Raw genomic sequence first — 72,089 nt, forward strand, 5'->3', positions numbered from 1 at the left:
TTGTAGAAAAAAGATGCTCAAACAAAATGTTGACTTTCAAGCTCGTTGGAATAGTACAAACTACTTTTTAGACCCTTACACTAGACTTTTGCACAGTACTTCAGCTACATTTTATTTTTTATTATTTATCTTTACGTGCGATGACATAGTCCCCTACTTTTATTTTGAAATCAAATTATCAGGAAGTGGCGCTTGACATTCGGCATGCGCATATTACCGAGGAAGAAAAGCTGCGGAGTTCAACAACCGACGGCTTAAAACTGTAAACATTAAGAGCCTGGCTGACTAATGTCTGTGGTTGGGATGGAACTCTAAGGTAAAACCCGTTTCGTACACTCTTGCTTTTTTCCTACGTAGTTGTCATTGCTTATGGTATCGGTATATACCGCTCACTACTGATTTAATTAATGTTAGCACTACAGTTTATAATATTCAATCCGTGGCTTGTGGGCTGATGCTAAAACAGCATCTCTGACGACCAGAAATAGTCTAAACGCTTTGGATTATTCTTGAATGTCGTTTATAGTTTAAATTTGTTGTCTCTGCTTGTATTAGGTTGTTTTAACGTTTGTATTGTGAAGGGAATTCCTATCTCAGTGCTAGCTGTAGCACTAGCTTTCCCACATATCCTCGGGAAGTTAAGTAGCGTTAAGAAGCTAGTCCCGATTTTCAGTTTTTTGGAACGCATTTAGCCTCGGAAGACGTTACTTCTCCTTTTATCTCCTCTTTGGCTAAGTCACATACTAACACAACTCTTACCACAGCACTGGAAATCATAAATCGCCAACCAGTCTGGTAACTGCTAATGCAGCTATCAGCCAACAATTAGCGTGTCTTAGCTAAGCTACATGTCGAAGAGCTAAAAATAAATAACTCATAGAGAGCTGCCTTGTGTTAATGTAGACCGATGGAGTAATATTGGGGATATTTTTGAAATAAAGCTTACGTTAAAATGAGCCTTCTAAGCCCGCTACTGTCTGGATGAACCCACACAGCGCTTTCCATTTTGGGGTCTTGTTTTCTGACTTCTCTCTGATTAGGTTAATTTAATCTAGTGCAGCAGCAGCTGGCTGAAACACTTGACACCTCAGTGTAACCATATGACAAAAACGAGAGGGAAGAAAGAATGTGTGTGTGAAGGAGGGACTCCAGGTTTTGAATGAGTGACATCAACTGGAAGTAAGGCCAGTTGTTGTTGTTTTGTTGTTGTGTGGGGGTTTTTATTTTAGAGGTTTACTTTTAGACAAAAGGTGCAACCGTTAAACAATGTAATGAATTAGCTTACTTTTTTAGTTAACTGTTATTTACATACATAAAAAAAATCTTGATATTTAACTTCAGCTGTTCAGCTCATTTCTGTCCACTGATCTTCACTAATTACAGTAGGCTTAAGCATTTACTGCTGTCTCTTTCCATCTCGCTGCAATGGTAGCAGTGTGTTTGAAGTTTGAAACAGTGAGAGCTACTTGTAGTATGTTTGGAGATAGATAGCAGTCTGTTAACTCAACAGTTGGTGGAAGCCAGCTTAGCATTCTGTGCCACTCGTGAGACAGAGAGCTGCTGGCAGTGCTGAGATATTTATTTTTATTTACACTATTGATATTTTATTTTTAGAATCAAGTGTGTGATTTTTATGAAATGGATAAGCAGAAGAAAATGAATGAATGAATGCTTGGATGGATTCATTCATATAGGGAAATTTAGAATGGTCATTGATGGTTGACCAGTTAGAACATAATTTTAATGTTAAAATCACTGAGGATAAGAATTTGATCATAATTTGGAGTAAAGTATGATAACTTCTTGGGTAAAACATTGTTTGGCCTAGGTGGACTGTAAAATATTGAAATCATTCCAGGGTCTTCAGAGTTTTCTGGTAAAGCCAAGATGTTCGAATGAAGTTATACTACGCAGTAAAATGGGAATGCATTAAATTAAAAAGAAAAATGACAGCAATCCCCACCAGCCAGGGTTGGTGTAGGTGTGCCTCAGGTAAGAGGAAAAGAGGACTATGATTGCCTATAGAGAGCCATGCTTTAGTGAGTATCAAAAAAGTTATTGGATGTGGAAAAAAACTTAAATTAAGACTGGCAGCAGAGGGGTGATACTGGTTGATATGATGATAAAAGTGTTTGATAGGAAATAATTGATGGAATGGAAGAAGGCTATAAGAATTTGTTATAGTGGAGTGAGATGTGAAGGAAGCGGAAAGACACTGTGAGTCACCAGTTCCTGAACATTTACAGAGAGAAGGCTGCACACACATAGTGTCAGCAAAACGCATACAAAGGTAGGTTTTATTGCAGGATCATAATTTGATAGCAGTAGATTGTTTGGTCTCAGTCTTGCTGACAGAAGTGGTCAATTTGGTAGGTAGGATTGTGGTGTGGAGTAAATCACAGGAAAAAATGATTATTCTGCTGTCACAAGAGGTTGTAATTTTTTCCCATCAGCAGGCAGGAATCACAAATCAGATATAAAAAAATACTAGTTTTTATCTTATATTTGTGGGGGTCAGACTAACTGCAGGAAATGCTGATTTGTGTTGTTTTTCTTCACAGGTTAACTTGAAAGTATAGGACCAAACATTGTTCTTCAGTGCATGGATGCAAAGCCAATGCGCAGGTAAGTGTGGTAGTTTTCTGGGAAGAATGGCAAAAGTATGTGGCTGTTAATTCCAGATTCTTTGGTTACTGTTTACCAATTTTCTTTTTAACGGCAGTATTATATCAGATGTGGTAGTCACGGAAATCCTCAATCAAATTCCTTCAGTGTGAGCGTTAAAGATCCTCTATGGCTCATTGACACCTTGTTATGTCACCACATAAGCTTAAAAGGCAGAAAAATCCCTTCTTTACGGGATCAAAGGGGCTGGTTCAATAGAAGTTCTACCCAGAACTCTCTATAGCACTTGGTGGTACTGACCTTAGCTCTGCTGCTTTGTTGGGCTTTTAAATTTAGGTTTGATGGCCCACTGGAGAAGATAGGTGGTGTCACGATGCAGAGCAGGAGTCTGTGAAACAAGACTGGCTAAAAATAAACTTTTCACAGTAAGGGGAAACACCAGAGCCACTATGCAAAATGAAAAACTGTGTTCATGGAGTCTGTTGTGCATGTTACAGGTGAAACGGGATGGACATTAGGTTATTTTTTTTCTCTTTTGGGTGGGGGAAGAATGATCAACATTAGCATTTTTGTATAATGTAACATAATAGTGTATAAGGGCTGAGGTCCCATCCAGATTATAAACATGAGCTGTTTCATGCATGTGTTGCAGCCATGAACTCATGCAGTCCAAGCAGAAACCACACAGAATACTGGAAATGTGACTGAGGTGAACTCTTTTCTCTGTTCTGTCTGAGGAAAGAAAATATCCTGACCCGATTTTCCGGAAGTTTAATTGTAAAGGCAGTTTTAGTGTCATTAATGTGAAATGAAACAGCGTAATTCTACATTTGTCATATAAAACTAAAATAGCTGTGTGTAATTGGGTAGGTAGGACCTAATTTAAGACGTTAACACTAAGACAGTATCTAATTATTGTTTTATGCTTTATAGTTAAAAGTTGCCTGTGTTGTGCAACCAGCAGCTTTAAAGGATACTCGTTAGGTCAATTTTCAGGTCCATAATTGTAATCTTTGGCTACTGGAGTAGTTTTGTATGAGTCATTGTTCAAAATGATGCTTATTTATCTTATACTACCTTGGTGTGGCCCCTCAGTTCATCTTCTGTCTGAAATGAGCTATTTTAGCCCTCTAAAGACCACCCACATTTTAAGAGACTTTGATCTGATTGGCTGCCACTTATAAACATAAGGTTTGAACATCAGATCGGTGGGGTGTCGCCAGAGCCAAAGCTAATCGTGTAGGAATGGCGCCTACTCTGACATCATCCAATTACAGGAGCATAAAAAATTTCCCGAATGTCTCTGATAAGAGTCTGGAGCAGTTTAAATTTAAATCAAAATCTCTATAGGTGCAGCATTTATGTCTCCTCATTTACCCCACTACTTTGACTCCAGTCTTTAAAACGTCACACCTACTTAAGCTTTTTAATTTTGTACTTTTCCTACTGTTACTGTTAGGGCAATTCAAATGACATAATGAAAGGTCAGAATGTTTTGAGTGAAAGCATTAGAGGCTCAGTGTATCATGACCTTTTCTCCTCAGGCCAACAGTTCCTGTGAATGCTGGCTAGATGAAGTTCCTTTTTTAAAAATATCACAGCAGTTTTGTCTTGTTGCTGAGTTGCCCTGGATTACATTGCATTTTATTTTCACATTATTTTGTGAAAATATGTCACTCAAAGGATATTTATTTGCTGATTTTTTTTTTTTTTTTTTTTTTTTTTTTTTTTTGACTAAGATTTGAAACTTTACATTATGTATTAAATACAATCCACAAAACGTCTTTAACAAAGGTCATGTATGTGCAATGATGTCATTTCTCCCATCTGTAATGGTAAGGACACAAAGTGAAGAGGATGCGTTCAGGTGTTAGGAATTCTTGACCAGTACTGGGAACATGAGCTGAAGTAAATCCCAAACCCAAAGTCATCCTGGGATTTAAAAAGATGCAGGGGTACACCAAGTCAACCGACCGGTGTGGATAAGTTTACACTGGCTGAGGCACATGCAGGGTACTGACCTTGCTATATTAGGTTCAGCTGATGGCCATAGACTGACACTGTATTCAGTTCAATTCAATTTTATTTATATACCATGAAATCACAACAACAGTCGCCTCAAGGCGTTTTATATTGTAAGGTAAAGAGCCTACAATAACACAGAGAAAACCCCAACAACCAGACAACCCCCTATGAGCGAGCATTTGACAACAGTGGGAAGAGAAAAACGCCCTTATAACAGGAAGAAACCTCTGTCAGAACTGCTGCGGCTACGATCTAGCCACTTTTTACCGGTATTTTATTGATAATCCTGTACAGAAGCTCAGAGACACACAGACACAAAGGGGGAGGAGTTTCGTTTGTGCAAATAACTTTGCAAAAAAAACCCCAAAACCACTCAACAAAGTCTTGGCTTCATGTTTTGACCTATTCTCCTCCTTTTCATTGTGAGCAAAGCCACCCATGGCGCCTTAAGCCTATTGCAGCATAACTAAAGAAGGATTTAAGGTCACCTAATTCAAGCCTAACTGTAATCTTTATCAAAAAGTAAAGTTTTAATCTTGATCCTAAAAGTAGGTGTCCGTATCCCGAATCCAAACTAGGAGCTAGGCCCACAGAAGAGGGGCCTGAAAGCTGAAGGCTCTGCATCACATTCTACTTTTAAATATCCTAGGAACCACAAGTAAGCCTGCAGTTTGAGAGTGAAGTGCTTTTCTTTTTTTTGGAGGGGGGGTGATATGGTGATATGAGGTCCTTGTACATGCAGTGCTGCCGTCTTCTGTTTCAGTCCGTTATTACACTCTTAAATCCTACTACTTATTCCTGCGTCTTTCGGGATCTTGCAAAGCTTTAAACGACAAGTCGACTATTAAATCAGTCGTCGACGATTTTAATAGTTGACGTATTCGTGACTAATCGTGACAGCCCTAGCATGTACTCGGAACACTTTTCTTGTAAAGTAATGCACTATATAACTTAATTACTCCCACGAGAAAGTACTTTGTTACTTATGTGTTTCTCTGCAAAATGTCCTGAAACACCTTGTCTCGCACTTGTCATTTACAAGTATAAACCTATAAGCTACAGTCTCACACACCAACACATCCTAATGAGAACACACATGATCTTTTCCGTAGTATTTAGATATTAATACAATGCAAAGATGAAAATGAGCACAAAGAGACTTTAGAGTGATCACCACAGTGATTGTACTTTAGAAACATGAGTGGTAGAAATGGAGGGCGCAGCCTGACTGCTCATCACTTTTGTTACCTGTTAAAGTTCGTGGTCCGACTGCCTGGCTGGGGTCAGCATTCTCTCAGCATTACCATCACTGTGGGTTCTTGGCTAGCTTATTCTAATTGAAATTAATTTAATGTAACTAAGAGTATATTGATATGTGCTAATGTCAGGGCCACCAGCGCACGTCAGGACGCCACTGGAATGGACATCACCAGCCGCTGTACTCTGGGGGACCCCAACAAGCTCCCTGAAGGGGTCCCCCAGCCTGCACGCATGCCCTACGTCTCAGACAAACACCCGAGGCAGACCCTGGAGGTGATCAACCTGCTGAGAAAACACCGGGAGCTCTGTGACGTGGTGCTGGTGGTGGGTGCCAAGAAGATCTACGCGCACCGTGTGATCCTCTCTGCCTGCAGCCCCTATTTCAGGTATGAGGAGACACTGTGTGATCCCACATCAGGCTAGTTTATTTACAGCTAAATTCCTGGGCTCCAGTGATTGCTGTGACACAAAAAATAATGTCATCTTTCTTTTTCCCGTTCTTCTTCAGGGCCATGTTTACTGGAGAGCTGGCAGAGAGCAGGCAGACGGAAGTGGTTATTCGTGACATTGATGAGAGAGCCATGGAGCTGCTGATTGACTTTGCTTATACATCACAGGTAGGGATGGTAGCATGCTGTTAGAATTAACCGCAGGTGCACATTAAGTTTAAAAAAAAAAAAAAAAAAAAAAAAAAAGACAAACTGATGAAACTGCATATTGAATGTAAAAAAACCTGTCCAAACAAGTCTATGGCAAAGTTTTCCAAAAGTACGAATCAGGAGAGCAAAACCTTTGCAGGCGGCTTTGTTTCCTGCAGAGTACAGTAAGGTCTATGATTAAAATGAAAAACATGTTTCTTGGCTATAACCTTGACTATAGCAGAACTTTCTCAAAAGATGTGAGGAGACTGACATGGAGCCACAGTTTGAATGCATAAAAACGGAGGAGCTGTGGAGACCACACATTGTGATCAATCAGTTGCTAAAGCTAAAAAAACTCAGTGTATCTGATGTCCTGATCTGCACCCTTTCAGGTGACTGTAGAGGAGGGGAATGTCCAGACGCTGCTCCCTGCAGCCTGCCTCCTCCAGCTTGCTGAGATCCAGGAGGCGTGCTGCGAGTTCCTTAAGAGGCAGCTGGATCCATCTAACTGCCTGGGCATCAGGGCCTTTGCTGACACACACTCCTGCCGCGAGCTGCTCCGCATTGCAGATAAGTTCACCCAGCACAATTTTCAGGAGGTAAGAACCCACATACAACTGTTCACGGTCGTTTATAATCGCTGTATAGTGCTACGTGTTACAATGATTCTACATGTTGCTTTAGATTGAATGTGCAAAATTTACATTTAGTATACATACGTTAGTATACATTTAGGATATAGAGATTTCTTTCTGTCGTGCCAAATGCGTCTGTTATAAAAATGGTTTACATTTGTAAATGATCTAAAAGTGCCATATCATGGTGTTGTTGGTATAGTAAGGCCATACATTTACGTTCTGTGGTGCGCACAACAAGAAGACAAATGCAGGTAAAGACGACAGTTGGAGCTACTTCAAAGCTTCAGACTTTAAACCAACAAATCACAGTACATAAAATAGAAATCTGTTCCTGCTAAAGGTGAAAGCATCACTTTCTCCACTTCAGGCAAAAACACACTGTCAAGTACAAACGGGCTGTGAAGGTGCAGATACTAACAGCTGGTGATGTGCAACCCAGATGTAACTGCATCAAAAACTATTTTTTCAGATATCAGTGACTTAGTTAACTGGTTTAATAATATATGCTCTTCAATTCAGCATCATGTCGCACTGTTAAAAGTCAGATTCACCAAAGAAGAGAATGAAGAAAGGCTGAACAGAGACGGAAAAAGACTGCTCTCCATATTCCAAGTCTCTCTCAAATAATCTCTTCAACAGATATTTTGAATATAGTGTCACACTTGTGCACTTGACCCTGCCTGTCAGTCGGTCCCTTTCATCTGGCTGGATTCCAGCCAGCGTCGTCCCTCTACTAAAAAACAAACCTCCTTAGAGCCCACTGATTTAAATACTTATAGGCCAATTTCCAATCTGTTTCTTTTCAAAATCCTTAGGAAAGTTGTTGGTCGTCAACTCATTCGGATTTTAGAGTAAATAATATTTTCTATAAATTCCAATCAGGTTACAGACACAGCACTGAAACAGCGTTATTGAAAATTATTAATGATGTCCTTATGCACTCGGATAAAGGTGAGCAATCCATTTATGTCCTGCTTGACTTATCTGCAGCCTTTGATACTGTTGATAATGCTACTTATTAGCATACTATGAAGCTGGGTTGGGATCACCGGTTCTTCTCCTTAATAGTTTTTTTTTTTTTTTTTTCTTTCATACTTATCAAACAGATATTTTAGAATTCATATTAATCAATGTATGCTCTAATCTGCACCGCTCGTTTGTGGAGTGCCTAGGCTTCAAGCCTTACACCAATTCTGTTTATTTATTTATTTTTATATGTTACCCCTGGGTCACCTAGTTAATGGTTTTAATGGGATCTCTTACCACTGCTTTGCAGGATGAAACACAGTTATATTTTTCTGTCAAGCCCAACAACCTCAACAGCCTCTCCTGCCTCAAGGAACATTTCTCTGCCGTTACTAATTGGATGTATTCTAATTTCCTCTCTGTTTTGGTAAAACTGAGGTTCTAGTTTTTCTTTTAAGCGAATGCTGAAAACTCATTTTTATAGTTTGGCATTTCCGTAATTCCTTCCCCTTCATTTGTTTGAAACCACACATGCATGTATGATGGAATGAATGTCAAGAAAAGAAGATTACAGGGAGTGCAGAATTATTAGGCAAATGAGTATTTTGTCCACATCATCCTCTTCATACATGTTGTCTTACTCCAAGCTGTATAGGCTGGAAAGCCTACTACCAATTAAGCATATTAGGTGATGTGCATCTCTGTAATGAGAAGGGGTGTGGTCTAATGACATCAACACCCTATATCAGGTGTGCATAATTATTAGGCAACGTCCTTTCCTTTGGCAAAATGGGTCAAAAGAAGGACTTGACAGGCTCAGAAAAGTCAAAAATAGTGAGATATCTTGCAGAGGGATGCAGCAGTCTCAAAATTGCAAAGCTTCTGAAGCGTGATCATCGAACAATCAAGCGTTTCATTCAAAATAGTCAACAGGGTCACAAGAAGCGTGTGGAAAAACCAAGGTGCAAAATAACTGCCCATGAACTGAGAAAAGTCAAGTGTGCAGCCCCCAAGATGCCACTTGCCACCAGTTTGGCCATATTTCAGAGCTGCAACATCACTGGAGTGCCCAAAAGCACAAGGTGTGCCATACTCAGAGACATGGCCATGGTAAGAAAGGCTGAAAGACGACCACCACTGAACAAGACACACAAGCTGAAACGTCAAGACTGGGCCAAGAAATATCTCAAGACTGGTTTTTCTAAGGTTTTATGGACTGATGAAATGAGAGTGAGTCTTGATGGGCCAGATGGATGGGCCCGTGGCTGGATTGGTAAAGGGCAGAGAGCTCCAGTCCGACTCAGACGCCAGCAAGGTGGAGGTGGAGTACTGGTTTGGGCTGGTATCATCAAAGATGAGCTTGTGGGGCCTTTTCGGGTTGAGGATGGAGTCAAGCTCAACTCCCAGTCCTACTGCCAGTTTCTGGAAGACACCTTCTTCAAGCAGTGGTACAGGAAGAAGTCTGCATCCTTCAAGAAAAACATGATTTTCATGCAGGACAATGCTCCATCACACGCGTCCAAGTACTCCACAGCGTGGCTGGCAAGAAAGGGTATAAAAGAAGAAAAACTAATGACATGGCCACCTTGTTCACCTGATCTGAACCCCATCGAGAACCTGTGGTCCATCATCAAATGTGAGATTTACAAGGAGGGAAAACAGTACACCTCTCTGAACAGTGTCTGGGAGGCTGTGGTTGCTGCTGCACGCAATGTTGATGTTGAACAGATCAAAACACTGACAGGATCCATGGATGGCAGGCTTTTGAGTGTCCTTGCAAAGAAAGGTGGCTATATTGGTCGCTGATTTGTTTTTGAATGTCAGAAATGTATATTTGTGAATGTGGAGATGTTATATTGGTTTCACTGGTAAAAATAAATAATTGAAATGGGTATATATTTGTTTTTTGTTAAGTTGCCTAATAATTATGCACAGTAATAGTCACCTGCACACACAGATATCCCCCTAAAATAGCTAAAACTAAAAACAAACTAAAAACTACTTCCAAAAACATTCAGCTTTGATATTAATGAGTTTTTTGGGTTCATTGAGAACATGGTTGTTGTTCAATAATAAAATAATTCCTCAAAAATACAACTTGCCTAATAATTCTGCACTTCCTGTAAAGAAGATTATCACAAGATAACCTTCATATGAGACATGGTTGCTATAAAATTTGATAGATAGATAGATAAATAAATAAATAAATAATTGCCAGATCAGTCATGTGGTTGGAACAGAGTTATAGCCATCTCAAGTTAGTTTAACAAATACAGTGTAGGGAAGTGGCTAGCGGAAGCACATGTGCTACTGTTTTGGATACTGAAGCTATACATACCAGTGCGTAAGGAGTGTGAGCAGATAAAAGATGAAACTAGAAAACAGAAACTGAAGCGCCAGTGGAATTAGCCCAAGGCTTCAAAGACAAGGAAAATACTGAAAAAGATGGTGAAGATATTTTGGCTGTTTAAAGGGCCAACATATCACAGGGCACAAGAGCCTTCAGGCAACCGGTGTTGTGATTTGGTGCTATATAAATAAAATTGAATTTGAAAGTCTGAAAAAGAAGCTGAATAGCATGCACTGCAAACTGTCAATACCATGTTTCCACAAAGGCAACGAACACCACAAATATACCCGCACGGTGCAAAGCATGCATGATGCAAGACCTTACCGTCCTTTGAAAATCGTGGCTTTAAACAGCTGTCATTTAACCTAATTACCAAATCCCTGATCATAAACCTTTCTCTCAGAAGGTACACAAAGTATTGTCCCTTCTAGAGACATATTTGAACAGCTGTGTCATCATCCTTTACTTGATCCAGCTGTCTTGGCTAATTATAGACCAATCTTTTCCCCGTCCTTTTATTTAAAAAAAAAAAAAAAAAAAAAAATCTTTATCAGTTATCTGTTTTACAGCTATTCTTTCATCTGCAGAGGAATTTCAGTCGGGTTTCAGATCTCATCACAGTACTAGTGAGGGTTACAGATGATCTTACTCTTATTCTCTGTGCTGCTAGACCGCAGTGCAGTATTCAGTACTGTTGACCACAATGTTTTACTACAGTGGTTTGAATCTTATCTTAATAAATAGGGAGTCTTGTTCACACACAAAAGGGTTCTGTGCTAGGGCCATTTCTACACGCAATATTATTGTAAGTTATAGCTTGCATTTTCATTGCTATGCAACGATACCCATCTTTATCTATCCATGAAACTAGAATACACAAACTTATTAAACTGTAGGATGTCTTAAAGATAAAGAACGACCTTTAATTTCCTGCTAAATTCAGACACTGAGGTTATTGTACTCTTTCCCATTTAAAAAAATAAATAAAAAAAAATCTTCCGAACGTGGTGTCTAACCATATACTTACTCTAGGTGGCATTACCTTAGTCCACAGTAACACTTTGAGAAAGTGTTACAGCAGTGCTGTAGGTCTCCTTTAAGACTTCTCTCTTAAAGTGAATTTTCTGTTTTCAGTACTGTAAGCCATTATGTTAAAAGTTGCACTTTGCTACCTCAAGGCCCAGATTCCTTCCAGTCCATGTTCACGCAATGATTTCAAAGTTGTGCCAACACATTTTACAGAGCAACGGCAATGCAGGCATCAACAGGGCAATGATCTTAAGTGGAGAAAGTCAGGATGCTAGCCCAACTAAAATATTGTGAAATGAACTGATGAGAGCTATTCAGTCACCTCACCTCAGTTATTTTTAATGTCATCAGCTAAAAGCCAATTTGTCTTTGGAAAACAAAGAACAGAGAGAAGAAAAGACAGAGCGAGATTATTCCCCGTGACAGGTTTTGCTTTTGTTAGTGTAGAAATGAGATTTCACATCATGCTTTTGTGAGAAAGGTGAATTGCTTTAAAAAGTGTGAATACAATTTATTTGACGTTGATGGTAATGAAAATTGATTTGCTGACTGATGTGCTGAGACCTTTAATAAACAGTGCTCTCTTTGACTGTCTGTTGCACTTCATTTTTGTAGGTAATGGAAAGTGAGGAGTTCATGCTCCTGCCTGCCAACCAGCTCATTGACATAATCTCCAGTGATGAGTTGAACGTGCGGAGTGAGGAGCAGGTTTTCAATGCCGTGATGGCCTGGGTGAAATACAGCATCCAGGAGCGAAGACCTCAGCTACCCCAGGTTTGTCGCTAGAAGCCTGCAGTACATTCAACATCTCCTTTGGTTTAATTCTCTTAGTCCATTTTTCCTTGTTAGTGTAGTTTGAGTGTTTTTCTGATAGTTTGTGAACTACATTTTTAGTTAGTTGTCCTAGTCTGACTAATGTTTCAAGCTTGACTTTTTTAATTGTATTTGCTCTGCAGGTCCTACAGCATGTCCGCCTGCCACTCCTCAGCCCCAAGTTCCTCGTGGGCACAGTGGGTTCAGATCCACTCATCAAGAGTGACGAGGAGTGCAGGTGAGTGCTGTTTGTAAGGGGAGTAGTGGTAAAAATCCTGCTTGTGCACATATAATCGAGGAAATTGATGCTATTGTGGTTAATATGAAACTGTTTACTTTGGGGTTAATGTTACAGAGACTTGGTGGATGAGGCCAAGAATTACCTGCTGCTACCACAGGAGAGACCGCTAATGCAGGGTCCCAGAACCCGACCCAGGAAACCCATCCGATGTGGAGAGGTCCTTTTTGCAGGTCAGTATCTTAGGCACAGAAATTAAAACCATGATTTCCTAATATTGCATTTTATTTGTTTTTAATTTAAGTCCTTACCAGTCGACTGTTGGTATTTTGTAGGAAAAGCCTGATTTTTATTTTTTACTTTTTCTTCTTTCTTTCTTTCTCTTGCAGTTGGAGGTTGGTGCAGCGGTGACGCTATTTCCAGTGTGGAGCGCTATGATCCGCAGACTAATGAGTGGCGGATGGTAGCTTCAATGAGTAAGCGGCGATGTGGAGTTGGTGTCAGTGTCCTGGATGATCTATTGTATGCAGTGGGAGGTCACGATGGCTCGTCATATCTCAACTCTGTGGAGAGGTCAGCGGAAGTCCCTGAGGCTTTCACTGTAGATATTCACAGCTTTCCAACAGTCTGTTTGTGTGTGTGTCTTATTCTACTATTTACATGATTACCTCCACTTTAGATACGATCCTAAAACCAACCAGTGGAGCAGCGATGTGGCCCCCACCAGTACTTGTCGCACCAGTGTTGGCGTCGCTGTACTTGGAGGATATCTGTATGCAGTGGGAGGGCAGGATGGAGTTTCCTGTCTCAACATAGTTGAAAGGTAGCAGATTTCCTGTACTATACTATTTGGGTTTCCAGTTCCATTGGTGGCTACTAGATAAAAGTTAGTTTAATGCAAAAATGATTCTTTGGAATTAAATGGCCAACCTGGCTGTGTTCAGGTATGATCCCAAGGAGAACAAATGGACTCGTGTCGCATCCATGAGCACCAGGCGACTGGGTGTAGCTGTGGCTGTACTGGGAGGATTTCTATATGCTGTAGGAGGATCTGATGGGACATCTCCATTAAACACAGGTGTGCACTGAATCATGTGTAAGCATGGACTGTATAAAAAAGATGGAGAAATACTAAGTCATCTGCTAACCTTAGCAAGATTTGGTTATCAGGTACCTGCTAATTGGTGCCAAGTAATAGACTAATCTCAAATAGTGGCATTTCACTCACCAAATGAGAGCATAGATTGTCTATACCAAACAGCAAGCAGATGCAGCCCCATATGGCAGCACAAAAATGATCGCTGTAATGTTTAAAAGGGGGGAAATCCATAGGAGTGTAAACAACTTCTTTGTTATTATGCACTTTATTTTAACATTTTAACAGTCCTTGATGGACAAATGTTTGGAAAAGGCTCAAATGGCCACTTCGGGAACTGCAGTTTTTGGCACTTCAGAATTGCCTTCAGTTTTCTCCCTGGAGGTTGTTCAAGTCTTTATGTCTGAAGTATTGCTGCCAGAACAGCTCACAGAGCAGGCGAGCCACATTTAGATAAAGACTGCCGCAGGGGCCTGGGTTCTAGTCTGGCTCTGGACATTTCCTGTGTGTCATTCACTGCTCTCTGTTCCCGTCCTCTATAGTGTCAAAAAGGCCTAAAAATAAATATTTTAAATGTCAAAAATACACAGAAACTAAAACAAATGACAAACATGCCTCAGTTTGGATGGGTGTCAAATGTCTTAAATCTTTCTTTCTTTTTCTTTTTTTTTCTTTTTCTTTAGTTGAATCGCTATAACAATTTCCAGTGCACAGTGTCACATTTTGACTACTATAATTACTAAACATAACTAGACAGATTTTAGTTGAAAAGCTGAGGATTTAAAAAAATGCAACATTTTTAAAATACTTAGATTAAAAGAATTTGTTGAATTATATTTGTGTGTAAAAACTGATACTTTATCTGACAAAATGCTGTAACTTATGTCTAAAAGCAGTGTAATAAAAACTGAAACTTTTTCAGTTAAGTTTGACCAACAGGGAGCAGTTTAGGGTTGCAATTTGGGGCTTGAATACAATTACAGAGGCTTGATGATGATGATGATGATCTTTAATGACCAATAGCTAAGGAGTTACACTTACTCTTATTGGTTAAAGTTAATGGTAAAGCAAACCAAACTGTATGTAAGTGGTGTTTCTTGTTTCCCATTGATAACCACATTTGAACGATGTTCTTAGTTGAACCAATGATTGAAATCTGTCTACATATTTATGCCATTTTCTCCTGTTATTTAATCACCTCATTCTTTCCTCTTCAGTGGAGCGCTACAACCCTCAAGAGAACCGCTGGCACACAGTGTCCCCCATGGGAACCAGAAGAAAGCACCTTGGCTGTGCGGTCTATCAGGACATGATTTACTCTGTGGGAGGTAGAGACGACACCACAGAGCTAAGCAGCGCAGAGCGATACAACCCCAGGACCAATCAATGGTCTCCTGTAGTGGCAATGACGTCCAGACGGAGTGGGGTGAGTGTGTGTTGGAGAGTGATGATGGATGTTTATGTATTTTAATGCACACCTTAAATGATACCATATGTTGTATGAGGCATTGGAGTAACTATGTGTGTCTGTAGGTGGGCTTAGCAGTGGTTAATGGTCAACTGATGGCAGTTGGAGGCTTTGATGGCACGACGTATCTGAAAACTATAGAAGTCTATGACCCTGACGCCAACACGTGGAGGTAAATGGTATTCTAGTAGGATCAGTTCTTTAGTTACTATACATCAAGTACAGCTGTCAAACACTTAGCTATGTGATGTGCGTCTACATGTGTTAAATAAATTCATAGCTGTGACACTGAACACAAATGCTAATCTTAACTCTGGTTGCAGCCACACAGACTCCTGCAGGGAACTTCAAGCTGCATGACGCAGTGAACAGCTGTGATTAGTACATGCAGACATGTGGACAGGGGCTGAGTTTTAGGGAGTGCTTGAGTGGCTTTTTCTTTGTGTTTTCAATGGCAGAGCAAGAATTTTAAATATTGCTCAAATGTGATTATATAATTGTGGGAAGCAAAAATGGTGATGGAGATTACACTTGGATTAATTGTGCAGCCCTGTGTTTGCATTGTTGGCATTCTTTGACTTGTCTCCTCTTTCTAGGTTGTACGGAGGAATGAACTACCGCCGGTTAGGTGGAGGAGTGGGCGTCATTAAAATGACTCACTGTGAATCCCATATTTGGTAATGCCACCACCGCCCCTCTCCTTCCACACACACTTCTCATCAGCTGGCGCTTCTTCTGGCTGACTCTTGTGCCTCCAAAAGAAACATTGTGAACCAGGTGGACATGTGAGAACCATGAGGAGGACGGGGAGATGAGACGACAATAGAAGGACAAACTTTTGAACTTTACTTCACCCCCAACCCTCAAATCAAAGTCATTAACTGACTGACCACGGTCGCCATGAAGTGCACTGAGAGCGGAAGTCTACCAAGTACCATTAAGCTTCTAGTTCAGAGAGGACGAACCTTTTCAAAGTTATTTTCCAAGCGTTGTGGTCTGGATTTAAACCGGTGCTTACCTTTAGTCAAGAAAGCTGCTGGGAGTGAGTGTCCTCTGAAGAAGTTTAACAGCAGCTGAAAGCCTTGCTCATCTTCCTTTTGCTTTATATGGCAGCCCCCCCTAAACTGCTGCTGCTGACCACCCACCGCCTTCAGTAAGTTTAAAGAACAGACACCCAGTGGGCAAACATACTTTCTCTTCATTGTGAGATTTCCTGGTGATACAACATTGCATACTGACTGTAAGAGCTCAAACTCCCTCATTCCGTTTGGCATAGGCTTTGAACCGTACAGCTTTCCTCTGGGCCTCATGTGTAGCATTAATCAGTAACAGTCAGGCAGCTTCCTTCTGAAGGCATCTGCATGTTTACTATGGACACACAGAGGAAAACCATATTTTTGGTACTGTAGCTGTTTTTGTTGATTGAGGTCTTTAAAGATTTTATTTGTTTTATTTAGAAGAATGTAATTCACCCCAAGTGGACCGAGACATCAAAAATCAACCTCGAATGTTACTTCAGCACTTCAAATGATTAGATTTGTGCCATGAAAGGAACTTCTTCTGTTTTCCCCAAAAAGGCTCTCCATCTTGGACTGTATTTTCTGGTTAGAGTCGAGACGAGCTTGTGACAGTTGTCCAGAGTAGAACAAGAACTCGTGCTGTCCAAGATGGTATATTTGGATGAGCTTGTTTTTTGGAAGTTGCCTGGCATCAAAGACTAGAACAGCTGCACAGCTATGGACCAAACTACTGGGTCACCTACCATAATACCCGTAGGAGCTGCTCAGCCATAGAGACCTATGCTATGATCTCCTGGCGCACAATTTTTGTGCCGAGTGTTGGTAACACACCATGTACCTCAGCACCTGGTGACCTCACTCTGTAGCTTGATGTGGTCTAACACTCTGAGGCTGCAGTTCCTAAATGCTTCCAGTTTGGAATAAGACGACTTGCAGTTGATTGTGGAATATCTGGGAGGGAAGAAACATTAAACTGGCTTATTGCAGTGTCATGCTTAAATTCAATAAGCTCTTTAGGAAATGTTTGTGAAGTCAGACTGCATGGCTAGATGCTTGATTTTTACAACTGCAGCACTAGAACTGGAAACGGCTGAATTCAACGTTTAAAAAGTGTGGCCCAATACTTTTGTCCATGCAGTCTATTTGACCAGGAAGTAGGAAAACCAGAAATAGGAATAGCCAAGGCTAGCTGATTAGCAATGGTTGAACATTCGAAATATGAGTAAAGATGTTGCGTACTAGAAATTCAATCACAGATGGCACAGGCAGCCGTTAATGTCTACATGGGGAAAAAAAATTACTTGGGAACACTCGATGATGCTTCATCACACTGCCGGCACCAAGAGTCTTTTGCCAAGAATTCCATCTTGTTTGAATTTATTTAAGGTTTAAGAACATGCATACAATTTCAGGAAGTTTCCTTGATTTTGTTCAATGTGCAGTGTAGAAAGAAAGAATTGAAGAGCATTTTAAATTGCACACACAGAATGATGTTGGAGCGCTCTCTGATGCACAGCAAACAGGGTTGCTTGACTGTACTGGACACTGAGCCCACTGATCAAATGTGGACACAGCTGATTGGCGTGTCTGCGTGTCATTACAGTAAAGCTCACAGAGAAATCTGTTCTTTTTAGCCATAGCCAGTGCAATTAAAAAAAATAAATAAATAAAATTAGTTCATTTTAAAAAGAAATCATCATCATATTGAAATATTACAAACATTGGATAGCTTACAGATGGACCTGTTTGTAAGCCATCCAACTGATTCTCTGTGTGACAGCTTTACCACAACTTATGCTGCACCTCGCAGACTCGCATAATGATGTTGTAATTAATTCAAAATCAGAAAGGACTCTGCTTCTGTAGCCATACTGTCCCTAATCACAGAAATCAGGCATCTCTCATGGAAGTGGAGGAGAAAAAAAAAATTGGAGTTCTGTTACCTTCTTTGCAGTCTCTGTTTCAAAACTTCAGAGTTGTGTGAATAGCCTTTTTAAAAATGCAGTAAGACAGGATGGACCACATGAATAGAACTGTTAACTATAAAGTAATTGCTACGTGCGTGCGTAGTGTGACAATATATATTTGTTTACAGAGCCATAGGTCCATTTTTGTTCTGCTTTCAGTTCCCACATCCTTGCTTTTGTTCTGTCATCATACAGTGTAACAGCACCGCCTGCTGGTGGACGCTCATAATGCAGCACTTATACAGAAAAGGGTGATACAGATGAGGAGTGGTACATGGTTGTACAACTGATCTCTCACAGAGTTTAAATAGATGGTGAAATTTAGTTTTGAATGAATCTTCTCCGAATTTATTGCACTGTGATTGGTAATGTATTTTAGATTTTATCTTTTCTTTTGTTTGTTTCTTAATTATATTTTATAAAGGTGTTTCCAGACATTGGGATGGAAAAAAAGAATCACAGGTCAGCTGGGGAATCATACATTTCAGGCATCGCTGCCTTGATGCTGTGCAGAAGCAGTTTTCTTTTCCCACATGCAACACTACATGTGTCACATGCAGCTCATTACAGCAGCTCTGCACTTTAAACTATGGAATCTGAAACATCCTTTTTTCCTTCTTTTCTTTCTTTTTTTATTTTTATTTTATTTTTTTTATTATAAACTAAAATGTCATAAGCGAGCGAGTCACAACCTGAATGTTGGTGTTTTTGTTTTGTTTTTTTTTTTAAAAATTTATTTACATTTTTTTGGGTAGTTTTTGGATTATGTTCTCTGCTAACACAGGGGAGGATTTCAAGAGGCAGAACTGCTGTCTGTTTGTGTAGTTACTCTTTGCAGAGCTCCACTTTAAAAAAAAAAATGAATGTTTATGCTTCAGAAATGCTCACTTGAAAAGATGAATCGTTGACCATTTCATTATTTTTTATTTTTTTATTTTTTATTTTTTTGGATGTTGAAGAATTGTGACACATACGCAGTTGCTGAACAACAACTGTTTGCCTGCTTCTTGAAGACTCTTCCAAAAACATTTTGCTATTTTCAACTGTCACAGAATTACAAGGAAATGCCACTCAGTTTAAGAGTCCATGCATCTTATTACTTTGGTTGTCATAATTTTGTTGTAAGAAGCATGTTTTATTATTTAAACCACCCAATTTTTCAGCTGTGTGACAGCATGCTTGTTCTAATGAGTGTTAAGTCCTTGATTTATAAACAACTATGATTTTTTTTTTTTTTTTTTCAACCTTTTAACGAAGCAGTTATTGATGGAATTATAAGTACACAAGGCAGACCAAACCTCATTTTTGGAAAAGATTTTAGACCAAAGCAAGAGAAATATGGTTCCCAGACTGAGTGGTATTTCTGTCATATGTTCTACTAATGATGCATTGTATTATAATTGTCAGCCAGCCTTCAGTCGGTAGCCTTTTGAGAAGCCTCACCCAAAACGTGGTTGTAATTGCAGATGTTTGTTTTTGTGTATCAGCGAGCTGTCTTAGCTCACCATGTTCACTATGACAACGATTAAACTTTTTCCCGGAAGGGTTTCTCTCTCTCTTTTTCTTTTCCTTTTTTTTTTTTCTCTGTTAAAAGTGATATAAGTCTAAGTTTAAGTAAGTTTAATTACCCCTCAGCCTCCTTTAGCAATAATGATACTTCAATGTAGCCTGTTTGCAGCTCTGGAGGCCAGGATCACTGAACTGGAGACTCTGCTTTGCACCCTCAAAATAGCCAGGTCCCTGTAGCCTGTGGAGCCGAAGGTAGCGTAGGCCCCCCTATATAGCTGTCCCCCTGCAGACTGTCCTGAGCAGCTGGGGAAACCGGATGGCTGGGTGACAGTGAGGAGGAAATGTAGTTTAAACAGAAGCCTGGTACACCAACCAGTTCATGTGTCTAATTCTGTCTCCCCACTCAGCGACACCCCCCGGCAATCAAACTAATTGGCGATTCTATTCTGAGACATGCAAAGGTACGCCACCAAACACGGGTAGTTGTCTTCCAGGGGCCAGAGCAGGCAACATTAGGGAGAATTTAAAACTGTTGGTTAAGCATTTCTAGAAACCTGTCCAAATGTATGATCAACTTATCTCTAATAATAGGCTATGTACCAGAGGCCTTCAAGCTAGCAGTAGTTAAACCGTTACTTAAAAAGCATCTCTAGACCCAGCAGTCTTAGCTAATTTTAGGCCATTTTAGGTCCTGACAGGGACTAGAAAGAGAGAGCAGATTTCTCCTGTTTTGGCTTCCCTTCATTGGCTTCCTGTTAAATCCAGAATTCAAAATCCTGCTCCTCACATACAAGGTCTTAAATAATCAGGCCCCATCTTATCTTAATGACCTTGTAGTACCATATCAACCTATTAGAGCACTTCGCTCTTGCTCTGCAGGCCTACTTGTTGTTCCTAGAGTATTTAAAAGTAGAATGGGAGGCAGAGCCTTCAGTTTTCAGGCCCCTCTTCTGTGGAACCAGCTTCCAGTTTGGATTCGGGAGACAGACACTATCTCTACTTTTAAGATTGGGCTTCAAACTTTCCTTTTTGCTAAAGCATATAGTTAGGGCTGGACCAGGTGACCCTGAATCCTCCCTTAGTTATGCTGCAATAGGTGTAGGCTGCCGGAGATTCCCATGATGCATTGAGTTTTTCCTTTCCAGTCACCTTTCTCACTCACTATGTGTTAATAGTCTCTGCATTGAATCATACTTGTTATTAACCTCTGTCTCTCTTCCACAGCATGTCTTTATCCTGTCTTCCTTCTCTCTCCCCAACTGGTCACAGCAGATGGCCCCGCCCCTCCCTGAGCCTGGTTCTGTTGGAGTTTTTTTCCTGTTAAAAGGGCGTTCATTGGTGTTCATATGATTGTTGGGGTTTTCTCTAATGCATTATTGTAGGGTCATACTCTACAAACTTATAAATAACAAGATGGTTTTTTTAAAACAATTCAGGCTTAAGGGACTTCCACATTGACTTCTCTTTTCAGACCTAGAAGCTGCGTCCATCTTTTATATCATCTATAATTTAGCCTTTTGCAGGGCACTTATTGAAATACATGGAAAATCAAAATCTCAATCTTAGTGTTATTGGAGCATATTAGAGGACTTTTGTGTGACACATTTTTCAAAACATTTTCAGATTTATAGTGCAAGTTGAGGTCAATGAAGAGATTTGAGTTAATTCACTGAACTGAGCACAAGCATACACCCTTATACAGGGTTGTGCATTTCTATGGCGTGATACTTAATGGACTGGTTTCCATAAAAGAGCCAAGCAGACAACTGCAAAAAAAGAGTACATTTTTAGTCACTATCTGGCAAAATTTGAAGGAAAACTTTAAGAGTGAAATGTAGATCTGAAAACAAGCTATATTAACACAGAAGAAGTAAAAAAAATAGCATAACTACTGGTGATACCCTTTTTTCTTATACCTAATTCATTCAAATCAAAATTGAATACATTACAGATATTGAATTACTAATTGTACTGGTTACACAAGACAACTGGTGCATGTCTAGTATTAGATTATTCTGTTATTATATGTTACCTTATATATGTAATCAAAGTAGTTGAATTAGAATACTGCTGTAGATCACATTATACCCTTTAATATAGAGTGTGTGAGCTGTATGTAGTTTAGTTCTCATTATACTTTTGAGTTAACAGAACATATTCACATATTAGTTCATTAGATAAATGTGCATCACTCTGTATCCTTGATCTGCTGGGAATGTGTTACACTGTTTTCTTGACATGCTTAATTGTTGAATCATGAAGAGAAGGTTGTAAGCAGGAGACTCTGTGTCTAAAGACAGGGGAGATAGATAGACCACATTCCACACCCCCACCTTACAGAAAGCAGAGAAACAACTGCCGAGGTCATAACTTAGGCGCTGTAACAGAGAAAAAATGTGATGTTTTGGCTTTTACGACTAGCTGGGGGCCACTAGAGACTATAAAAAGCTGAGCAACCCGTCACCATTTTGAGACATGTGCCTGACCCTCTGGTAGCATCTCTCCCGTCCGGACGTTGTAATGCTCTGACTGTTGAATTGTATGGAAATGAATGATTGTTGATTGAGCATTGATACACCGAGTATTGTCCTTCCTTCAGCCCAAAGATTCAAAGAATTGGGAGATTTCAACAACTTGGTGCCGTGTGACCCGGATCTTTGGTGTGCTGAGGAGGTGTAGATTTGGCCTTTGGTGAGATCGTGGGGCAAAGTGAACAGAAGGCCGGCCTAAAACAGAAAGGTAAGCACAGCCTGTTGTATTATAAATACCAAATGTGCATATTGGGCTTTCCAAATTAATCTGTTCACTGAGTCACATGTATTTTCACAGTAAATTTGTCGGTGTCTGGTTTTTGGCGCAAGATACTAACAACATAAGTTGAGGCTGAATTCCAGTGTGTTAAATAAACTGCTTCTACCGAGATACTAATAACATACTACGTTGGACTAGTTGCAGTAAACTGCTTCTACCGAGATACTAATAAGATACTACGTTGAGCTAGTTGCAGCCACTTTACCTTCCACATTTAATTTTGTCTAATACTGGCTTCTGTAGCAATAATACGTTAGAATTTCTTCTGAAGACGCGGCCATTAGTCCAGTACATTGAAGTCGAGGTTTGTTTATTTTGTTTATGGTGTCAGTGACGTCCTGGCTTTTGCCGGCTATGAAATAGAAGTTGATTTAAGGAAAAGCAGATGCTGGCTTCACGGTGCAGTTGAACGCTGGCAACGCGAGAGCGAAACACGTCCGTAGGTTTGGTTTATGATACGGCGTGTTCCGGTGGTGCGGCCGTGAAGTGCAGTAGTGGTTGGTGCTAGTTTTAGTACATTGGATAGAGGTTTGACGGTGGTTTGTGGCGTCAGTCGAGTTTTAAGGGCTGCGGTCATAATACAAAGTAAAATTTTAAGTACATAGAGCAACACCTGGTTTATGATGTCAGGTATAACTTCGGGGATGCAAGCATCACTTTTATGATGCGACTTTGCCCCGTTGTGGCGGTCATAAGCACAGAGAAAGGGGTATTTTGGTCTATGGTGCAGTGTGCTTTAAGAAGATCTAATAGTTGAGCTCAGAGGTTTCTGTGCAAATTTCTGCTGATGAGAGGCGCTCTCTGTGTGTCACACTGATGGTGTAACGCGCTGTGTGTGTAAGGCGCGCTCTGGCCGTGGGTGAGGCGCGCTCTGAGTGTGCTTTTTGTGTGTGTGAAGTCTGAACACAGTGACAGTGACGGTTGATGTGTTTGATTAGGAGGACATCAGAGCAAATACACATTTTAGGATCAAAGGTTGATGCCTAGTGTACCTGTGGAACATTTTGCCCTAGGAGTGGCGACCCTCCTGTCCGTGGACGCGTGGCCAGGACCGGCGTCGTCCGGGTGCCGAGGTGGTGACTTGGGGAGGTGAGGGCCCCCGCATAGCTACGGAAATAACACTGGAACGGCCGTGTAATCACGGGTTCACATTTATTCCGGACTAGAACAAGACACATTTTGCGAACAAAGGTTGAGTCTAGATTAGTAAAGAAATATAAAAAGGTTGAATTCCTCGTTTCAGTGGTTGAAATTGTTGTGTGCCTGTCCCCTGACGAGTGTGAAATTAAAATAAAGAGGGAATTTGGAGCCACATAGAGATAGACGGGCATAATTGGGTGTATTACTCTGTGGTGTAATAAAAATAAAAAGGAGAGATAGTAAGAGGTGTGCAGTGGAGAATTATGGAGGAGTACAGAGAGGAATGTGTTGGGAGACTGGCGTACAGTTTACGCTGTCAAGGTAGGCGGGTTGCCTGCTTATCTGTTTAACAGTGATGAAAATGAAATTAAATAAATCTCTTAGTGTGTTAATACAGGAAGCTGCGGACCTGGACCAACTGCCCCCACAAGCACAGCGGCCGAAGCAAAATTATAGGTAATGGGAACCACACCCAGCACGAATCAGCAGCTGTGAAAAAGACAGCAGCGAGGAGAGAATTAGAGGAGAAATTAAGAGAAGTTTTAACACATAAAATTGGGGCCAACGGACTTGTGGAGGTTGGGAAGGCGTCCGGAGCATCACAACAAAAAGGTGAAACAAAAACACACAAGCAGAGAAATCTGAGAGAAAGGCTCCTTTTAAGGTAACGCCTAGTTTGAGAAAAGATAAAATTAACCTGCTTTTATACAAATGCACATACACGCAATGAAGAAACAGCTTACACTCATGAACACGTGAAGATTTTCCAGCAAGGTTAAAGAAAAATTAACATACTTAAATGATGAAGTCTATACATTACTGACAAAGAAACCCTCTGGGTTGCAGGACAACAATTTAACTAAAAAAAAAAAAAAAAGGGAACACTGGTCTAACCAACCAGGCAAGACGCAACAAATTTAGTGGTAAAAAGAGTCAAATTGTGACATGTTTTCTGTTGATTGATTAATAAAAGTGATTACTGGATGAAAGAAAATTCCTTTTTTGGGTTTTTAAACATGATCTTAAGAATTTTAATATGTACTTGTGTTGTCCTGTCAACTTGGTGGGTTAGGAGTTGATTATATCGGGAGAGAAAAAACAAAAAAAAAAAAAAAAGGGGGAGAGAAGGCTGACACAGGGCCTGGTCCCGGTGTGTCTCCCCTCTGAATAACACAGCCAACACAACATCATTTTCCTGTTCGTTTGTTTTTGTTTTGTTTTGTTTTTGTTTTTTCTATACATATTTAATTACAGGCTGCTTTGCCGGCCCTGAAAGCCGAGGCTGACTGGACTCCTGCTCTCCCCCATACGTGACACTGACCAAATGCTGCAACAGCTGGACCCACAACAACGACCTGAGAATGTCAACAGACCTGCAGGAATGTGATCTCATGCAGCCGAGACGGAGAGCACTAAACCTAAGGCCCGTTTCACTACACGGGGGAAAATTCCCAGACTGCGTCAGCTGACAGAGCTGTGACGAGACGCCCGCCAAGCCCGAATGAAAAGTAAGGCCGAGCGAAAGAATGCTGACCTTGATAACTTTGCATTCACACTGTGCAGGACAGTGATGGACCAACACGGATGATCGGGTGGCGAAAAAGGGCGTGACCGAGACAAGAGGAGTAACTGAGGACAGAAGGCACCTCAGAATGGACAAAAACACAGAAGAAGATGCAGGTTTCACCTGCGGTGAACATCGACACTGGAGAAAGGACTGCCCCAATTGGGGTCAGAACCAGGACGGACTGAATTTTGAGCAGCAGCAGCAGCAGCAATGGTCGCAAACAAACTGAAAAGGAGGGGGGCAGGACCCCAGGCCATGCTTCAGGCCGTGGTTTACCCAGAACACCAGAACAGGAAAGTGATGAACACAAACACCCACACAAACACACACATCTACATGCACTGACTCAGAATGAAGAGAAACAAACACACACACACACACACGTCTCCAAACACACAGATTCAGAATGAAGTGAAATACACACATGAACACGTGCACTCGTTGAGTGAGTGAGAAATGACACACACACACACACACACACACACACACACACGCTGATGCAATGAAGAATGCTTTGCTTATGCTGATATGCAAAATGCTGCACACAAACATCCCAATGCATAATTTTTATGAGGAGCCATTGATTACTTAGAATGTGTTATATGTCACCTAGAAGGCATTTATGTAGATTTTAGGAATAAGCTCTAAAACGGTTTGGTTATGAAAACAATGTCTGTGCGTGATGTCTGTTTATGGCTCAAGGCCTTGACTGAATTCTTTGCTGTGCTTCACACAGCCCTGATGAGGAACAGTGGCACAGAGTGAAAATGATGAATTAATAGTGTAAGTTTTAGGTTGGAGTACGGCATTTTCTGTGATTGAGTTTTAATTCAAGGAGGAACAAAAGGTGTTACGGCACCTGAGGTTCTCATTCCCACACAATATTGTCCCGGCAGGAAGCAAAATGTTCCTGTGAATTTCTGGTTGATTGTTTGGTTTTGTTTAGCGCTAGCTTGATTTTATCAGTGAGCTTTGGCTTGTGTTCTTTCTCGTAAGCGAGAGAGGGATAGTTTTATGCTTGGACATGTCTGCAACGGGCCCTAGTTTGTGTTATTTTAGTAGTATTTTGTTGGTTATGTCTGTTTTCGTTTTGTTACAGTGCACTGAGATAAGAAAATCTGAGAGGTGTGATCCACCGGTGGTGATATGTTGATATTTTGTGAGTTTATGATTTAACAATCAGCTCTTTAAACCAGGCCTGAAAGATTGAAATTTAAAGCGCTATGAAATATTCTTACAAAAACAGTTGCAAAGTGTGCTTCTCCATGATTGTAATTGGCTTGGGAGAAATTCACTTATAGGGAACACTGAGAAGTTCTGAGTCTAAAAGGATTGCACCGAGTCAATCCGGCCCAAAAAACAACAAGGAATTGTTTTCCTTTAAAATGATGACGTCATCTTGCTGGTGATGGATGCTCGAATAGGTTGCGCGTGAGACTCCATTATCAGCAACATCTGGTATGAATGTGTATGGAGGTATGCATGTGAATGGACTGTGATGGACTGACGACTAAAAGCTTTGACTGACTTGATACTGAGACAATGACTGCACCCACTTTAGGATTAGTAAATGCCAATAAACAATTCACCCAGCCGACAAGAGAAGGGTGGATGCTTCGCTTTGTTTTGTTTTGTTTTTTCAGGAGCAGGAGGATAAGAGAGACTGGAGGAGGAGACTCTAGCTTCACATAAGTATGAACTGCAGACTTAACACTGTGGTTGCTGATTTTGAGTTACCGATGTTTGCATTAAGAAAACTGTGCTATATTAGCTGTGTTTTGAGTAAGGTATCATGTTATATTATTGGGAATGCCAAATGCTACAGTGGAGAAGACTTTTGATGCCACTCATGACTGGAACATGTTATTATTAACCATAGCAGGCCACTGTAAAAAGTCAATTAAATTTTATAGAGGAAAATCGCCAAAATTGAACAATACCTATGAATGACTGGCCACATTCAGAATAGAGATATGCAATAATAAACATTGGTCCACGTGATTTAGGTTCTCACTTGAAATAGTAAGTTATTAAATGTAGAATATAATCGACAGGGACATTTGATAGGATGTGGTACTGAAAAAGAACAAGAGCAAAGTAAATAAAGAAAATATTGTGTTTAGTTTGGATAAATTCAAATTAAAATGTACCATTACACTCAGAGGATCAATATGAAATAAAACATATGCAAAATTTGTAGGAAGTACATGACTGATAACTGTTCTGTCCTGAGTGTTTGTTTCTAGAGCACCCACTTGACCACACCAACAGTTTCTCGCCACCGAGGAGGGGTACTTGCAAAAAGAATAAAATAAAAATCTGAGTTTAACAAAACATTTTAAATGTAAATATCAAGCTTACCTTTCTTTTTCCATGAAATGTGCTTGTGGGCACGCCAGCCATTTTGAAAAGGTGGGCAAAACAATTGGCAAGGCCACACCCCCACACGTGTGATATAATTTTAAAGGTACTGTTGCCCTCTCTAAGAAACATCAGGACTTAGAGGAGTGGCAAGTAGAGTATGCGAGCTACAAGCAAAAACTAAAATGTGTACTACAGTGTGCAAAAATGAAATACTGGGTCATCAGGGGGACATGAGGGACATTTATAAAACTAAAAGTCCCACTAACCTTAAAGTGCACTTGAAAAGCCCACACAAGAAGGTTAACCTAGCTTACCTAGAAGACCTCATCAGGGGGAGCACACTCCCCCTCCTTGAAGAGCTCACCCACTCAACCCGCATCCCCAGAAAACAGCTAACCCCAGATAAGGCAGCGTGCTGTATCCCGAGACAACAGGACTGGGACATCTAAATAAAGGTGTGAAACAATCGCCTTCAAAAGGTTATCAATTCACTTCAACCAAAATTAGGACCACACGGTGCGGCAAGAGTTAATAGTTATTAGTCTCAACACCCAAGGATAACCAGAAGAGCATGACTGATATGATGGAACTGGGATTTTGTTACACTTAATTTTTGCAAAACACAAATAAAACTAAATTGAAACTAAGGATTTTCAGAAAATAAAAACTAAACTAAACTAGCAAACAATTGGTAAAAACTGATTAAAACTGATGAAAATTGCAAAACTATTACAACCCTGGTCCAGACTAAGATGGTGTTGGACATCTTCAGGGCAGAAAAGGGTTGGTGTGACCAAGGTGTGGTTTGGCTTGTTGTATGTACATTTCAAAATGTTACAGCTCTGGATGGACCAGTTACCAGGGCATGGAAGGATGACAGACTTTATTACATGAGGAGAAGGGACATTTTCGGGATCAAAGATCCTCAGGGATGACAAGGCTGGAGCAACGGTACTCGAGAGAAGAATTTCTGATACTTTCTGAGATATGATGTCACCAACCTTCTCTTTTAATTGTCTAGCTCCAATGAATTGACACATGGGAGTGTGTCAAAAAGGGGGAAGTTGAGTCCGAACATCAAACAATGGTTTTATGAACATCTTATGACGTTATTTCTGTGTTTAATAATTTAGCTATGGTAAAACTTAAGCTTATAATGTGTTAGACTTAGAAAGGGTTCACTAATTTTTGATTTCTTTTACACACACATAGATTATGATTAGAATAGGTTCTGAACATAATATTTTAAACCAAATTTGAATCATTAGAACAACAATGGATAACAATATTAGATTATCAAGGCTAGGGAGAGAGGTGTTTTGGTTTTCTGTCTCTTGCAGAGAAAGGAAGAGACACCAGACGGGGACACGGAGATGTGAGGACCCTTCACAGCAGAGACAGATGTAGGGACAGCCGAGACAGCAACTGGGGTCAAGTGTCATGACGTTTGGGCTCCTGGAGAAGATGGATCCCACAAACACAGCAATAACCATGAAGGGGTTGGCGAAAACCAGGAACACCAGACCAACGAGGTTCGAGAGGCTCTTGGCAAAAAGGGGGACACGCCGGTGAACCCAAAACACACAGATCCTTGTTTGAAATCGGGGCAGAATAATCCCCAGAACTGTGCAATGACTAAAGGGTGGTCTAACCCCAGAGGTCGAAGAAAGAAGCTGAGAATCACCCAACTGGAAGACACTGGTAGCTGCAGCAATAAAAATAAAGGTTAAAAGCTCCTTAGACAGAGGTTCTAGTCTAAGTACATTTGAAAGGTATAAGGTGGCATTAAAATGGGAGTGGAAAACTGGAGCACCAAAATAAAGCTGTGGGAGAATTGGGGAGTGATGGGAGAGTCATCTGTAACTGCTGTTATGGTTGTAAATCTAACTTTGCTTGCATCTGAACTGCGTGAACACAGAGGTCATCCCACATATGGTCCACCCGTTAAAGGGGGACAGAGGGCCTCAGGATCAAGAAAACTTGGACCTTGCGACCCTGGAGTGCATGTTGTAAGTGATCTCTTTCAGAGATCAAAAGGGGGAATTATTAGATTATTCTGTTATTATATGTTACCTTATATATGTAATCAAAGTAGTTGAATTAGAATACTGCTGTAGATCACATTATACCCTTTAATATAGAGTGTGTGAGCTGTATGTAGTTTAGTTCTCATTATACTTTTGAGTTAACAGAACATATTCACATATTAGTTCATTAGATAAATGTGCATCACTCTGTATCCTTGATCTGCTGGGAATGTGTTACACTGTTTTCTTGACATGCTTAATTGTTGAATCATGAAGAGAAGGTTGTAAGCAGGAGACTCTGTGTCTAAAGACAGGGGAGATAGATAGACCACATTCCACACCCCCACCTTACAGAAAGCAGAGAAACAACTGCCGAGGTCATAACTTAGGCGCTGTAACAGAGAAAAAATGTGATGTTTTGGCTTTTACGACTAGCTGGGGGCCACTAGAGACTATAAAAAGCTGAGCAACCCGTCACCATTTTGAGACATGTGCCTGACCCTCTGGTAGCATCTCTCCCGTCCGGACGTTGTAATGCTCTGACTGTTGAATTGTATGGAAATAAATGATTGTTGATTGAGCATTGATACACCGAGTATTGTCCCTCCTTCAGCCCAAAGATTCAAAGAATTGGGAAATTTCAACACTAGAATTGGACTTACCATCACTTTCATTAGTTTTTTTTTTTCAATCAACTTACCACTGTTAGGTTTTTTTTAAGTTATAACCAGAAGCTTAGGATTAGGTATAAAGAAATTTTGGAAGAACACAGAAGTTTGACATGCTCCAGGCCATTACTGATTGGTCAGGTGCTATCCATGTGGTTTCAAAAACAAGACTGGTTTCCCATTAAATTACAGCTCCATATGGTTGCTAATGTCCAAGGTTTCACAGTTGAACCCTGGTCTCTGCTCCGCATCCCTTGCAGTTTAGTTTTGGTGATTCTGATTCTATTTATTGTTGAGAAGATAAGAGGTAACCACTGAGGATCAAGAACTGGTTAAGGATCAGCAGCCTGCTCTTTGTCTCCCAACTACTGAAAGGATTTTTTTTAATGACAGAAGAGAAGTAAAATGATGTTTAGTCGCAGCAGCACAACAGACGATCGTGTTTCTTTTAACTTTCTTGTTGTTGTCAGAGAAAAGATCAGAGAAGAATTTGCTTTTGTTGTCACAGAAGTTGCTCATATAATGATCTTTTTTATTTCTCTGTTTTTATCCAGGGGTGTGGCTAAAGGTAGTCTGGTGTGGCACTGGCCCCACTGGAGTTCCCATCAAAGCTGTGGTGTCATGTCAATCGGTGTAAATTATGGGTGGAAGAGGGGGATTACACATCCTGTTTTTCTTGGGAAAACAAACAGAGTCTGAGTGGAGTCTGAATCTTCATAGCAAGTGATCTTAACTGTCATGTCACATCTTGTGCCACCTCAAAATTCACTCAGAATGCAGAGGTTTTTTGCCAACACTAACTCAGAACTCACTGCGTCTCCATCTACTTCACTAAAAGCTGAATATTCACTGTATGGTACTGTAGCATGGGTTGTATTCAGTGTTTGAGAGGAGGCAGCAGTCAAAAACCCACGGCCACACTGGTACTGGCTATTCCACAGTGATTGTTCTTTAATAAACACACTCTGCACAAACCTTACAAGGCCCGATTGAACGGCTGCCGTTTTATCATACGAGGCGAGCAGTGTTCATACAACATGTAACGCTACATTGAGTTAGGAAAGTAAAGATATGAGGACCATCTCAGTCCACGTGTCCATATGCAGGCACGTTTCTTCCATACACACCAGAGGGCAGTGGCGCATGCTTGTGACATCACTAAACATTAACTTAGGTTGTCTTAAAGAGACACCACTCAATTGCGACTGTTACAGTACGCTGAAGAACACTGTCCACGGCAGAGGCACAGGTACGAGGAGACGTCTGCTGAGAGATCTAAAACAAGCAGCTGTGATGGAATCTGTCAGTACTTGCTCAAGAAGATAGTCTTAATAGGGGGATATGCCAGAAATCAGCCCATCTGCACAAAAATTTAATAAAACTTCATATAATATGCACTGAATGCATTTTAAAAATTGTACTTCAAGTGCCTTACAGTGAGTTGGTTTACTCCCTTTCATTCTTTTGCCCATTAATTTGCAAAATTATACTTAAAAATCATGAAACATGTTTACTGAGGTACCCACACTGTGTTTTGTTAGGGCTATTTTTCTGAATTTTGTATTTTAAAAAATGAATTTTTAATCAATTTTCAAGCAGTTTGATTTGTTAAAAAGCCTCATTTATGGGCAAATTATTGGTTAAATGAAAATGCATTTCATAGAGGTTGCAGTAATATTTTAGTAATGTCATATGACAGAATTTGTGACATATATCTGCCAATCATTAGTGAATTTCTTGTGGTAGCCCTTCCAATAGCTAGTGACTGACTCAGTGGTTCCAACTTTGGACCCAGCAATTATATGGTGTCATGCTGGTGCCTCTATTCTTTACACCTGCACCAGTTCGGGGGGAGCAAATGTGTTAAACTGCCTCTGGATTAGACACCCAACACCCTGTGGAAAAGGGTCATATGAGAGGAAATATTGCAAGAATTTCACAGATTATTCACAGGAAAGGGAAGATTAAAGGAAATTGCTTTCCCCTCCAAGCAATCTACACACAGAAACTGCGAGGTAGCTTTATTCTATAGCAGAAGTACTGCTAGACATTTTCATTCGCAGGACAATTAACTTGCTAAAAGTTTATTTGGTGATTGGCTGAAAACACTACATCTGTGTTATTGCTAAATCAGTAATCACTCAAAAAATCATTTTTGTTCCAGGACTAACCACTCACGGAGACACAGCTCAGCTTTTTCACCTGCCAGACTCGAGCCCTCTCTTTGCTGAAACCTGCTAATTTATTTGCAGTGGCCTGGCCTCAGGATGGTCATTACCTCTTGTGCCAGACTCTTTAGTTCTTTAGAGTTTTAAAATGCAACAAAAACACTGGTTTTATTTTAAATGATATATTTCCCAAATGTGGAGTGTTCCCATATGGAAAAGAAATAGTAAAAACTTATATGTGATTACTCATGAAAGTGGCCACTTTCTCATTACTTTCATACATTGTTTTAGTAAGTATCCAAAACATACAAGTTTCATTATATAATTTTTCAAGGGATCTTATATCTGTTTTCACTCTTGTATGCTTTTCATACAAGTTTCACACAAGACAGATACAAACTTTATAAGATTCATATATATCTTTTCCTTTTTTTTTTTTTTTTTTTTCCTCGCCTGTCCCATTTGGTTCTTTAGCCATCAGAATTGTTGTCTGAAGACCAACAAGGATACCCAATGGATTTACTTTGCCAAATGGATCATCGTGGCATTGCCGTATTGGTCCATTTGGTCGATCTTTGTTTTTATTATTTATTATATTTTATTTTCAGATGTTACAGACGGGACAGATATGAGTGAGGGATAGGAAAGGGAGAAAGAAAGAGGAAGGAAAGGAAAAACAGAAGGGGAGACGGACAGTGAGAAAGGGGGGGAGAAAAAAAATAAAAATCTCCTGGATCACCTGTTGAGAGAAGAATAGAAAACAAGCAAAAAAAGACCAAAAAACAACAACAAAGCAACATACTAAACACAACACCATCGCATTAATCTAGCTAAGTGTAAACAGCAGTAAATACTAAATATTCAATGTTGTTGTGCAGCACGCAGGACAGATGTGCTTCGAAGTAGCAGCCAAGAAAGGTGTAATTTGGGTCTACGAGCAGTGAACACCCGTGTGCATACCTGTGTGGATCAGCGCGCTTGTATTCCAAAGGTTTCTCCATGTAACGATCTGCTAGGGAGTGTGAGGGGGCCACAGCCCCGTCCTCCAGGGTGTGAAGCAGGTATGGAGGAGATCAAAACTCCAGACATCCAGAGGCCCCCAGAACACAAGAGACCATGGAAGACCAACAGAGGGGCAGCCGCGCCACTGTTCCAGTAAGAGCTGAGGAGAGTCCCAGATGAGGGTTCACTCAGCAGCCGCGGAGCAGAAGCCAGGGGGAGTTGCAGTGACGCGCCCGTGAGCTCCGCCGGCCGCCAGCTGTGCCTGAGTGACCGAGCCCCAGGCCGAGAGGCCGGGGGCACCCCACCCCCGAAGGGGCCCGAGCGAGCCCCAGGCTCCAGGCCCCGATAAGCGGCCGCCAAGGAGTGAGCCGGTGTGTACCTGGACGCCCACCCCCAGACACAAAGAACCACCAACGCACCGACACCTGAGGGAGTCCGCCACCGGCAGGGGAAGTGGTGGTGGGCGGAGATAGGCCTCCAAACCTTGGAGGGCCTGAGGTGTCCCCAGAGAGGTGGCGTCTGATACCCAACCTGACATATAGACACAGACATACAGGCACACACAGACACAAACATCCATTCCCCCCCTCATGCTCTCATATGCACTCACTCCACACTCAACCAACGTGGAGACAGACATAAAGAGACGCTGTACACACGATCACACTCCCCAAGCGTACTCTACAAACCGGGTCTAGGTACCCTTGCCCCTGGAGGGGGGAACTTCACCCAGACCCAGGTGGTGTTACCCTTTTCCCTGCGGTGGGGAGAGGCAGACCACCCCGACTCCGTAGCAGCAGGGAGGCCCCACACTCCAGACCGCAGTCGGACGGCCAACTCCTCCTAGCCCCCCGCTCCAGCAGGCCGCAGAGAATGGGGGTGGGAGAAGACTCCAAACCTCCCTCCACCCGCTCATTGTAGTGTTGATGCATGTGTGTTCTAAGGTGCAATTAAAACCCAGGAGGGCATGGAGCTACCTGCCAAGGAGCAGCAGGTAAGCGCATAGTCCCTCCTGATAGCCCTCAATGTCTAAGTGTATTTAAAATTGAGAGGTGGGCAACGACGCCAGGGGTGAGGTGTACACCCTGATGGTAATTTGGACTCCGTGATTGTGCCCACCCCCAAGATCCTATATGTATGTGTAATGAGAGTGTGAATAATGTGAATGTCTAAGTTGTGGGATAAAATTGAGGCAGAGGCAGCCAGAAGGGGACAGAGGGGGGGTAGCCTCCTCTGCACCCTGGTGACATACCCGTACTCCAAGGCCCTGCATGTGTGGGTGGTTGTGGTGGAGCGGGAAGAGGGAGGCAGCTGGAGATGGGGAGGGAAGGAAGGGAGGGGCAGGTAACCCCTCCCTGGGGCCAGCTCCCCCGCTGACCCCAGTAGGCACTCCCACACTCCGCGACCCGCCAGGGAAAGGGGGCCCAGGCCCATCCAGACCGGGGCCCAGTGCAGCAGCGCCTCCCGGCCCCACAGAGCCCGGGACAGTCCACCCAACCCCACCACAGAGAAAACTGCACCCACCCCACCATCCACTCATCTTCCAGACTACATAAGACAGTAAACGCCCAGGCTGAGATCTTCCTCCACCTCTCCTGTATCTCCCCCTCCTGCAGAGAGAGTTCCTGAAGAGAGGAAAGCTCCTGCAAGATGTGACAATCTCCCCCACCAGTTGAAGAGCCCCCCAGGTGGTTCGACGCACCGGCGGCACCCTGCTCCAGGGCCGGGCCCCCATGCACCCACCCGCCCACAACCCCGGCAACACACCAACCAGGATCCAAGCCCCCGAGGCCCGGCCCGGGCCCCAGCCCAGAGACGGAGCGCCCCCAGAACCTCACGCCCATCCCGGACCCACCCAGGGCCAGCCAGGCTACCAGGTCAGTAACCCACGTCCGTCAGCACAGACCCTCCCCTAGCCCCGCTGCACGCAGCCGCGAGGAAACAGTCACCTGAGAGCCAACAGAGCCCCCAACCGGACATGACCGCTACCCCGGGTTGAGCCCCCCAAGGAAGATGCCTCCGGGGAACCCCCCGACGCCCTAAGCCTGTCCCTACCCCCACACCAATCACAACAGTGAAGGCGGGACCAAACTATGACCCCCCACCCCCACTAGGTGATGGAGCTGATAAAAGGAGTCCAGAGCAATTGATCTGATGTGGTGGCAGAGGCTGTGTCAAGACTAATGTAATCTAATAGATAATTTCTATATTGGTTAGAATTAAGATTATTTTTATTTTTCCAGTTCATGAGGACTGTTTTCTTGGCTATGCATAGGGCAGTGAAAATCATATGGGCTATATTCTTTTCTGAAGTGACATTATCTAAGCTGCCCAGTAAACACACTAAGGGGGAGGTTGGAATTTTACATTTCAGACACTTTGATAAGTCTTCACATATCTCGCGCCAAAACTTCTGCACTGGTGGACAGAACCAAAGAGCGTGGATGTAATTGTCTGGTGTATTGCCTTGACAGTGTGAGCAGTTGTTGGAAGATGTAAAGCCCATCTTGAACATCCGATGACCTGAATAGTGCACTCTATGTAGTATTTTGTATTGTATTAATTGCAGACTGGGATTTTTAATTAATTTAAAGGTTTTTAAGCAAATCTGAGACCAGAAGTTTTGGTCTAAGCTGACTGATAAATCTGCTTCCCACTTTGCAATAGGAAGGGATATTGATTCATCTAATTTAGAAAGTGTTCTGTATATTTTAGATAATAATTTGGGGGATTTAAGAGTAAGAAAATGTGCCGCACTTAGTGGTGTTTGTAATTCAACTTGACTGAGGTTAAATTTCTTTTTTACTATGGATTTAATTTGTTGATATTCTAAAAATCTTGTCTTGTTGATCCCATATTGTGCAACTAGTCTGTCAAATGGAATAAATTCTATTCCCTCTAATATATGTTCTAAGTATTTAATTCCTTTACAACTCCATTCTGGGAAATTAATCATATTATTGTTTTGTAATATGTCAGGGTTATTCCAGATAGGTGTACGTTTGCATGGGATTAATGAAGACTCCGTTATTTTTAGAAACTCCCACCATGCTGTCAGAGAAAAGCTGATGTTGATACTTTTAAAGCATTCATGTCTTTTGATGTTTGAGCTAATAAATGGTAGGTCTGAAATCTCTAGATCCTTGCATAGTGCCTGTTCAACATCTAGCCAGGGCTCAACTAAGAAGGTATGTTTTAACCATTCTGAGATGAACTGAAGCCTGTTGGCTAAGAAGTATTGTTGAAAATTAGGCAGATCTAATCCTCCTTTATCCTTGGTTCTTTGTAGCGTTTTTAAGCTGATACGCGGGGGTTTATCTTTCCAAAGGAATTTGGAAATATATGAATCCAGAGATCTGAACCAATCTTGTGATGGTTTGTTAGGGATCATCAAAAATAAGTAATTTATTTTTGGCAAGATCATCATTTTTATAGTGGCGACCCTTCCCATGAGTGATATGGGTAAAGATTTCCATCTAGTCAGATCGCCTTCTACTTTCTTTAGAAGTGGGATGTGGTTTAATTTAGTTAAGTCTGAAAGCTTAGGAGAGACATTAATACCTAAATATTTAATATTTCTGGATTGCAGTGGGGCAGAGGAAGAATTATGGAAGGAGCAGTTAATGGGGAGAACTGTAGATTTTGGCCAGTTAATTGAATAATCTGAAACTCTTGAAAACCAGTTTATTAGACTAATTACCTCAGAGAGGTTGGTTTGTGTGTTTTGCAGAAAAAGCAACACATCATCCGCATAGAGACTGATTTTATGTTCTATGTTCTTACATTTTATGCCCTTAATTGTTGTAGCCTGTCTAAATGCTGCTGCTAGAGGTTCGATAAAAATTGCAAAAAGTGTCTGGTGCCCCTCAGGAGACAGAAGCTGGAGGATGTCTGGTCATTTGTTCTGATACGAGCTGTTGGGGAATTGTATAATATTCTTATCCAGTTTATGAAAGAGTTTCCAAAACCAAATTTGTGTAAAGTTGCGAATAAAAATTTCCAGTTAACTCTGTCAAATGCTTTTTCTGCATCTAGAGATAATATTATGGTTTCGATGTTTTTATCGTATGAGTAGTCTATTAAATTAAGTAATCTACGAGTGTTTGTTGAGGAGTGCCGACCTTTTATGAAACCAGTTTGGTCAGGATGAATTAAGAGGGGGGTCATTTTCTCTAATCTCTTTGAGAGAGCTTTGCAGATTATTTTAAGGTCTACATTTAAAAGAGAAATTGGACGATAGCTTGAGGGAAATAAAGGGTCTTTGCCTGGTTTTAGCAGGAGACTAATGTTGGCAGAATTCATATTTGGTGGTAGTCTGCCATTTTCCTCGATTTCCTGCAACATGCCGTGGAATACTGGTGCCAAAATTATCCAGAATTCTTTGTAGAATTCTGCAGGGAAGCCATCTGGACCTGGAGCTGTCATGGTCCTGGGTCGTGCGACCCAGTGTTTTGTGTTTAGTCTATGTTGATGTTTATTGATTATTTAGGTTCATTGAGTTAGTCCAGCCATTTGTATATATCACCCTTGCGTCACGTCTCCCTTGCCCTTCGTGTGTTTATGTCTGTGTGTCTTGTACTGTCAAGTTCATGCTGTCAGTTATGTCACCTCCCCCCGTACTACTTCTCCCTGGTTCATGTCTCATGTTTCCTGTTTTACTTTGAAGGCCTGCATTCACTGTCAGTGTATTCAGTTTCACGCCTCCTGTCCTGTCGTTAAGTTCATGTGTGTCAGCTGCGTTCCCATGTGTGGCCACTTCCCCTGATCATCCCTCATGTGTATTTAGTCTCTGTGTTTCTTACAGTCTGTGTCGCGTCGTCTGTGTTACCACCTCTGTGTTCCGTATTTCAAGCCATAGCTTTTCCTTAGTTTATTTCCAGTTTAGGGTTTTGTTTTAACTGTTACTCTTATGCTGCCTTCACTCTGTTTTGTTCCTTTTCATCAGCCATAATAAACGGCTCGCTTTTGTTTAAATCCACTCCTGCATCCTCGCCTGTGTTCGCACCTGGGTCCACCACACACATTTCCGCACGGTCTGCCTCCGCAGACCGTGACAGGAGCCTTATTATTGGGCATACTTATCAGGGCTTCCTGGAGTTCACTTGGCGTCAGTGGCGAATCCAGTTCCATTGCTTGACTGTCTAGTAATTTTAGAAGAGTTACGTTGTCAAGAAACAGATCAATTTCATTTTTAGATGGGTTTATTTGTGGTGAGTATAAAGTTTCATAGAAATCCCTAAAAATGTTGTTTATTCTTCCAGGATCATATATTGTGTTCCCCGATAAATCTTTAGCAGCACATATAGTTGTTTTTTCTTTATTTATTTTTAGCTGGTTTGCTAGAAATCGACCTGATTTGTTACTGTGTTCAAAATTCTGCAAGCGAAGTCTTTGTATAAGGAATTGTGTTTTTTTTTTTATTAATAATTTCATTTAATTCTAGTTTTGTTTTGCATATTTTGTTCAATGTTTCCTGATCTTGGTCGCACGCGTAGGCTTCTTCTAGTGATTTGATGTTTTTTTTCTAATTCCTGAATATTTTTGTTTTCTTCTTTCTTTTTGTGTGATGAGAAAGAAATTATTTTACCTCTCATCACAGCTTTCCCTGCTTCCCATAGAACAGAAGCAGATATTCCGGGAGTGTCATTAAAGTCTAAATATGAAGTCCATTCCTTTTTAAAATATTTAATAAAGTCTTCATCTTTAAGTAGTGATATATTAAATCTCCAGTTTTTTCTTGGCGTAGTGTTATTCTTGTGCATTAGTGTTAAAGATACAGGAGCATGATCGCTGACAGCTATAGGATGAATCTCAGTGTCTGAAATGTCACACAGCAGTGAGCTGCTGACCAAAAAATAATCCAGACGAGAGTAAGAGTGATGAACATGCGAGAAAAAAGTATATTCCTTACTGGTGGGGTGAAGAGAGCGCCATGCATCGCAAAGACCAAAGTCGCTCATATACTGTTTGATTATATTTGTGGACTGCCAATTACGCTGAGTTCCTGTTGTGTTGAGCCTATCCATGTCTTCATTTAGTCCAAGGTTGAGGTCACCGCCAAGAATGAGTGTGCAATCAAGGTGTTCAGAGAGTGCACTAAAAAATCCGTGGAAGAATGAGGGTTCATCAACATTTGGACCATATATACTTACAATACATAGTTTTTTGTTCAATATTGATAATTTAATAATAAGGAATCTACCCTCTGGATCTATAACTGTATCGAGTACTGTAAAATTAACATTTTTATGTATTAAAATTGCTACTCCCCTTTGTCTAGAATTATAACAGGCTGCAAACACGTTAGGAAACTCAGGTGTTTTAAGTTCGTTTAAACCTGTGACAGGTCTGTGAGTTTCTTGTAATAAAACAACATCTGCCTGTAGTTTTTTTTTAAGCTGGTTAAATATCTTTAACCTCTTTCCTCTGGAGCCAGCTCCATTTACATTCCATGTGACAAACCTCAGCATGCCCATAATTGTGTGTGTGTATGTCTAATGAAGTATGCTGGGTGTTTTGTTTAGACAGGTGGAGAGAATGTGGAAACATCACTTGTTTGTAAATAGAAAGAGAAAAAGAAGTGGTGCCGGGGTCGCGGTAGAGCTGTCCGTCCACGTAGAGCCGGTCCACGGCGATGACAGCACGGGAGCCTTTCTGGATGAAGCTACGTCGAACTGGGAACAGGACCTTGCGTCGTTCCAGGATCTCTTTGGGGAACTGGTCGTTCACGCTGAAGTCCGTTCCTTTCAGCTCTCTGCCGCGACTCTTCACCTGTTCCTTCTGTTTGAATTGACCGAATTTGGCCACAATAGGCCGTGGTCTCCCGGTCCGCGACCGCACGCCCCCCAAGCGATGTACTCTATCGAAGTCGATGTTCTTTACGGTGTCCTCCGGCAGCTTCAGGTGGATTTTAATGAAGCTTTTCACCGTTGCCTCTGCGTCCTCTCCGGCAGTTTCTGGAATACCAGAAAACACAAGATGCTCATGCTACGGGCTTGTAGATCGATAACGGACTCTTTTATTTTTTTATTTTCAATGTTTAGCTGGGTCACGTTATCGGTGAGAGATTTGACCGACTCCCGTAGCGTGGCATTTTCAGCGGCAAGCGTTTCCACCTGCTGCTGGCTGAATTCCAGGGATTCTCTCAGAGATTTAAATTCCCAGTGTAAAATCTCCACCAGGGACAGCCTCGCATCGAAACTGGACAATCGCTTGTCGATTGACTCCAGGATGTCTGCGATGTCTTTGCCGGCAGGCGATGTTGTACCGGGGGAGTCTGCCGGGCGACATCTCTTCGGGGAAGATGCACTCTGGGCCTTCTTCATTACTAAATCTTGAAAACAGCGGTCGATGTAATCTTGGAGAGCGTCTAAACTCTCCCCGTTGTCCTCCAGGGTGTTAGAGATGATAAAACAGATGTTGTTAGTTATATGACAATTGATTAGTATATTTGGTAATACTGAAGCTTGAAAAACCTTTGTTAAACTCTATGCTACCATTTGCTTTTTCTCCGCCAAAATCTCCGGCGTCTGACGTCACCTACAACATGGGTCGCTTACCTTGTCCGTCACTTACCACTCACTTCTGTTCATATCTATCTATCTATCTATCTATCTATTCCATCTATTCCATCTATCTATTCCATCTATCTATTCCATCTATTCCATATGGGTTGTCATGCATTGAATCCAATGAGATAAAAATGATAGGAAACTTGACTTTCTGGCCTATTTTTATTAGTCAGGATTGATGACGACCCCGTCTAATCATAAACCAAGGATTTTGGAGATAAGCAAAAAATAAGGTTTTGGAAAAAATGGAAATAGTTTTTGATGCCCGTAAGAATGATTATTTTATTGATGGAGAGATCAAAAAATAATAATAGCCAGCAGCAGTCTGTTGGCTTGGGGATAGAAGCTCCTCTTGAGTCTCTCTGTCCTTGCCCGGAAGATGCGGAACCTTCTACCAGATTGCAGAAGTTGGAACAGTTTGTTGCCAGGATGGGACGGGTCCTTCAGTATCTGCGCTGCTCTAGTCCAGCATCTCCTGGTGTAGGTGTCCTGAAGCGGGGGGAGAGCAATCCTGCAGCAGCGTTCTGCTGTACGGATCACTCTCTGGAGAGCTTTTTGGTCCTTCACATAGCTGTTCCCGAACCACGATGTCATGTTCTGTGTGAGGATGCTCTCCACAGCGCCTGTATAGAAGATCCTGAGGATCTCTGGAGAGACCCTGAACTTCCTCAGTTGTCGTAGGTGATACAGGCGCTGCCTAGCCTTTTTGGTCTGGACCTGAATGTGGGCAGCCCATGTCAGGTCTGAGGAGATGTGGACACCAAGATACTTGAAGGACTGCACCCTCTCCACTGGAGCTCCATTGATGATAATTATGTATTAAATTATAAAAATATAACATATTGATATGTAATTTATCAATCAGGTGAATAAAATATATTAAACTCAACTAACTTTATTGAACCATGACAATTTTTTCATTGGACACTTTTCATGGAGGTTTTGCAGGAAAATATCTTTATGCAAGAATCCAGTTTATATAACAGAGACCTTAGTGAATGTTACAACATCAGATAACTTTGCTGTGCTTTGTTCTAAAACTATCCTAAAGTTTTGCAAGCATTTCCACAACACTACTGCTAGAAACCTTGGTTTGTAAAGCAGCATCCATGGAAATGTATGGGTACAGTGCCCAGACACATGTCTACTGCTTATCTATAAAAATCAAATATAAAATACAACAAATGAATTGCTTAAGCAAAGGCTTGTTAGAGTGTCATACAGCTGCATAGCAGGCCGCATTACTTGTGAGTTAAAGGCACAAACATGCTCATGAGGTCAGGCTGACTTGAGTTAGAGGAGCTGAAGTGTAGCAGACGGCTGCTGTCTGTGTCAGCACACCTGTCTCATTTGAGCCCCATTAAGGAAAATTAATATTCAAGAAATAAAATATTTATCAGCTGGTGGGTAGCTCTTCTTTGTGGGGAAGCAGACTGGGAGAACAACAACAACAAAAATTTGCTCCTCAGCGAGATTCCAATTTAACTTCACAGCAGGTAACAAAATATTCTCAAGGCTTGCAGACTGTGTTCTTACTGTCTGGCCTTCAAAGAGTATTGATTTGTTTTTTAAGCCTAAAATTGCAATATGTGAAAAATATCTTGGAGAGGAAATCCATTGAGATGCCCTCTAAAGAACTCAATACATTTATAATAATATTTCTGACATTAAAACTCATTTTGGCAGCTTCGAGTACAGATTCATTACTGAAGGCATTTGGACAAACCACAGGAAAGTTTCCCAGCAGGCTGCCGGATTAACTTCTCTCCTGTCAAGCATGAAAATACATATTCACTGCAGTGAAACTGAACATATGCTTTAACTCAAACACTGTTGCATTGAACCTAAAATCAGCTGATAGGATGGTGGGGATGATGTGATACTAGTGAAGCCTACACACCTGCAAATGAGAAGAACATGTTTTATGTTCAGTGTTGTTTCTCTGGTCCAACACAAAGTACTGTTCATCCTTCCCCTATTTTGAGTTGAAGTAATAAATTCCAGAGTGCTTTTCTCTTCTACAGAAATACACTTTAAAGTTCATGTAATGAGACTTCCTATTAGTGTGTGCCAAAGGTTACTGAGTTATTTGAATATAAAGGTTCCTCTTTTGTTGTGCATCGGTTTCATATGTGCAACCATATTGCAGTCCAAATATTGTAGGTAGGTATGTGAGTGAAAAGGAAAAGCATGCAACACAGAAGCAACACCATGCCATGGAGAGCTAAAGATGGACAGATAGCTGACACCCCTACAAGCACACAGTCAGACAAGACAGAACTTACTGTACACACATCACTGCTCCTCGCTTCTCCTTTTGTTACAGTATTGCTTTTTTTTCTTTCTCTTTCTCCTTTTACTGTCTCATAAATATATACGGGGCCAGTGGCTGCAGGCTATTCTTTACTGAATCATCGTTGGTTCACTGCTTCTGACACCTCAGAGACACACCCAAACTCTAAAATATACACTTACCATGAAACCTTTGCTCTGGGCACAATGCCAAACAATCTCAATTGCACTTATGTTGTTTTGTGGTTCACTTGGATCTGGTTTCTGCTCCAGTGTATATACTGTATATGTTTGTGTCACAGGGGTTTTACAGCATTGTGTTGGCAGATATAACCTAAACATTGAGCCAGAATTACAATCCACTGCCTAGTTTTTCGTGTTTCTGACCACCTCTGCCATAGAGAATATCTGAATAGAAGATGAACTCTTGAGGGTGTAAAAGTTAAGTTTATTTTTCTGGCTGGGTAAACAGTATATTCCCATATCATAAATTAGGCATTACATAAGTCTCTTCTTGCTTTGTTTGCTATGTGCCATTCTTCATAATTTAAGCTATGAGAGACTTAAAAAAAGAAAGAAGAAAATCCAGTTTACTAAAGCTTTGCAATGCAAAGAACAACTTGGGTTTTGGAATAATGTGAATTAAAAAAATTATCAAAAGTCTTCATCATGACTGTAGCATTAGTCTGTGCTACTGTCTTGCTGCGACATTTAAAATGAAGAGGATTTCCACATATTTGGAGGGTGTGATCAGAAAGCAACAAAAAGCTCCCATTAAAAAGCACAAATCATACTTCATTTAAATCTGGCTGATTCCCCTTCAAAGTTCTCTCCTTGTGCCCCTCTGGGCCACTTCCAAAAAATTCTAAGCAGGTAAGCAGGTGCACAACAGGAGGCATCACATTTTAGGGTTTAGTACCCAGTGTTCTCTCTCAACTGCACCAAGACACTATACAGCAGGAAGGAACATTGACCATCTGACACTGGGTTTTTGGCAACAGTGCAGTTGGCAAAAAGGCATCCGGAGACTGAACATGATTCATTGAGATACAGAATTTGATTAATAAGATATTTGGCAATTAGATAAATGTACGTACTGTAGCAGAGCATGGCCTCCTGAAGTCTAGACACTGGTCTAACATGACCAAGGTGAAGCACTGAGATTTACAACACGCAGAGGGAGGAAAGAAGACAGAGAACCCACACAAACATAGGGAGACCGTGCAAACTCCACACAGAAAGGAGTTTCTGTGTATCCCCAGGCAGATGGTGGAGTCAAACAAGGCCACCAGGCCAAACAAACAATATATGAAAAACATCATGGATATAGGAAACCTCTGTTCTATAACCTACCACACTAGATCTGCTAAAATACATTACACACTAAGTGGCAGATCAGTGGTGAAAACAAATGAGACATCACTACCCAACAGTGTCATGAGAAAGACTGAAGCATTAGCTTAGTTACAACACTTTGATTACTTAATTTTTTTTTAAAGTTTTTAAATAATCAGCTTTTTATTCTACCTGGCCTTGGTAGTCATTCAGTCCACAGTAAAATTATTCAAGCTTTTGAAATGGCTGTTATTTAAGAAAAATTAGAGAAGCCAGGCAGGTTAGCACTATATAATATTGGCTATTTAAAGGACCTCAGAAAAAAATAGATTAAACTTATAATTAGCTGACTGATTCTGAGGTTATCAAAAAAAAAAAAAAAACAGGGATCAGCGGCTACTGAGGCACATAGTGTGCAGAGGTTGCCAACTTTCTGCAGAATCAATCGCTACAGACCTCCAAATTTCCTGTGGTCTACAGGTTAGGTCAAGAACAGTGCGTAGTGAGCCTCATGGAATGGGTTTCCATGGCCCAGCAGCTGCCTCCAAGCTTTACATCAACAAGCACAATGTAAAGCTTGGAGGCAGCTATATAAAGCATGCCGCCATTTGGGTAATTTCATGCTCCCAACAGTTAGGGAATGGTCCCTTCCTGTTCTAACGTGGCTGTGAACCAGTGCACAAGCAAGATCCACAGAGACATGGACGAGTGAGTTTGGTGTGGGAGAACTTGACTGGCCTGCACAGAGTCCTGACCTTAACCCAAAACAACTCCTTCGGGATGAATTAGAGCAGAGACTGTGAGCCAGGCCTTCTTGTCTAACATGCTGCAATGGTGAAACATTCTCATAAACACACTCCTAAACCTTGTGGAAAATCTTCCAAAAGAACTGAAACTGTTACAGATGCAGAAGGTGGGCCGACATCATATTACATTATGGATTGTGAATGGTATAACACTCAAATTCATGTGTGTGAGGGTGGATGAGCAAATTCTTTTGAGAACACATTGTATATATTCAATTTGACAAACTTTTTCCTTGATACGGTTTTATCTTCTTTCATTACCAAATATGAAAATATTAATTTTTTATCCAATGCAAAAGTTAGCTGCAGACAAGCTCCTGGGATTTGGTCTTGGCTTCTCCTTCTCAAAAACATCATGAAGGTCACTGAGTGATGAGTGCTGATTATACTGACATGCTGATTATGGAGTGGGCTCTCCTCAGGGTTTAGAGAGAGTCTGCTGCAAATTGGTCTGGGTCAGCGTTGATGATAAGAAGAAAGGAACGCCCTCTGAAGGGTCCCATTGTAAAAAAAGAAAGAAAAAAAAAAAGCATGACCTGGAGCTGCTAAGTCTAAAAAACAGTGGTTAATAAGGCTCTCTGTAAGCATTAAAATAATAGTTCAAACTGCTATAATAAAATTCTGTCTCACACAGATGATTACATTTGTTTTTTTTACTGACTTTTCATATGATGCTTTTTTGGATTACAACCATATGCACTAACATCCTCTAGACAAGGAACGCACTGACTAATGCAAAGTGAGTCAGCCCTTCAGATGTTCACTCAAAGGTTTATTATTAAACGAGTGAAAGGAACAATATGCAACACTTCACCTTGAGGCTTTCTGCCAACACTCTGTCATCTTGATAAGCTGTCTACCTTGAAGTGCTATCCAGAGTGAGGTAACTCCCAGAAATCAAGGAAGCACAGATGTGGAAGGAACAAACAGCAAATGCAGACAATCTGTTGCCGTGTTGATCTTCCCGAGTTCCACTCAACTCATTCTGTAGTTTTTAAAATACATTTCTAAAAAAACAAAAAATGGAGACAAAGCAAAATACACAGGAGAGCAGCTGTGATTTATAAACTGTGTTTTAAGCACTCTGAGTATATGACATAATCTGTGTTTCCCCAGAATAAAGCATAACTCTACATGTCTGTAACAACAGCAGAATATCAGCTCCAGCTTTTTCTACACGTTTCTACACAGATCATTTGGTCTCTTTTAGCTCATAGTTTTGGTTTAAACTTTTCACCAAAACAAATGGTTGGGGGTTATGGGTGGTCACTGTTCCAAAAAACAAGAACTTGGCCCTTCTTGCTTGGATTTATTGATGATGATGACGATTGATGATGGTGGTCAGGATGGGTACTTGTTTGTTTTCACTTAATATTATTTACCCAGCATTTTTTTTCCTCCACTTCACACCACAAACTCCCAAATGAGAAAAGAGAGCAGATGAAAATGTCTGATATGGCTGCATGTGAATCAAGATTAACCTCTGTAATAGAGGGCGACTGCTCAGTTCTGAGACAACTCCCTTTGGAGATGTTCTAGTCAAAAACCAGAGGAGAGTAAACAGAACATACCTCAGTTCTGTGTCCACTTTGATTCTGAGCTTACAGAGAAATGCTTTGCCTGTGCTGTGCACACACAGGCATCTCAATACTCGCTGATTTGCAGCACAAAGTTTAATCACTTCCTTCTCTTTTTTTTTTTTTTTTTTTTTAAATGACATCAGAAACAGCAGTATGCGACATTACGTGATGGCAGAGCTTCAGTTCATCCTTTGTCATTTTTTTTTTTTTTTTTTTTTAATAAATAGGACAGGGGGAATGAATGAGAGAAAGAGGGGGAGAGAAAGAAAGAAAACCAAAGGGGAGAAGAGACGGTGAGAAGGGGGGGGAAGAGAGAGAGAAAAAAAAAGAACTCCTGGGTCACCTGTATGGAGAAAAAAAAAACAAACAAACAAAAAAAACAAACAGAGGAGACAGCAAACAACAAAGAGCAACATAATAATAGAGAAAACAAAGCACCATCACAATAAACTAGCTAGTCATAGATATCAATATTTACTAAATAATAAACGATATTGTGCAGCACGCAAGATAGACAGCGCACAGTGTGCTTTGAGGCAGCAGCCAAGAAAGCTTTAGTCCGCGTCTGTGAATACCCATGTGTACACCTGTGTGCATACCTGTGTGGATCAGCATGCTTGCATTCCAAAGGTTTCTCCATGTAATGATCTGCTAGGGAGTGTGGGGGGGCCACAGCCCCGTCCTCCAGGGTGTGAAGTGGGTATGGAGGAGATCAAAACTCCAGACATCCAGAGGCCCCCAGAACACAAGAGACCATGGAAGACCAACAGAGGGGCAGCCGCGCCACTGTCCCAGTAAGAGCTGAGGAGAGTCCCAGATGAGGGCTCACTCAGCAGCCGCGGAGCAGAAGTCAGGGGGAGTTGCAGTGACGCGCCCGTGAGCTCCGCCGGCCCCCAGCTGTGCCTGAGTGACCGAGCCCCAGGCCGAGAGGCCGGGGGCACCCCACCTCCAAAGGGGCCCGAGCGAGCCCCAGGCCCCAGGCCCCGACAAGCGGCCGCCAAGGAGTGAGCCGGTGTGTACCCGGACGCCCACCCCCAGATACAAAGAACCACCAACACACCGACACCTGAGGGAGTCCGCCACCGGCAGGGGAAGTGGTGGTGGGTGGAGATAGGCCTCCAAACCTTGGAGGGCCTGAGGTGTCCCCAGAGAGGTGGCGTCTGATACCCAACCTGACATATAGACACAGACATACGGGCACACACAGACACAAACATCCATTCCCACCCTCATGCTCTCATATGCACTCACTCCACACTCAACCAACGTGGAGACAGACATAAAGAGACGCTGTACACACAATCACACTCCCCAAGCGTACTCTACTAACCGGGTCTAGGTACCCTTGCCCCTGGAGGGGGGAATTGCACCCAGACCCAGGTGGGTCCTTCTCAACAGAATTGACTCTGCATTCCCCATTACTTATTTTCCATTATGGCTGAGGATGTGGGAGCACATTTACTATTAGTACTGCAATCAGAGATTCTGTCCTGGTAAACAGATGATAAGGATCCTCAATCAGCCCACTGTCCACACACACACACACACACACACACACACACACACACACACACACACACACACACACACACACACACACACACACACACACCAAATGTGAGCTCTTTAATCAGATGTCTCTCAGCAGGGCTGCTGTTTTGTGCTTAGTAAAGCCTCTGAGAACCAGTAAGTCGATGGAAATTCAAATGCAGCATTTGGTGTGTAAATGATCAAATCTTTGAAACTCCTTATTAAAACACAAGGACTTCATGTAGGGTACCAAATTGGAATTTAACCCGTTTGTAGTGAACTCCAACAAATACACATCTCATAAGAACCCCGCTACCAAAATAAGCTGTCATTTATTCACTCTGCCCGCTGTTCACTTCATCCCGCTTTATGTCAGCAGTCAGAAACTCAACTACAGTACATTTTAGGCCTTTTCACTTAAATCCTCCTGTGTTGCAGCCTAAAAGCACATGCTGTGCAATCGTTGAAGAAGATTTATTCATAACACACGGGAAAAGACCCAGGGAAACCGAGTTAACGATAAAAACAATAAAAAATAAAGATAAAAACTGATAAAATACCCTGAAAACCATCAATTTCACACCTGAGCCTCACGACCCGGTACCAAACGACTCACAGATCGGTAGCGCTCCGTGGCTTTTCATCTCTTTCTTAAAGACCTCGTATTACCATATCACCCCCAAAAAGCACTTTGCTCTCGCACTGCAGGCTTAATTTCAGGTCCCTCTTCTGTGGAAACAGCTCCCAGCTTTGATTCAGGTGACAGATACCCTCTCTACTTTAAGATTAGGCTTAAACTTTCCTTTTGGTTCCATTTTATAGTTAGGGCTGGATGAGATGACCCTGAATCCTTGGTTACACTGCAAGCTGGTGGGTGCTTCCCACAATATACTTACCCCTTTTTTCATTCTGCATTTCCACAGTGTGTCTGTTGTCCTGTCTCCCTACCCCCACCTCCAAACAGTCACAGCAGATGGCTGACCCTCCCTGAACCTGGCAGAGTGCTTGCTCAGACAGGTTTGTGTCTGTATTTTTCTAGGGTTACGGTATAAAGTGCCTTGAAGTGAATGTTGTTGTGATATTGCATTATACAGTTAAAATGAATTATATTGAAAAATAGTCTTTAAAAGTTTCCTTTCTGTAAAGACATGAAGAAGGAGCAGGAAAATTCTTGTGAACAATGAAAACTTCCAAAAGCAGCTCTTTTTGAGATCATTGAATAGAAAGAACTGACTCAATGTCCCCCTAAAAGCTGCTGGTTACAATCCACAACTAAAACCGGACAACAACTTTCTCCAAGAGAAAATGAAACTCAAACTTGAAGATTGAAAATAACAAGTGCTCTCCTGCTAAACATGAAAATATCTGCTAAGCCCATCTGTTTAAGAAAGATGGATTCAGATACGCTGGATGTAGTCTTATGATGTATTTGAGACGGAAATCATGGACCAATTATGGTGCATGAAATCCTTTTGGATGAAAAAGAAAAGTAGAGGACTGTATTAAAGTGGTGGATGCTAATGTTTGAAATTACACTTAGTGAAAAACATTTTATCATGAAAAGGTTGTTTGAGACACACCCTCACCTCAAAGTGCTGCTTACAGGAAGCAGAGCTTTTCACAACAACCACTTACTGCTTAGAGGAGCCACACGAACATCGTAAAAGGATCTATTCGAGCCATGATCTTCTCCTAGACATAATCAAGTATTTTATTGCTTGAATCTAAACAAAATATCAACTGAAAACATCAAAAGCGTGTTTAAAAAAAAGAATCATGCTAATTCACAGCAACTTAAATAAACTGAAAACAAACAATAGACAACCCCCCCCCCCCCAATAAACAACAACAACAATAATAATAAAAGCAGACAGGATAAATCATGTAATTACAGTATTTAACTCCAAATGTGGTCTTTGTGGCTCTTCAACTCTCTGAAACTACAAAGAAGTTGTAAAAAGAAACAACTGTGTGACAGTCACATGACATGAATGCAGGCCAATAGACATGACTTGTTCAATGCAAACTGAACATTTATGCTGTTGTTGCTGTTAAGCACATTCAGTCTACATGATTCAGACGTGCAATTTAAAGGATAATCAAATAAAATTGGAATAAGTGACTTGTTCTGATTGAACATTTACATTTGGGTTTTTTTGGTACATCAATATTTTTGGCCAAGCTGTGGTCCATACACTGCTAGTTTAAAAACAGGCTGCATGCATTTCTTTGTAGATGAATAGTCCTCCCACTCTTCTGTCAGAGAATAACGTGAGAAATGAGGAGAGCTGATGTGTGAGTACATATCGGGGGAGGAGTGACATGCCAACGTGTAATCAGCACTGCCTCTGATAATAAGCCTATAAATACCAGAATACGTGTGAAACACATACATGTTTATGTAACAGTATATGTAATAGCGCTGCACTGCAGGATATTATGACTGCAACCAATGAAGAAAGCAGCTTGGCTTCCATAATGCCATGAAACACATAATGTGTTCCTGTACCTATATTAACCATTACACTCTGCTCATTTATGAATTTGCAATTTAGAAACCTATACCATCTAAAGATCCCCATAATAAAAACATTGCACATGGCTCAACACATGTGCAGTTATATCACACTTACAGAGCAAACGCAGTTACGTACATAGGGCTGAAACAAACCAGGAGCACCACACAGAGGCAAGAGAATAGCAGAATATTTTCATCTTCCCAGAACCATTCTGTTTGGGACTACCGCCTGTGGCCTTGAACACACACCTGATACCAGCAAACAACAAGTCCTTGTGGGCTATCAACAAACTTGTTCAACTTTCTTGCTTCTTGAAACAGGAGAAAATAGAAGTAAATCAATCAATCTATCTATCTATAGATCTTTTGATGGTGGTATAGGTTTCGTTACTGGAATTGGATAGCTAAATAGGCCTGAGAGGCCTGTCAATTTGCTTGAAATATTAAATATATGATTATTCATACATTAGAGTTTTTCTGTTAGAACCTTTTGCATTGGGATGTTTTAAACAGGTAAACATTCTACTTGACGTTAGCATATCCTAAACCCTACCCTTAAACTGACAGTTGTGGTGAATTACCGCTATACAAATAAATGTGAATTGAACTGAAATAAATTGATTTGAAGTTATACTAGATACATCGCCAGTGACTTCATGTATGTTGAAGAGGTTAGGAAGTAAAATGGAGCTTGGTGCTTGCCTGGGGTGTCTGGGTTTTAGTATGAAAGGTGGTAATGCACCAACAATGTTTTCAGTGGGGAGTTCATGCCACAGTTATAGAGCTAAAACTGAGAACAGCTTTGAGTTGACCTCGCTTAGCTACAGTTTTTGAAGTAACGATGCAGTAGGCTCAGCAAAATTCTTGACTGTCACTGCATAATAATGCAATTAATGGCTTTGTCAGTCCAGTAGATGTTATGTGTTGTTGAGGGTTTTTTTTTTTTAAATAAAATTTAAAAAATTTAAACTAAAAGTATGGACTTATTTGGGATGTTTTAAAAACAAGGATAGAATGACAGAGATGGGTATGACACGTGGGATTTGCAAGGAGTGTTGTATAAAAGTAAAAGACTCTGGTAATAATATTCTTATCTGTCAGGTCACCATCTTGAGATGATGTTAGCCTATGATGACGAAGCTGGCATACACAGGAAACACTTCTCTGGGAAATCTCTGTCCTAACTTATGATGTAACTGCAAACCTCTTTTGTGCCACAATTCTGAGCGCACGTAAAAAAAATTTTGACTGCACGTAAAAAAATTTTGCAGGTGCAAGTGTTGCATTTTCAGGAGACATTTATTTTGAGCAAAGAAAAGCTAAATTTGATTGAACAAAATTCATTGCTGTGTGCAAAAACTGTATTTCAGTGTTTGCTATTATCCATACACACACACACACACACAACAGCAGCCCCTCTCGCTCAGCTTTTGTATTTGCGCTTGCTGTGTAAACTTCAAATATCTGCTCGATTTATCAAGACATCACACATTTGCAAAAGTGCTCTAATGTTTTCACGAATAAATCTTCTTTTTTTTGGTACTGGTTTTATTTTGTATTTATCTGCGACACCTTAAAGGCCGGTCTGTTAAAATACTGTCGGACATAAACCGGTCTGTGGCGCAAAAAAGGTTGGGGACTGCTGCACTACAACACTGTGGAAACAGCAGCTTTTCTTACGTGCTCAAGACACTGGAACTGGAAAATGTACGTGACACTGTTGCAATGTTGGTTTCACAGGCACACAGATACACCCAGGCTCTACACAGGAGTGAAGCATTAACTTGAGAAAAGTTTGGATATAGCTGAAAGGCTGGCATTAACTTGTCACACCTGGACATAAGCTATGTTTTCCTTTCTCAGACCCTATGTTTTGGAGAAGGGCTTTTTCTTTTGGCTGTAGCTACAGCTGATAATCTGCGTCCATCTAACCCTATCCACATCCATATTCAACATCCTATTGCCCAATATATCCACTATCCCACCTCTGCACATATCCAAACGTCTCAGCCCAACTTTGTCTCCAACGTGCTCAACCTGAACTGTCCCTCTGATGTCTTGTCCCTTCTGATGACTCCCAGCGGAAGTCTTAACATCTTCAACTCTGCCACCTCCAGCTCTTAGTCCTGTTTTTTCGTCGGTGCCACTGTCTTTAAGGCATTGATAATAGCAGGTCACAAATCACCCCTAACAGTCGTCTTTACCCACTCTGTTCTCTTCCTCACCTCTCTTGTTTTATTTTAATTTTAAAAAAACAAAAATACATTTTAATGTGTGTCACAAAGAATAGCTTTTATGTTCCCCAGCAACACTTTGGAGAATGACATAACAAAAGCAAAATTACTTACTCACACTGCAAAGGATTAGAGTTAGGATTGTGATTAGTGTTTGGGTGGGCACCAACTATGATGATTTAGAATCACCAGTTAACCTAACCTGACTAACTGCACGTCTTTGGACTTTGGAAGTCGTAGTACCCAGAGAGAGCACATGCAAACACAGGGAGAACAAAAAGGCCACACAAACTCAGGACCTTCTTCCTGTGAGGCAACAGTGCTAACCTCTGTGCTGCCCACAGTGATTATATAAGATAAGATAACCTTTATTAGTCCCACACGTGGGAAATTTGTTTTGTCACAGCAGGAAGTGGACAGTGCAAAAGTTATGACGCAAAAATTAGAATACATATCTATATCTATCAGTGTAATAGCAGTACTTAATCTTTCATAGATCTAGCAAAGTACAAACTTCACCCCAATAAATAACATTTAATCATTTAATGTTGAATAAAACATACAGGCCCAGACCTTAACCATACTGTAAAGTTTTGCTTTCCAAACTTAGATGGTGGAAATATTGCATAAAAACAAACAAAAACAGAGGATTCATAAGTTAAAAGAGCACCTGGTTAGTGACCAGGAAACTCGAGTAATGAATGTGTTTCATGTTTGTGTTTCTTGAGCTTATAAAGGATCAACATTTGACTTTACACTGACCTGTAAAGACCCTAGAGGTAAACATCAGGTAAAAGGCAGGCATTTTTCCATCACAGCCTTCACATCGCTTTGAAGGTGTTTAAGAATTATATGGTATGTAATAAGCGGCTTCTTTTTCTGTTTACCACAAAATGCAGACACTTCATTATCTGAGCAAGGAGAAATATTTCATGTCTATTTTTGTCATTGTCATTAAAAACGCTGTCTTTGTAGCAGTAGCCTTGCTTGTCTGGCTGTCATCTCAGCAAATGCACAACTCTGTTTTAATTCTCTCCGTGGGTGAAAAGCAAAGGTAGATGGACCACGTGTTTAATTTTTTTTGTCACGTGTCAAATCCAATAGAAGACAATAGACATGGTTTGTAAATGTTTTAGAGCAACTTCATGTGTTTCTAGATTTGAACACGATGCTCCGTACATTAGTCCTGCTATAAGCAATTTTCTTGCAGAGTGCAGATGGTTGGTAGCATGGCCCATGAATTGGTCATTTGAAGAAGTGTGAAATGATAAACTGCAGGAGAATAAGTGTAGCTTATATCAAGGTACATTTAGGAGGATGGGATTTGTTTTGCTGTTGTTTTGCTGTTGTACAATTGTTATTTCATGCATTATTATACTTTTGCCTTACAAAGAAAGTCATAACAAAAACAAAAGTGAAAAAATGTGCAGTTGGTGTCAGTTGTATTTGTACTGGATCACAGGATGTAATCACTACTTGTGATATTAGCATGTATTAAATGGTATGCCTGTATAATATCTATCCATTACGATGATAAATCAGTAAAGGTCGTTTAGTTGCTAATGCTAGCCATGTTTCCAAAAACTATTACCCATACATGACTCATATTAGCCACACCTCTACCATACTTAATCCTCCTTTCTGAGCCAATAAACTCATCAGAAACGTGTTTAAAGAGGTCAGGGCAGAGGGCTGCTTTCCAATAAAGCTTTATGGAACCAGAAGTGTTTTAGCAATCACATATATTACCACCTGATGACTATTAAAAAGAATGCAGATTTAGGTTACTTTGTGTTGGCTTAATTTTACAGATTTATAAACTATACATACATCTACAACTAACTAACTATACGTCTTTTATACACTCCTGGAAAACATGCACTCAAGTGGAGTGTCTAAGCCAGAGTAGTTTTTTGTACTTTTTAGCCATTAAAAGAAATAAGATTATGTCTGATTATGTCCAAAATCAAGATCTAATAGACGCAAGCTGTGCAGATGCATGCTGTCCTAACACCTCTGGGCAGTTATTTTCAAACATTATGTAAATAAAGTGCAATTTCAAAAATCCTGTTAAAAAGGTTTTTTCTCCCTAAAGGTTACCATTTTTTCCTGTTGCTGAATTCTCCCATAAATTTCCGTTCTTTAAGTACCATATCTCTCTTGTAAGGCTTCTAGTCCATATCCCTGTGATAGTGACTTCACAGCAACACTGAACAGAGATAATAAGCAAATCCTCGCATCTGATGGTTTAACCTCTTAATATCCACCGGGTCACATTCATTTAATGGCCTGAGTATTAGGTTCACAGTTGCCTGTTTACATGAAATTAAGGCATTCCTATAGTGAATGGCAGTGGTGTGTAGTGACTTTTACAGCAAGGCAAGCAGAGACCCTGAAGCCCCTACCCCGGACTTCCTCCACTGTTTGATCAGACAATTGAACCGGGATTGCCAGGCTTCTACCGTTCTACCTTTAAAAGCCGGAGAGCAGTCAAATGCTGGAAGTGGAAGCTAAATTGGCTAGTCATTCATATGTATATTAGGTCGTTACCTAGGAATTCTGGAGGGAGGGGAGTGGGGGTGAGTGATTGAGGGGGTGGGGGAGTGGAGTGTTTCAGTTTGCCATCTTAGGGAGAAATCAACACATGTCCTTTGTATGTCCTTTGTTGCTGACATTTATTGATGAAAACAGTACAAAAAACCAACCATTTGTACACATATTTACAAATAATGATAAAAAGTGAGTGAGTACATTTCAACATTTTCAGCAATCACTCACAATCCTGGCACTGCCACGGTATCTGTCGTCTGCATTTACCACATGTGTACCTGTAGCAGTGAACACATCGCACAGTGGCCTGATTTTTTTTGCATCTGTGTTTGACCTGACACGTGGCCCTTTTTCCAGGGCTCGGTGTGGAGGGTTGTGTCCGAAGCAACTGTTCTTTTCTTGCCTTCTTCGCAGCTACATGAGAGTGAGCCAGCTCTGTTGCAAGCTCCACCAGGAAGTCCACCCGTCTTTCCTTCGTCCCGGTGCATGCTTGATACAGCACATGTGCATTCAGTGCTGCCATGTCAATCATGTTATAAAACACGGCAACTGGCCAGCGCCGTGTTCCTTTGCGGACAGTGTACTCCCGAACCATCTGGTCCATCACATCCACGCCACACTTTGTTTTGTTGTAAAGGGTGACAGTGTTTGGCTTCCTTTTGGTAGTGTTATCAGTCTGAACCACGCTGTGCATGCTGCTAAGAATATAGACTGTCTTCTTCCGTTTGGCCGCATACGCCGTCAGCGTGGCAGCAGAGGTTGAAAACACCTAAGAAATAAGATAAATTGTTATTTCCATAGCCCTTTTACACACAATGAAACACATAAACATAGAACCACAAAAGACCTGCAACATACCTGAGTGGTGAATTCATTGCGATCTGTCTGTCTAGTGGATTGAGGAATTTCCCTGCGAATCTTGTTGACTGTGCCGAGGATGGTGGTTTTCCGTCCAAGAAGTTTTTGCGCAAGTGAAAGCGATGTGAAGAAATTGTCCGTGGTAACATTTCTGCCCTTGTCTAGGAATGGTTCCATCAGCCTCATTACTACATTTTCAGAAAGTCTCTCCCCAGTGGGACGATTGGGGTCCTTGCCAAGATATGGGAAGACATTGCAAATGTACTTGGATTTTAGGTCGCAGGCCACCCAAAACTTGATCCCAAACTTGTCCGGTTTACTTGCAATATACTGCAGGAAACAGCACCGAGTCTTTGATGGGAAAAGCTGTTCATCAACGGTGATATGTAGACCAGGGTTGTAGCACGTGATGCAGTTGGTGACAAATGATCCCCACACACTGGAAATTGCAGCGAACTTATCAGTCTTTGCTCGATCACTGCGGGTGGACTTGTCATCAAAGCGTAGGTGTTGCATGATTTCTTGGAAGCGGTTTCGTGCCATAGTTCCAATTATCTGTGGGTTTCCCAGGTTTGCTGACCAGCAGTCATTTACAGATGGAACCTTGTGAACCCCCCGCAAGATGACAATTGCAATAAATGCCATTAGTTCAGGGAGGTCCATGAACCAATGAACATGCTCCGTTTGCTGTGCATGTTGAATAGTCCATTCTTGAATGCTATGAAGCATGTCAAGAGTGATGAAACACAGGAAGCTCTGAAGGCGACTCGAGATACTTCTCCTGGCCTTAGCCGTTGGCTCTCCATCTGCAGCGTACGGTTCTATTGGGGTGAAAGGGAGACGGGTCCCCACATGTTCTTCACGCCACACTGTGCCATCTTTCGCTGTCTCAGTCCCCAAACAAGCTCTCTTTTTCGGTGGAGAAGCAGTCTCCTCATCTGCAGTGTGAACAAATTCAAATTGTGAGCAATGGGAAGGTCAAACAAACTTACTAACTACATCCACTTACTTGTTTGAAATGAAAAAGGAAATAACATGAAATGAAACTAACCGGAAGACTGATCAGACAGCTCTGAGTCCGAATCCGGCTGAACTTCTAGGTCTTCTCCATCCGAGTCACAAGGGTCGACTTCCGTCAGGATCATTTCCAACGCCTGCTGAGTAGTGAGTCTTCTCTGCATTTTCTTTCCTTGGAGAGGAGGTCCGTACACCACAGAATTCTTCAGGGCAATGAAGGGTTAGGCTAAGTGCAGTGAGATTGTGTCATATATATACCCAGTACAAAAAACACCCAGTGCTCTGATTGGTGCACAATCATAGAGATGATTGTGCACCAATCATAGAGCACTGGGTGTGCCCCGCTAAGCGGGGTACTGTGACGGGGCACTCCCCGCTTAGAGCACTGGGTGTGCCCCGCTAAGCGGGGAGTGCCCCGTCACAGTGCTCTATGATTGGTGCACAATCATAGAGCAGTTGCTTCGGACACAACCACTCCACACCGAGCCCTGGAAAAAGGGCCACGTGTCAGGTCAAACACAGATGCAAAAAAAATCAGGCCACTGTGCGATGTGTTCACTGCTACAGGTACACATGTGGTAAATGCAGACGACAGATACCGTGGCAGTGCCAGGATTGTGAGTGATTGCTGAAAATGTTGAAATGTACTCACTCACTTTTTATCATTATTTGTAAATATGTGTACAAATGGTTGGTTTTTTGTACTGTTTTCATCAATAAATGTCAGCAACAAAGGACATACAAAGGACATGTGTTGATTTCTCCCTAAGATGGCAAACTGAAACACTCCACTCCCCCACCCCCTCAATCACTCACCCCCACTCCCCTCCCTCCAGAATTCCTAGGTAACGACCTAATATACATATGAATGACTCCAGCATTTGACTGACTGCTCTCCGGCTTTTAAAGGTAGAAACGCAAAATGATGACTCCGCGGGGGTCTAAGGTAGAAAACCAAAATGACTGCTCTCCGGGGGTCTAAGTTTAAAACATGCTGTTTTGTGCTGCCTGCTTTTATTCTTTCAGAAATGTCGACAACCTCCTGCAGCCTGCTGTACTCTTCCAGGACAGCTTCACCCCTCTGCACTCCTTCTTGACTGAAAAATTCTAAAATGTCATCACGTCTATAGCTAAATAAATATTTGCTATTACTGCATATTTACTATTAGGCAATGATGATGAGTTGTGGAAGAATGTTTTAGAAGCTCATTCCTTCAGCAAACAATATGTCATAGTCCTGGGTCCGGAGACCCAGAGCTTGTGTTTGTGATTAAATATTCTTTGGTTACTGTTATTCATGGTTTTATTTATCTTTATGTCTTAGGTTCTTAGTGATCTTAGCTCTCCCCCCCTCAGCGTTCATCTTAGCCTGTGTATCGTCTCTGTGTATGCCTTCTGTGTTACCTTTCTGTCTTCCCCAGTTGCCTGCGTTCTCATGTCTGCTTTTTTTTCCAGTCTCAGTGTCAAGTCCGTGTCTTAGTGTGTGCGTGTCTCACTTTTCCTGTTTTACTTTGACAATCTCACGTCCCATGTCAGTGTGTTCAGTTTTGGTTCTTCCCCGTCTTGTTTGTCTGATTGTCTCAAGCTGTGTTTCCCTCCTGTTTCCCATCCCCTCATTATACTTTGTGTATTTAGTCTTTGTGTATTTAGTCTTTCTTTGCCTGTTGTTGGATCGTCTGCATATGTGCACTTGTGTTTCTTATGGTCCATGTCTCAGGTTTTCTGGTCTTTAGTTTCTATGTGCTTGTTTTTTATTTGCTTCCCAGATTAGGTTTTGTTAGTTTAGTCTTTGTCGTTTTCTGCTTTTGTTTGTAGTTTTGTGCAGCCCCAAATAAAGGCTCGCTTTTTGTAAATTTCCTCACTCCAACTACATTGTCAGCATTTGGGTCCACACTCTCTCCATTCCACGTCTGCCACAGAAGATGTGAAACAATGCAATCAAAAATTATGGAAACCTATACAATTCTTACCAGAAAACTGTATATAAAATACCAAATGTTAATGTACTCATTCTGTAGAAAACATTTTATTTGGATGAATATTGCTGCTACAAATATTTAAGGTTAATAAACTGACTCGTTACTTTTGGTTAAAAGGTATAATTTATAGCATTAATCTGTGATTGTGGTAATTCCGAATCTAGCTAGCTCTACAGAAGAGGAGGAAGCATGAAGGGAGTGATGCTGTTTTAAGTGGCAGGTGCATGTCAAATTCAACGTTTCTATCAGCTCAACAAACAGAAGGTCCAGCTGCTGTACTTCAGTAGGAGAATAAAGAAAGAGAGATAACTTCACTCAGACATGGAGAAAGAGAAGAATGAGAGGACAAGGAAGGTTATATATAAAGGGCTGCTTGATGAACATCAAATTTACCACTTACATGTAATGTCTTAATTTTAATCACATATTGCACTTGTACATGATGTGTTTTTATAAATTATATGCTTATATATATAAGTCCAGAACTAAGACAGCCCACAGAGACAGTATGGGGCAAGCAAAGAGACAATGACAAGTGCTCTAGCTACATTAGAAGAAGCAAACCCTCCTCACATGGAGAGAGGATAAAGGCAATTGAAATTGATAATGTAATGAAATTGATCGACAATTTGGGAGGAGTGAAACATTCTCCTGTCTAAACTGTTTTGCAGGAAGTAGTGGATCTCACATTTCCTCTCAGGCCTCCTCACAAATCATTTGAAATGCAAGTAAGATCGCTTACTATAAAAACTACTTTGCAACATTGACTTGGATAAATAAGTGGTTTCTGCCTAATAAGACTTTATGACTGGAACTTATGACCCTCCGCAGAGGGAACAGTATTTCTCTTCTTGGAATTGAGCGAGGAAAAAAAAAATTAAGTAGTGTTTTGTGATTCTGAATAAAGAGATCAGATATTTTCAGTAAGGTCTCTTTTAAATGAAACAAACTTTGACAAATGGATCCATTTTGCTGAATGTGTCTGAAATGTAGCAGCTTTGATAAAAAAAAAGACTTTGCCCAGGTTTTGTTGGCGATGTCATGTTGACGTGTCTGTCGGGCACTCTGCCTAGAAGATCAGCTTGCATCCAGATGAAAATTCCTCCATCACATCTATTGAACAGGGCTATGATACTAATGGGGCTGCCACTGAAAGCTGCTATAAGCTTTTTTTCCAGAGCAGCTGTACAAAGCTCTGTAAGCTCTGCCACTGCAAATCATATCTGCTCCATGACAGTGTTTATGTGTGGGGTAAGTTTACCCTGCCAACAACTAAAGGCCAATGTATTCACACAGCCTATAATATGTTTGACGTGAGTAACTCTTGGTTCTCACTCTCAGCACTGTATATCCATATAAAAATCACATTTTGTAAATATTTCACATTGCGAATGCATGAGAGTTTCCACAGGTTATTATTATTTGCAGTCTGTGTTATTTCACTAATCCTTTCCACAGGGAATGGCAAATAAAACACTGCAACTCTGTCTTCTTGCTTCTTATTCTATATTTACTTCAAATGCAGTGAGATATTTTTACAGTCTTTTGACAGTTCACAAACCTTGGACATTTTGAAACTTGTTCCAACTGGAAACAAGTTGCAGAAGAAGAAAAATACATTCTCTCAAGAAATGTAATGGGGTCATGTTGAGGTATTGGGGTATCTGTATAACTCAGTTGGGACCAACATGATTCACATGTGTACGGAAACTTAACCCAACAATAGACATACACAAGTTGATATACGGTGCTGTGCAAAAGTCTTGAGTCACTTACACTAGGAAAATTGGAAATAGGCGCAGTAATGTACTTAAACATGCAAACAGGGGAATAGAGAAAATAATTGTGTGTTGTTGTTGTTTTTAATCCATTTATGCTTTTACTGTATTGGCAATGTGCTTGGAATCATTGTCATTGCTGTAAAATTAAGTTGTCAGATGCTTTCCAGATTATATTGCATTGCAGATCAAAACATGACAGTACTTTTATGCATTCATAATTCCACCAGTTTTGACCAGATCTCCAACACCACTGGCTGAAATGTAGCCACCAAACCATGAAAGGGCCCCTACTGTGTTTTACAGACTGCAGACACTATTGTACCTCTCTCCTGACCTTCTCTGCACATTACTGAGGATGATTTAAACCAAAAATTTCAAATTGGGATTTTCCACTGATTTTCAGTCCAGTTCTTCTGTAATTTGGTATACCTGAGCCTTTGCTTTCTGTTTGCCTTCCTTAACAATAGGTTTGTGACAGCTACCCTTCTACTGAAACCATTTCTGCTGAGGCTTCAGTGAACATTAGATGAATTAACTGATCATTTTCCCCTCTTTCTTAACGACCAGACAATTAAATACTATTTTATTATCTGTCAAACTTTTTTATCTTTGGACATTTGTCACAGAGTCAACTAAACAAATGGGTGCAAACAATGTGCTTTTACAACAGGCTGTTGGTAATAAAGTGCCTAAAGACAAAATATCATTTAATTGGTTCTCTGCTATGTTGTCCATTATGTGTAGACACAACACTGGTTCATTGGTGCCTTTTTATGCATGTTACTCAGTCGATGTTAACTTTAAAACTTTAAAAAACTTTCAGAAAGACTGGAGAACTGCTCAGGACCACTTTAAACAAATTACAAGGATGTCTGACTTTTCTGAAGCAAAATATAAAGGAATGAGGGATGACTCAAAACTTCTGCACAGTACTGTAAATTGAGTAAAACTGATAAACTGTCCAAAAAAGGGAGCATAAGCATAACGTTTGATTACATGAAAGATGAAGGTAAAAGGGAAGTACAAACACCGAACTCTACAAAGGCACAGCAAATTAATTTCTGGCCAAATGAGTTTTAAAATAGCTTCTGTTAGTCCAAACTACCTAACTGAAAGAGAAAGCGACACCCACCATCAGTCACAGTCCCAAAACAACCTCTTGTATAAATCCTTTTGTATTTAGGAAGTTTTAAGAATAAACTTAGTATGTAGCACTGTGCCTTTATAACACTTGTATAGCCAACATCTATTGTGCTTTTCCTACTACTACTCCTTAAAATAATGTTTCTTTTTTTTATATACATAAAAAAGCAGCTGTAGCCCTGTAGTTTCCTCAGCTCAGCCTCGTCCACTACTCTGTGTATGTTTGTTAAAGCCATTTGAAGCATTTTGGCTTCAACACTGAAGCCAAAATGCTTCGTATAATACATTATTATTATTATTTGATCAAGAGCACGGCTTGCAGACCATCCCATATATTTGCCAAAGCTGGATAGGTGAAATTCTGGGGTTTCATTAGTCTTAGCGCCAATTAGCCAATGGTAAATGGCCTGTATTTGTATAGCGCTTTAATTAGTCCCTAAGGACCCCAAAGCGCTTTACACTACATTCAGTCATTCACCCATTCACACACTGGGGATGGCAAGCTACATTGGGCCCTCTGACCACCACCAGTAGGCAACGGGTGAAGTGTCTTGCCCAAGGACACAATGACCAAGACTATCTGAGCTGGGGGCTCGAACCGGCAACCTTCCGATTACAAGACGAACTGCCAACTCTTGAGCCACGATCGCCCCAGTTTATGTATGCAGCTTGCTAAGTAGTTGGCTACCATTAGCCGATAACTTAGCACTCCTGTCTTTTATCAGTGTAAGGGTAACTTCTTGATCCAAAAAAACACATGGTGACACCCAAAACACAAAATGTTGAGGCTTCAAAAAGCTCAAAACCAGTGGGTTTTGATCCTACATGTATGTTCCATATGTTGCTCTTTTATACTATTCATGAGCAATATGCGCTATCTCCCCCCCCCCCCCCCCCCCAACATTAGCATAGGCTACATTTACATCTACATTTAACCCTTTAAAAGGGAAGTGAAAATTTTATTTTCTACTTTATTTGTTTAATGTAAATCTGTAAGATTTGTTTGCAGTCACTGAAATGTGTGCCCCACATTATTTGTTGCTACCTTTAACTGAGGAAGAATCCTTACAGGAAGACTATTCCAGTATTTTTGCCTGTGTTGTTCTCTCTGCCGCCATATGGGGGCATCATTGCACCACAGTATTTTGCTCTTCTCCCTCTGTTTTGCTGTGGCCCTTATCTGGGACGGAGTGACATTAAGGGAAGCAGTTAAAGGTTAAATACTTTTCCCAAGGGTGCTCCACGCAGTCCTTCAACATACGTTAAAATTCTTATACAAGAAGCTGCAGCCTACAGCTTACAGATCGCAATTTTATAATGTTGTAATGGCTGGACTGCAGCAATTCAGCTTTAGGGCTATATGCTAATCACCTGGCTCAGACTTGTGTAATGATTTTGCCAGTGATATTAAACATAGAAAGATGGGATGGCGCTTTGGGGGGAGGTGGATTAGGGAATTTTAAGGCTTAGAGATGCAGCTTGAATGTTCATTTTCTAGCATTCCTCTGCAGCACTGCCGCCTCAACAACCCTTCATGTTCACCACAGTGTAACAAAACCTCCTCAACTATCACCAACCTGCTAATTAAAAAACAGAGACATGGCATGCACAGATTTTTACAATTACAAAATAACACCACAGCTTTCAAAAACAGTCAGGCAGCCAGATGAGATTAGAATAAGTGATGGGATACAGAATCTGCAGTTGTAATGTGGTGTCATCATTTAATTTCAGCACAAAGTGACAGCTGTAACATTTATGCTCCATCACCTGCACTGAAAGCACACTAAGAATTAAGAAGTGATCCTTCCGTGTAAACACGATCATGTATTTGCATTAAGCATGTTTCTGTGCTCATGTGATAATTACTATGTTGTTTCTAGACAGATTTAAAACATTTTAAAAGTGTACAACTAATTAGTTGATTCAAGTCAAATTATCTGAAGGTGGTTTGACCTTAAAGACTTTAAGTAAAAGATGGCAGCAGGCTGGCTGGTTTCTGAACCAGAAATAATGCTAATGCCAAGTAACAGACTGATAAAAATACAAATATACTGGCATTTTCCTCAGATTAGGATTTCAGCTGTACGCACTTCCTGGAAAAACTGTATCACAAAGCAGTTGGCTACACCTGCCAATGAAAGCAGCTACACCCCTATCATTAAGCCTTAAGACTATTCAAATGGGTGAGATTATATACACCCCCACTGACCACACAGTTGTTTTAAGGGGGAAAGTCCATAGAGAGTGAAATCTTACCAGGCTGTACACGTGTTTTTTTTAATGTGAAGTAACGCAGTTTAACGTGGGTTTTTATGGAGACTGACATGCCTTTGATGCCAGCTTCAAGTGACTGGAGATTTCTTCACTTCTGCACTGGTTTCATCTTTAGCCCCAGAAGTTGCAGCTTGATTTTGATCAGATTCTACAAGCAGAATATTTTTTATTTTGTTATTGTTTTAGAAAAGAGAAACTGATTACTATTCTTATAATATTATGTCCAACAACAATGACACTGACAGTGTTGCAACTGTCAGTAAGATAAAACTAAACTGTCCACTATCAAATATATAAGAAATAAAATAAATATGCCCATAAAGACAATTGAAATTTCATATTTTACTTAAATGAACAATTGAAGCCAACCGTGCAGTGTCAGACTTACCCCTCAGTGTGAGGGGTAAGTCGTTTGGTACCAGGCCGCAAGAGTTGAGGCTTGGGTGTGAAATTGATGGTTTTCAGGGTTTTTATGGGTAATTTTTGTCATTTTTATTGTTAACTCTGTTTCCCTGGGTCTTTTCCCGTGTGTTATAAATAGATCTTCTTTGTTTTTGGTACCAGTACTGGTTTTAATTTGTTGTATTTACCTTAAAGGCCAGTCCGTGAAAATATTGTCGGACATAAACAGGTCCGTGGCGAAAAAAAGGTTGGGGACCACTGTTCTTTACAATGGTTCTTTTTTGGACCTGGACAGTGTGACCAGAAAATTGCAGAAAATTAAAACTCAACTTAAATAGTCTTCGAGAGCTGTGTGAGTTAACACATCATAGTCAATGAAAAATGTACATCGTCCATCACATGGCCTAGCTACTGTAAGACGCTGTAACATGCACTTGAGGCTCCATCTGTGTAGAGTTTGGATGTTCTTGCTGTGTCTTTCTGGGTTCTCTTCAGCTATTCTAGCTGTGATTAGGTTAACTGGTGATTCACCTAATCACAGCCATTTAGTTCATGTCAGTTGGTTGTAAGTGTATGAACGAGTAGCTGTTGTCTCTCTGTGTTAGCCCTGTCAGACTGGCAACCTGTCCAGGTTGTACCCCACCTATTGCCCCATGACAGCTGGGAGAGGCTCCAGCACCCCCTCAAGGCAGAACTGGAGAATCAAAAGAAAATTTAGGATGGTTGGATGGAACCAAATATAAAATAGCTGGGGTTGAATGCACATATGGTTACACCCCCAAGCTTACCAGTTTGAAATAGTCAATGGTTCTACCAGTAGCACCGGAGCAATCTTTTGATTTTGTTTTTAAATTTTATTAAGTACAACATTTAAGCAATAATTTAAGTAGGTGTGTGTCGATATTTTAAAAAGTGTATTCACAGATTAAATCATAGATTAACCAAAGGTAAAAACCCTTTTTGCTGCAGAGCTTCAGATTAGCAGGTGTCTGGTGTCTTGGTGTCTGCATTTCTTCTTATCTGGTAGTGACCAGATAAGAAGAAACGCAGACACCAAGACACCATATTTTATATATGTGCAAATGCAAAAATAAATCAAATATAGGGAATAAATGTGATTGTGTTAAGGTTTTGGCCACCGCTTTGTGAGGCATTATTGAGAGTATTTAGCCAGGAGAGTTCATTGAGCTAATGCTAGTAGAAAGCAGTAACCAACAATACATGCTAATCAATATTAACCCTTGTATGGTGTTCGGGTCTGTGAGACCCGTGTTCAGTTTTTTTCAAAAGAAAAATTAAACAATTAATTATTTTTTCACGTGTAAATGTGTTGTGTCTTTCCACTCACTCCACTTGATTATAACTGATTTATTTATAACATTTTATATAAAAGAAAAACGAGAAGCACATTAATTCATAAATGTGATCTAACAAAGGTAAAGGGAAAAAATTAACCATGTTTGCTGTTCATATGTCTTGTAATTGGGATGAAGTAAACATCTGTTGAGTAATTTAACATAAAATTGTTTGATAGTGTTAATTTGGAAAGCCAAAACTCTAGCGGGTCCACCAGACCCATGAACACTGGCTGAGTAACAAAAATACGAACACCACACAAGGGTTAAATAACATTCAAATAAAGAGAAATTCACTTACCAAGAATGAAGCACAGAATACGTGGATGGGCTCTATCACACTAGAATTCATGTTATCTGCTAGTCTCTAACATCACAGATAGAATGTAGAAGTCCAGTTTAATGTCTGGAAATGGCAGAAACGAAGCTTGGGATACAGGAATTGACTATGGTGACCAATCAAAAAAAAATGGCTACACATTATTTTTAGGCCTTAGCTATATCCATATTCACCCACCTACAGGTGATCTGTAATAGAAATCTGCATGAACAAATGGTTTTTTTCTACTGTGCTGTAAAAATACAATCTTCATGGCTGAAATTGCACACTTTTACACTAGTCTTTGGAAACTGACTCCGTTTTCTTGGATTTAATCCACAGCACACACTGTCCCAGTTGCAATGGTGTAAGAGTAACTAGCTATTAAGAGGTTCATAGTTTTGTGGAAAAATGCTCACACATCTGCCTCAGCATTGGCTGAGTTATGATTTTGCCTGAAGTGGTGCTTTCTGTCAGTGTGAGGAGCAAAGAAGTGAGTATGAAAGCGGAGATATGAAGTAAAGTAAGGTCTTTTTTGAGATATATCAAACGGAACTTTTCGTGTGCGATTCTAATTTTGGTATCACATTCAATAATATAAATATCAGGAAGAAAAATTAACACACATTTGTATTTGTGAGAATAAAAACTGCCAGATAAATACCAGCCAGTGAGTATAAGTGTAAGATGAGTGCTGTAGGACTTTCATATTTCCCTGTGTGGCTGGGATGTGAACGCTAACTTTTGCATTTTGCGAGAACTGGATGATGAGGGTGAAGGAGCTCATTATTCTAGTCTTGTTACTGAGGCAGGATCCAACTGCCAAGCTACCTGAGGAGCCATATTTTGTGATACCAGCTGTTGGGCCTACAAGCTCACACCGATGCTTCCTCCCTCGCTCCCTCTGTCTCTTTGTCCGCCTCTCCCTCGAATGTTCTCATTAAGGAATAAGAAAAAAGCAGCATGACAGCAGCAGCCAGCCTTTCTTCTGCTTTAAACTGTGGGTGTCAATTGGGTGAGATGAGACATAAGCGCTTGCCTTACCTTACCCTGAGCAATTTCAAGTTTCAACCTGAACTTTCAGATTGTTATAATGGGAGAGAGCACAGACCTAGCTGAAGTGACAGAGATAGCTTGTTAGAAGCCATATGTAGTGATGTCTACTTTAAAATGACAAGGTGGATCTAATAATTTTTCATACTGACCCAATATCACATCCTGTACATCATCACTCACTGCCTCACTTTAGCTGGAGATTTAGTTCATGTGTTGTTGGAGATTTTCTTAGAAAAATGACAAAAGCTGTCAGTTTAAAAGCATTGCTATCCAAGACTTGTCAACCTCTAAAAATATATAAGTGGCAGCAAGAAATCATAAGGACTTTCTGTACTCTTTAGACAGACAACCGGCTATGACCCAGAAACCAGAGGACAGTCCTTAATTAAAGAGTTAGCAGAGTTGAAACCTGAAAACACTTCAGATAAGGAGCCACCACAGACAGTGCAAACAAGGAGTTAGGTTTCATGTTAGAAAAATAAAGCCATACAGTAATACATTAACCCTGCATTCTGTTTGATGGCCACTAGATGGTGATAGTTGTGGTTGCGAGAAGACTCCTGGTCCTACAGAGGTTAAATGGGAAAACAGCTTTCTGACTTGACCTCTGTAAACACTTTCCTGCTCAGTTTATGAGCTCAGTAACTCCTTTTGGGTCATTTTGAATGAAAACAATTTTTTTTGTCATGGTTTTTTTGTTATGTTTGCTGGTTAATGACTTCTGATTCAGAAGTCGTTAACAAATGAGCAAGTGGTTTTCATAGTCAGACCCACCCCCACTTTAACACATGTGTTTTTCTGAAACACAGATGGTGATGATGAAAGTGTTAATCTCAAGGCTTCAAAATGGGATTTCAGAAACCAATGGATGAAATCATGGGACCCATGTCCTTCTTTATACAGGCCATGGGAGCCACATCGGGAGCCGTCGTGGTGTTTTGGTTTACAAAATTGTTGTGCAGCATCAATTCATCCACAACAGTCTGAATTTCCCAGAGTTCCATTGTAAAGCAAAGAACGTAAACTGTGGTGTTTGTCTCTTTGCGACAGAACACCATAATCATTACTCACCTTTCAGCCTTGCTTGCCAGATTTGGCTTGCTGTGACTTTGCCCTCTTCAGCAGGGACTACTTGCTGGGCAAGCTGGTGAACCACTGTTCCTGCTTAGCTGCTGGGACCATCTTAATGTTAATTAGCCACTTTCCTGGTGGCTAACAGTGCCCTTGGAAGGGACAAGTTATTTTGATTTAATACAAGAACTCCAGGAAAACTTATACCCACTCTCATTTAGAACTAAAATAAAACTTCCAGACATTACTTAAATTAGATAGTACCGTATTTATTCCAAAGAAAGAAATGTTGGTTTCATTAAAAAGGCAAAAAAAACCCAAAACCTCCCACAATAACTGTAATCAGCAGAGATGACTAACCACATCAGACAAACCCTTTCTTTTTCTTCAGGGAAAGATACTGAATGGCCATTGCAAATGCACATCTATTTGTTCTCAACTGTTAGAAAAACAAACAAACAGGGGATTTTTAATTCAAAGTTTAGAAACGTTGACTAATTTAGGAGAACTTTAAGAAAGACCTGTGCGGTGGCACATTGTAATAAGAAGGGGTGTTATGGTACAGTTATTGAAAACACACAGAAGAGCGCTTTCTTTTAAAACGAGACAGAACCAGGAGAGAATGAATTGCAGAAATAGATTGGCAATGGATTAAAAAATACTTCCCGAGAGTGACTGCAAGGTAAATTAGAAGAGAGGAATGGCAGGAGACAGACTAAAAGAAAAGAAGGATAGAAAAGGAGACAACCCACACATCCTGGTGGTAAATCGTGATAGAAAATAAGGCCACCCTCTGCCTGTCTGTCTCTGCTGTAAGGCGGGAGATAGTATGTGTGCATATACTGTATACGTGTGTGTGTGTGTATGTGTGTGTGCGCACGCAATAGAAATTTGAGTCCTGCTGGTGGCTGCAGGCTCGGTTTCCTTCATTTGCACATTTCAAAAGCCACCCCCTCCCTACTCCTGTGTCCCAGGGTCGCTGGTTATTATATAAAATGCAGAGTCCCTCACTGGCACTAGCAGGGGATGAAATCATCTGCAGGAAATTGCACTGCAAACATGAAAAGGTGATGGTGAAGACAATGGTGCATTTTAGCCAGAGCTCAGACAGTGGCGGTTTAGGTGTCTTGGAGTCTGTCAGTAATGTGGAGGTGGATATAAAGTCATCAAGACTTGTGCAACCAGAGTCATTCAACCCCACAGAAAGCTGTGCAGGCTCATTTTGTAGAGCATCACACACGTGTAAATCAGCTCGAGGTGTATCGTTCGTCCGTCGGCTTTCACTGTCCTGGAATGTTTTGACATCCTACATGTTTACAAACTTGATTTCCATTCCTGTCACTAAAATGTGTGCATATAAAATCAATCACTATTTCTGCACTGAAAAATTAACGTCAATCTGTGCTTAAGCCCGTATTTAGGGAGCTGGTGCCGCACAGTCACCCACAGCTGTGTTGGCGAGGACGCTTTCTTTGAAGAGGTAGAGCTTAGGGGATGCTTCCTGTTTGCTGACGGCTGTTCCATCTACAGACACTGTTTGTGTTGCACTTGTAATGCCTGTATAAACACATTGTCTTCTGAGTGGATACATGATGCAACAGCATTCACAAAAAGACACATGACTGGATTTTGCTAGGGCTCCATGTACCTCTTTCAACTTTTGAAACTTTGGACTGGGTAATTTGTTTGGACGTCATGTGGACGTCTATGACAGGTGCAGGAGATTTACATGATTAATAAATGTAATAATTTTTTATTTACAAATATCAACATTATTGTTATCAACATGATACTTATGAATAAAGATTACAAACACAGTAAAAACAAACACGATTTATTATATGCATGTGTGTTTTTGTGGTAATTTTACATTTTCCGTTTTGTTCTTTAAATAGTTTATTTATTTCAATTAATCAAGTTTGTTTGTAACCAGGTTAAATTTAAATGTTTATTTATTTATTAAAATGTTTTGAAATATTACATTGCATTATATGTGTGTCATTATATATATCCTGTTTTATTGTACAGAGCTGATGATTGTCACCAGTGTATGAATGTGTGTGTGAATGGGTGAATGACTGAATGTCTTGTAAAGTGCTTTGGGGTCCTTAGGGACTAAGTAAAGCGATAATCCACTGTGTAGCTGCTTTTATTTTAGCATCAAGAGTCCACGCCATGTTGGAGATGTCTGCTGATCACTCTGCATTCCTTCACACATAACTGTTATGATGTAGTCCCATTTCAGAAGGTGTCATACTGTTCCCGATCATTCTTCAGTAACTTCAGTGATTATCTCAGCCACAGATAATAACTGGAGACGCCTATAAAAGTGTAACCAAAACTACAGAAAAATTAACTGGTTGCCTATAGAAGACATGTCCTCCACCCTCTGGAAAAAAGGGACTAAAGAGCCAACAGAAGCAGTTGAAAAACTATGTCTAAAATTAGGCTATGATTGACATTGAAAACACATTTGACCTATAAATAGGACATACATGAAGTTCTTACAGACATCAACACTAAACGTTCAGTAGATGTAGAAAAAAAGACATTGCCTATCCTTACAAAACCCCTTCAATGGACCAAAACTGGGTGTCAAAAATCACATACAAAAGACGTCACTCTGCTAAATAGCAAACAAAAGCAACCACCACCCTCCAACAATTTTTTTAGGTCGCTGAAACAGACATTTTCTTTTGTAAACACCAAAAATACCACTACTAGATTGTCAAGGTTCTCGTGCCGAGGCGCTTCGTGCATTGGCATTATAAGAATGTAGTTTTAAGTTGAATTTTCACTTGTTTGATTACATCCAGGCACCAAACTACTTGTTTAGTGCTTAGGAAAGATCATTTGGGTCAAGTGTTTGGTTTCACATGTTGAATATGAATAAGATGACTTCATATTTAATGTTACTAGGGTTACTTCTGCCCTGTCTAAATGTGACATCACTAGCTCCCATCTAACAAACTTATTCATCCGTGACCTGTGGCTGTAGTTCATAATAAGAGCTTCTTCATATGT

General features: G+C 40.8%; 1 protein-coding gene across 1 annotated transcript; it reads left to right on the top strand.

Moving 5' to 3' along the window:
- Nucleotides 1-218: 218 nt before the first annotated feature.
- Nucleotides 219-19,671, top strand: klhl20 (kelch-like family member 20). The gene is made up of 14 exons (XM_085379119.1): nucleotides 219-316; nucleotides 2,562-2,625; nucleotides 6,039-6,296; nucleotides 6,419-6,527; nucleotides 6,944-7,150; nucleotides 12,150-12,308; nucleotides 12,491-12,585; nucleotides 12,703-12,818; nucleotides 12,975-13,158; nucleotides 13,265-13,408; nucleotides 13,530-13,663; nucleotides 14,899-15,107; nucleotides 15,215-15,321; nucleotides 15,746-19,671. The coding sequence occupies exons 2-14, from the start codon at nucleotides 2,603-2,605 to the stop codon at nucleotides 15,828-15,830; spliced, it is 1,830 nt and encodes a 609-aa protein (XP_085235245.1). The 5' UTR covers nucleotides 219-316; nucleotides 2,562-2,602; the 3' UTR covers nucleotides 15,831-19,671.
- Nucleotides 19,672-72,089: the final 52,418 nt, after the last annotated feature.

Source organism: Diplotaxodon limnothrissa, linkage group LG18 (assembly GCF_057381915.1).
Source record: "Diplotaxodon limnothrissa isolate DT_005_m linkage group LG18, D_limnothrissa_male_GT1.1, whole genome shotgun sequence".
In the NCBI taxonomy this organism is placed as follows: domain Eukaryota; kingdom Metazoa; phylum Chordata; class Actinopteri; order Cichliformes; family Cichlidae; genus Diplotaxodon; species Diplotaxodon limnothrissa.

Coding starts and splice junctions, on each gene's coding strand:
- klhl20 (XM_085379119.1), top strand. CDS start 2,603: ATGGATGCAAAGCCAATGCGCAG. Junction 15,108..15,214: donor TGACGTCCAGACGGAGTGGG/GTGAGTGTGTGT, acceptor GTGTGTCTGTAG/GTGGGCTTAGCAGTGGTTAA. Junction 15,322..15,745: donor CCTGACGCCAACACGTGGAG/GTAAATGGTATT, acceptor TCCTCTTTCTAG/GTTGTACGGAGGAATGAACT.